The sequence below is a fragment of the Dermacentor silvarum genome, chromosome 11, assembly GCF_013339745.2.
Source record: "Dermacentor silvarum isolate Dsil-2018 chromosome 11, BIME_Dsil_1.4, whole genome shotgun sequence".
Taxonomy (NCBI): Eukaryota; Metazoa; Arthropoda; class Arachnida; order Ixodida; family Ixodidae; genus Dermacentor; species Dermacentor silvarum.
This window is the reverse complement of record NC_051164.1, coordinates 20505403-20577491: the sequence shown is the minus strand read 5'-3', so window position 1 is coordinate 20577491 and position 72089 is coordinate 20505403. Positions and strand designations below refer to the sequence as shown.

The window sequence follows — 72089 nt, the reverse complement described above, 5'->3', positions numbered from 1 at the left end:
GCTGGTGGCACCTGTCTCCCTCTCTCGCGCACCCCAGCCCAGCCAATCAGAACTACGGCAGCAGACGAAATGGACATGTCCACTATGTGGGCATTTATATAATACCCTCCTGGGTGCACGTTAAGTTAACCCCTGTTGGTGAAGATTAATCCGGAGTCACCCACTATGCCATGTCCTATAATGAGATCGCGTTCTTGGAATGAATTGATTTTTAAACCTCTGAATGATTTTTGTTAATTTTTATTTTTTCGAATCAGCCCGAAACCGCGCCGCAGGGTTTATCGATTCCTAACATTCTTATAACGTCAGTTATAAAAAAAATGCACCTTAAAATGCACAATGGGATTTATCTCCTCCGTCTTTCAGTCGCCATGATGCCACCCTCTCCCATTCCCATAAGTTGTTTCCTTCTACACTTAATTGCGAGCCTTTATCGCCCCAACCGTTTACGTATCTCCTCGCACCAGCTCTACATTATAGGTTGCTGGTTCACGTGCAGGCATAAAATATGATCTCCCTCTTTTTTCTTTTTTTTTTCTTTTTCTTCGGAAAGCAGTCAACAACTGCAGCGGATTTTCCCACAATATGGCTCTCATTCCCTACACTTCAACCTTCACAGCAAAGGTAAGAAATCGCGTAGAACCCTAAAATTATGCGTTGATTTTTCAAAAATATTTGTAACCTACCCCATATATGTAATGCCCCCTCGTAGGATCTTTAAAGAAATAAAATGAAATGGAAATCTCTTTGACGAAGATTTCGCCATCTTGTATCGTATTTACGCAGGAATAAATTCAGTCACGGGGTTTCCCGCGCAGAAACTGCCCATTAGATTATTTGGGATGATGTAGCGTAGCGTCGCAGAATAACTTCGACCTCCCGGATCGGCATAATGCACCGCTAAATCTAAGCAGAAACGGGCGTCCTTGCCTTTCGCCCCCATCGCAATGCGACCACCGCGGTTGGGAATCGAACCCCCGACCTGGCGCTCAGCGAGAGAATAATCATAGGCACTGACCCATAGACGACGGTTCCGAAGAACCAAACATGCTAAACCAGGGTGTGATATAGACGCCGCGGCGCCTGTAAGCTTACATCATTTCCTCGTTTACGAAAGTTCTGTTCTTGGTAAGAGTGACACTTCGGACACGTCGGAGCACTATTCTAACTTAGCTTGACGATATTTGGCTCTTGCGTGCAAGAGTACTACGCGTGGCTACGTTCGCGTGAACCCGACGAGAGTGGACCGAGCCCACGTATACGTGACCGCGTTCACGTGAACTCGCTCCTGGCGAGTCTGGACAACGACGACACGCGGCAGGGCTTCCGGTTTGCCGCAGCCATAATAGAGTTTCTCACTATAACACCTAGAGGGTAATCTGGCGCCACCGTCTATGCGAGTGTCTTAAAGGGCGCTGTGCCGTCATGGGAATGACGGGATATGTGTCTGCGAGGCTAGTGTTGGCTGGTGTTGTACGAGGCTTCGTATAAAACATGGATATGGCTACAGAAATAATGCGTTCTTAAAAATAAAATCTACATAAAGGCTTTCATTCATCCATGTTACATCTCTCAATAAAGATTACTCACCTACAATGCAGAATCAAGCGAAGAAAAGCAAGAACAGACGACAAGTTGTTCCAAAGCGAGCGAGAATATTGTCGTCTGTCCTCCAATATTAGTGGCCAGCTGATACTTTTTCACATTTCATATAATTGTCCACCCAATAATAAGTCCCCAAAATTAAAGAAAACATGTTTTTCTGTAATAATAAAGCTAAAACAGCTTTTTACGGGCTGTTTCAGCAGGAAATTCATCATTGTGACAGACGGAACGGTGCTAGCCAGGCGCGTCTTCAAGGCTTCCTGGCTCTCCGAGAACGATGCCAATCCGAAGTCACAATATACCGGCATTCCCGTGCATATACCACAGCGCGCAGCAGCGCCAGATTTCCCTCTAGGTAATATAGTGAGAAACTCTATGGCCGCAGCCGCCTGCAACAGCTCCATTTCGTGGCTGTTACCGTCGCAGTGAGGTAGTAGTAGTGATTTTTATCGAAGACGCAGTGAGGTCGAACTGCAGTGCGCTTGACTTCGCCTTGCCCAGACACCCTTCCCGCTGACGTCACATATAAGAACGCTGACTTCACAGTGGTCCCGCAAAAGTTTCAGCGCTGGCTTGTCCGACACGTCCGCGTTCACATGCGCGCTTGCAAATGGGTCGGGCTGGGTCAACCTTGCTCACCCAGTCGGTCTGGCTTAGCTTGACCCGATGGTGTTTACGTGACGAACGCTAACGAATTTAGCGCGCCGAAAACAAGCTCACGGAGAGGGAAGGACACGGAGACGCAACGAGCGCTCGTCCTGGCTTTAATGTCCTCCTTTCACTGTGACCGTGTTTTTGGCGCTGAATTCGTTAGCATATTTGTCACGAAGCCAACTAGCCCAAAGCCATTTACTGCTAGTGTTCACACGAACTCTGTACAGACCAGTTCCAACCCGACAAGCAAACTCGGCTCGCGTCTGTCGGGTTCTTGTAAACGCGCCGCATGTTTCGCTGGGTCCACGGTGCACCACTCACGAGCATGCAGCGTTCGTTTTCCAATCGGCGTGGCGAGTTCCTCGTTTGAACGCTGCGTCGCATAGCTCGCGCTGGCGCGTGAAGTAGGTCACGTCGCAACCGCCTCCATCTGTAACAGATAAAAACGACAAACCAAAAATGCCGCACGTATGTATGACGTACGACGCCTTTCCATGACACACAACCGTTCACGTTTGCGTCACTGTCACGTGCGTGTGACGAGCGCAAGAAGACCGCCCACTGACGTTATTTTTAAGCGTCGCAGGTGACGGATAGGGATTTCGCTACCTGATCACGACTATACTTCAAGAGGCTCACACTACGGGCGGAGCAAATCACGATGGATTCACTGACAATGTAAAAAAATTATGGTGTAGACACCTTGTTATTATGTGGTCCCTTCCTGTTTCTTTTTGGTATAAAACGCCACGCAAGATAACTATGAGAAGGACATTTGAAAAATGAGCAATACTTATAAAAAGCTGGGTAGAAAAAACTGAGTCGTATGAAGACGTGTTCGGCAAAGAGACGACGCCAGTTCGTCATGTTGTGATGTCATCTTATCATGTTGACTCTGGCGACATGCCTGGTTTGACCCCTGTCAATCACTAGGGCGTTGCACTGCTGAGGTCGCGGGTTCGCTCCCAGGAGTGGCGGGCGCATTCCGACGTGGACGAACTGCAAAAACGCTCTTGTACTTAGGTCTGAGCGCAGGTTAAGGAACTCCTGGCGATCAAAATTAATCCAGAGCACCCCAATACGGCGTGCCTCTTAATCAGATCGTGGTTCTGGCGGGCAAATAGCCAGAATCTAATTCTCGTTATTTTTGCTTTACTCCATCGAGTCTCCATCGTCCTTCGAACTTCTTTCTTCCTTTAATATTCTTTATCTATTTTCTCATCCTAGCGATTTGAAGGAGAACGGTTCATGTCCACTTAGTACAACTCATGAGAGGAGAACCATTGCCGAGATATTTGTCCTTCAATATGCTATGCGATATAGAACAATTTGTAGCCATGTGCTCGATGCAAAAAAGAAACGAACATTTTCAAGGAGCGAAGGCGAGCTTGTTGGTAAAGGATAATACGGAAAACAAGTCCAGCGCTGCGTTCCGTATCTTTTCTCCGCGTCCTGTCTTCGCCCAGTTTTAGGGGCGAAGCTCCTTAAAGCGGCACCCGTTCGTCCCTCGTCGTAGTCGTAGTGCGTAACCAGTCTGAGAAAAATGAGAAAAAAAATTCCGAAGTTGTGTCCGGAATCGAACCAGGGACCCCTCGCTTCCGAGCGCGCGGCGTTAGCCCACTACGCCACGAAGCGGACATGGACACACGCACCATGATGGCAATAAATACCCAACATTAACGAAAGGCCGCGTTTCTAGCGCGTTTCTAACGCGTTTGTGCTAGCGCGTTACGGCCCGTGTAAGAAGCTGGTGTAAGACGATGTGGCCTCTCCGCCTTACCTTCAACGCGTTTCGAACGCGCTGCCCAAAGCGGTGGCAAGTCAAGTTCAAGTCGAGGAGCGTTTATGAATACGGGGGGTATGCTCTCTCGGCAGTCATGTGATGGCGTCGGCAAACGCGGTGCACGTTCCGGCATGTGCAAATGGCTGCGTAAGACGCCGTGGCCGCTCCCCCTTACTAGAGAGTACTGCACGTTTCTAACGCGTTTGTGCTAGCGTCCCCTTAAGCGGGAGATCCGATGATTCCCTCCGGAGCTTCGCCCACTCATCATCATTCACCCCGTGGATATGCTGTGAATTTTTTCAGGGTAATCAAACTGATGCATCATTGCTACATCCACGCGTGGGCACCGTGGTCACGACTTGGTGACGCGAGATCCGCCTCTGCGGTCTGTAATAGAGCCGGCGGCTTCGCGCTTTTCAGCCACCGTGGCGGCTGCACCCGTGCAAAGTCAGTGAGCGCGCGCATCTGAGATGCGGGGCTTACGTTCCAGTTCTCCAGCAGGCTTGGAGTTCGGCGACGCAGTCGGGCTAGAGCCGTCACCTCCAGCGAGCGAGAACGCGGCGCCCAGGACTAAACCGATGATTCCTCGCATGTCCGCTGCTTCAGGTGCATAGAGGGTGAAGTCTTGACTGTTTGAGCAAGAAAAAAAAAACAAGACTGCTTCCACCAATGTAAGATGTGCGGTGAGCCTAATTTTCTCGCATTTATATCATAGTGAAAACCTTATTTCCAGTCCAGGATGTTTCCAGTCCAGGAAAGAGGACGTTGAAGTCTGCCACCGAATTCCGGCGCGAAACTCTGACTCTGATCCCAACATAGTTGTGGTTTTCCACAGCAGGGCTAAACCCTGCTTAATAAGGCCAGGAAGCACAGGCTCACTACAAGTGAGATCGTATTTTCTGCTAACCAGTCTGTCTACATAAATGAGCACCTCTGCCCGCAGCTGAAGAAGCTGCTAGGCATGGTCATTGCCAAGAAAAAAGAAGTAAACTGGCGTTTCGCATGGGCTAAGAACGGCAAGATTTTCGCACGTCAGACAGACACATCACCTGTCCTGCGTATTTCCTGTGAGTCAGACTTGGAAAAAATGCAACGTGCCACCATTGTAAGCTAAACGCGTTTTTTTTTTGTTCGCATTAATCATATCTTTATTTATAAATGGATACACCTGGTGACATTGTAGTGCCACACGACTGCAACTACTTGAAATTCTTGCACTTGAATGCGCAATCTGCAAAGAACAAGTGTGATGAGCTTTTCATGTTTTTAAGCAAATTTTCTTTTCAATTTAATGTGATTATGGTAACTGAGACTTGGTACAGGCAGGAGAGTGACGTACTTCACCTGCCTGGGTATCAATCCTTTTTCTTAAACAGGCCTTCCTGTCGCGGAGGCGGCGTGCTGCAGTTAGTATCGAATGAGTTTTCTTGCACCTTGATCCCCGAGTTCTCTACTATAACGCCAGATTATGAAGTTTTAAGCTTGCAGTACAAAAAGTACGTTTTTGTGGTTGTGTATCGACCACCTGATGGAAAGATCGATAACTTCATTTCTTTCTTTGAAAGCATTCTCAGTTTCGTGTGTCTAAACGACATGAATCTTTCCGTTGGTGGTGATTTCAATGTTAATCTTTTACAAAGCACTTCGCAATCCCAAGCCCTACAACTACTCCTCCACTCTTTTTACTGTAGGAATGTTATTACAGAACCTACGCGTGTGAGTCATGCATCTGAAACATTACTCGATCTATTCATCACAAACTGTTCTGAAGATGCCACCAAATCGTGAGTGATTGTGGCTGACATGAGCGATCATTTGCCGGTATACATGTTCTGTAGGTTTCATCAGGCTTCAAAACCAGTGCGTCAGTCTCACTCATTTGTTTTCCAGGAAATTAATTACAAAACACTAAACGCTTTCCGGCAAAAAATTTGTAATATTGATTGGAGTTCGGTGCTTCTATGTCAGGACGCCGATGAGGTATATGAAAAACTCAAGCGTTCCCTTAAAGAAGCATACGACAACTCCTTTAAATATAAAAGAGTAAATAAGTCAACTAGAATACGAAAACCATGGCTTAATGACGAATGCCTTAGGATGATCCGTGGGAAGTATTCACTGTATCATAAGTTTGTCAGAACGAGGAACCCTGATGATTTTGCAGCCTTTAGGAAATACAGGAACTATGTTACAAAATTTGTACGAAATGCTAAAAAGCTATATTACGAGAACCTGTTTCATGAGGTGAGTAATCGGAGCAGTTTATTATGGAGCGAAATTAAAAAGCTCTTGCATTCCGATGCCCGCAATATATAGTGTTGACCTTGCACTCGTAGTTGAGGATAGAACACTAAGAGGCAAAGAATTAGCAAATGTGTTTAACGATTATTTCACCAGTCTGGAACAAAGTACTCACGACAAATCAGTAACCAACTATTTGGGCACACGCAACGCACATACAGCTTTTCTTCAACCTACAGATCCACATGAAGTTTACACGACATTCATGTCATTAAAAAATAGTAAATCCCGTGATGTGAACGGGCTTCAAATAAGACCTGTTAAGTTCGTGCTTGATCTCTTGCTACCAGTACTTACTCGTATTTTTAACCTATCACTGTCAACTGGAATTTTTCCTGAAAAAATGCAACACGCGACAGTTAGTCTTATTGAAGTCCGGTGACAAAAATATGCTGTCTAATTACAGGCCAGTCTCAGTACTGCCTGTCCTGTCCAAGGGACTAGAAAAAGTTATCTGTAAAAGAATAAAGTCATTTTGTGATAAACATTCCATCATATCAAATAAACAATTTGGGTTCCGTGCGGGAATGTCAACTGGATTGGCTCTGCTAACCCAAAAAGAATTCATTTTAAATGGTTTTGAATATAAGGAACTAACGCTAGGAATTTTCGTGGACTACTCTAAAGCATTTGATAGGCTAAATCATCAGACTTTGCTTACTAAACTAGAGCATTATGGGTTTCGGGGCATTTCTTTGAAGCTCTTACAATCTTATCTTAACTACAGAAAACAACTCGTTTCAATTTCATCAGAAGACTCACGTCTCCGGGAAATTACACAGGGCGTTCCCCAGGGATGTATACTAGGGCCAGTATTATTTAATATATATGTTAACGACATTGTCAACATATCTAATGACGCGAACTTTATAATTTATGCGGACGACACCAGCCTCTTTTTTCAGTCTCGTAATATCGGCAATCTCTCATTGTTGGCAAATGTCACACTGAAAGAATTGGCCGAATGGAGCAAGGTCAACGCTCTCAAATTAAATACAACAAAACAAAAGCTGTTATTTTGCACCTCCACAAAAGCATCTGAGTGAAGACATACTGTTGCAGGTTGGCTCTGAAGTAATTGAACTTGTTCCTAACGTCAAAACCTTGGGTGTTATATTTAATCAAAAATTAATGTGAAATGAACATGTAGAACTTCTTGCATCCCGTTTAGCCAAAGCTTGCGGCGTGCTTTGTAGACTCCGTGAGAAGATACCATCTAAAGTTAAGCTGATCCTTTATAATGCCCTATTCTCATCTCATTTAATGTACTGCAACCTTGTGTGGGGTACCACGTCAAAGCAAAATATCACTAAATTATCACTGCTACAAAAAAAGGCTGTTCGTCATATCGCAAACGCGCCATTCGACGCACATACATCTGAACTATTTTCGAAGTTTAATATCATTTGTCTACCAAGTTTATGTGAAGTTAACCTTGCCCTTAAATACCAGAGGTATTTTAAATATAGCAATGAAGCGTTCTTGGGTTTGTGCAACCTAACAGAACCAACAGATATATCCTACAACATTAGGGAAAGAAAGAGATGGCTGCTACCACTCTCCCGTACGAATTATGGATCAAATCGTTTAACCTATCGCGTTCCATCCTTATTAAATAAACTACATGAAAAGGATGTCGATATATCTGAAATTACTAGGAAAACAATACGACACTTCCTAATTCAAATTGAGTAATTATTTTCATAGCGTTCCTTTGGCTATAAGAAGTCACTACTTACCTCTTTTAAATAGGTAGTTTTACGTTTTAATTACATGCAAGAATACTAGTGTTTCTAAGCAGTTATAACATCTGTACCTCAACCAGAATTACAAGAACCTTTTTTTTTCTTTTTCACCATGTGTAACATTTTCGCATATAGGATGTAACCTGCAAGACAATTATACACACCTTTATTTGCTGTCTGTGTTTTCGTATGCTAATAGAATGGAATATGATAAATTTTAACCCTTCAGCAATCAAAAATAATTATGTATATCTGATATATACTGTATATTCATATATGTCATTTGTACTGACTAAACACACTGCTTTGTAACGCTGATTGTACATTTCACCTTACACATTTTCACTTACACTCTGTCATTGATTGTACATTGCGCACACTAAAGTGTACAAACTTTATTTTATTATCCCCCGTTGTCATGAATATGGGCAAGAACCTTGTCAAGCTGCAAACAAGCAGCTTTTAGTTCTTGTCCCAGCGTTCATTTTTTTTTTGTAAATGAATGAATGCGAAATAAAGATTGATTGATTCTAAACGTTGTCACGAAAATCGCGGCGGTAACGGCGAGCTTCGGCCTTTAAGCTTCAGCCGTCTCAAGTATAAGCGCCATTAATAAATTAGAACGAATCCGAGTGAACGCTATAGGCTAAAGCTTTCAGTACACGAATATCCTACTGAACTAACGCAGTGCACTAGAAAAGAGCTTCAGCACGGAGAAAATAAATGAGCGTGCATTTCCTTCGTCGGCAATAAGGAACAAGCACTTGAACCCTCGCCATTTTCGACGACCCAACCACTAGACACACGCGACGACAACACGATAATCCACTAACACCTTAATCTGGACCAAAAGACATATTGAAGCTTCTTTTAGAGTACCTGCGGCGAGCGTCGGCGTCGGCGTTACCGAGCGAACGAGCACAGCAAAGGGATGAAAGAGCGAACGCAGAGCGCGGACGACGATAGCGAAGAGAGCGCGAGGTGGAAAGGAGGAGGGTGCAGCGGAACCATTTTTCTTCTTTTTCGCGGGTTTTTACCTGCCAAAACCAGTTCTGATTATGAGGCACGCCGTAGTGGAGGGCTCCGGAATCATTTTTACCGCCTGGTGTTCTTTAAAGTGCACTACAACGCAAGCACACGGGCGTTTTTGCTTTTCGCCTCCATCGAAATGCGGCCGCGCGTCGGCTTTTATACTTAAGTCATCGAGGGTTCCATAGTAATCGCTGGTGCCCGTGAGTCTTCCAGAAAGTACTACACAATTCGCGTCGCGCATACGATCAGATTACACAAGCTTCGGTGACTGCAATCAATGGATAGAACCATCGATAACATTCCAGTAAGTTCCAGTCATGCAGGCGCGTCTTGCGCTGAGCGACAACTAGTTGATGGTGGGTGAAATGCAGTCCCCGTGAAAATGATAAATAAGCACACGTGTCAATACAATGCGAATGTTCTTTGCCTACGTGTGCCTTTAAAATGTAACGTATTGCCCACTAGTGCCTAAGGTCTCTGCAGAGACTAGTATATTGTGCCACACCACGTGCCTTCATCGACGTGACGGGCGGTGAGGCACACCGTTAGACAAGGGTACACGTACAGCACACTGCACTTTCATCGTGTCAAAGTGCTGGGTTCGGCTGAGAAGTACCCAAAGCAATCTAATCAAGTTTATGTTGGCAGGCACTAGAAAATGAAATGTACGTAAAACGTTTGTTCCACTTTTTTGCGGTGAGCAATGGACATCAAAAATCCGTGCTCGAGGCCCCCCAACACCCAAAATACGGGAGAAATGATGCAGAGCCCTTACCTGCCGGACGGGCCTCTAGGTAAGCTTCTTCTTCTGCACGCGCGGACAATCTGGGCCTGTTGGTATGTTCTGCTTCTCGATGATGGTGGAGATGATGTCAATGATGACCACAACAAACAAAGTCAGTGCCGCCTGCCAACCAGTGAGTCGTGCGGCGTTTACAAATGTATCCCGGGCACGGATTTCAAATAAATACATAAATAAATGAATGAAGAGAGAAAGGAGACAGCATATGATTGAGCAGTGAGTCGGGCCGCACTTAAGTGCCTGTTTTAATGAGCCCTGCAGCGACATGTTCCAAATAAAGAAAAAAGGGGTTAAATTATACGGGGAAGTTTAACGTCTCGAAACTACACGTTCGATTATGAGGGACGTCGTAGTAGACGTATTCCCGATATAATTTCGGACACCTGGGGCTTCTTCAAACTCGACCCATATGTAAACACACGGCCGTTTTTTTTTTTTTTCTCTTCTTTTTTTTTTTTTTTTTTTGCATTAGATCCCACCGGAATGCGACCATCTCGGCAGGGAACCGAGTCCGTGACCTCATTGTGAGAAGCCGTAGCGGGTAGTGAGAGAGAGAGGCCAGTGAACGAAACCGCGAAATAATAACAGTTGTAAAGTTCCAAGCACAAGCTTCACATCTTAAACTGTTTAATCTCAATTAGTCGCCATTCCTTCTCGTTTCGTTTAGTTTCCCACTTAGGATGGCGCATACCCACTGCGGGGGGATGGGCCAAGATTCGGATGGTATTAGAAAATTGCAGTTACTGCTAACATTAGTAAAGAAAAAGACTGTCAGAAAGAAATTAATAAAAAAAATATCGTACGAGGAACTTAAGAAAATATCCCTGAAACAATTATTAATTTCTCCACGGCTGAGCAAACATCTCTATGGCAGTTTCCAAGAGGAGGCTCCTAGAGAACGAATATCCAGAATGGAAAGATTTAAACAAAGTTTTCTAAAGGTTATTAAATTATAAAAGTGTTTTTCCTTAAAGAAATAAAAACGGCGACAGAATATGAAAAAATAATCTATAGTGTCATCTTCTCCGCAGATTGGTCACAGAGGGGAGGGCGCCAGACCAGCCCTGTGACGATAAAAGTATGAGACCGGTATCTCCCAACAACGTCATCAGGTATGATGATGATATGTGATGTTTAGTGGCGCAAGGGCCAGGTCTGGCCAAAGAGCGTCATGCAAATGATTATGAATATTTAATTGATCAGTGAAGTGGAAAGGATTGAACACGGCTGTATATGGGCCTAAAAGCAGAGTCGCTGTACAGTGCGTAAAACATAAATGTATTAAAATTATGGCAGTGGCTTTAAAGTGTCCTGTGAGACGTAAAACATGTTTTGAGAGGATGATTTTCTAAAATTTGTAAGTGCCAGTGGCACTGCTGCCTCATCAAGAACCTTGTGTGCAAGGCTTTGGAGGCACGTGCCATACAAATGCTAGTATCGCAGCAGTAGCCTCTGTTGAGAGGTCATGCTACGAATTTATCGGGCGTAGAACTTGTAGTGAATCAACATCATGTAAATAGTTTAAAAGTGATTTGCTGTTGAAAAATGAGTCCACATGAAGGAACATTGCTGGATGAAGGGGAACGTTCTCTTTGTAAGCTAGAGGAAAGTGCTTTTTTCTTTCAGCGTCTGATTCGCTGCATTCTACGAGGACATGTAGGACGGTCAGCGTCTCTCCACATTTTGTACAGATGGGAGGTTCAGCACCAGACAGCAAGTAAGAGTGGGTCCCGTAGGGATGGCCTATCCTAAGTCGACAAAGAATTACTTCAGTTCGCCGTATTTTTGTTGTTGGTCGCCAATTACCCAACTGAGGTTTAATTAAATGCAGCTTACTCGACGTTTCAGTGTCCCACATTTGCTGCCAGTATGTCCTAATTTTTCTGCGGAGAAAAGGCTTCAAGTCTGTCACAGGGACAGATATGAAAGTGTTGCTAGCTTTCGCTGTAAGAGATGTGGCTATTTGGTCTGTCAGCATGTTCCCTTCGATGCCTCTGTGGCCAGACACCCAGCAGATCACAATAAGCTGGTTAGATAAGTACGCAGTGCACAGAAGGGAGTAAAGCTCGTTGAGTACAGAGTTATTCTGTTTGCGGAGTGACATTAAGGACTTTACTACACTCAAGGAGTCAGTGAATATGATGGCATTGGGTAGATTGGTTTTCCTGATGCATTTAACGGCCGACATTACTGCGTATGCCTCCGCGGAAAAGATGCTTGTTTCCGGGTGCAAGACGTCCGATTCTGAGAAAGACGAACCAACGGCTGCATAAGACACGCCAGCATGGGACTTCGATGCGTCCGTATAAAATTCTGGGCATGAGTACTTTAGCTGCAGTTCGAGGAAGTGCATTTGGATGTGTGCCTCTGGAGCATGCTTTGTAACATGAACAAACGATGTATCACATTTAATGAGCTGCCACTGCCACGGTGGTAAGAGCTTTGCTGGGGCTTTTAAACGAGGTTCTAAAAGTGGGACACCCATTTCATCACTGAGCTTCCTCACACGCAGTGAGAAGGGCTCCTTTGCTGTAGGTCGGTTACGAAACAGTATGGTGCAAGTCATATCATTTATGGTAGCGTAACACGGATGTTCAGGGTTTTCGTGTACCTTCAGAAAATATGCAAAGCTAGAGTATGACCTCTGCAAGGTAAGTGACCACTCGTTTGATTCTGTGTATAGGCTTTGTGCAGGACTTGTCCTGAAAGCACCTGTGGCCAGGCGGATACCCAAATGATGAATCGGATCCAGCATCTTCAATGCGCACGGTGCAGCAGAGTGGTACACAACGGCACCATAGTCTAAACGTGTACGCACAAGACTTTTGTACAGGTCCAATAGGCACTTCCTGTCGCTACCCCATGTGATGTGGGACAGAAGCTTAAGGAGGTTCATTGTTTTCATGCATTTCGTCCTGAGGTATTTGATGTGGGGTATAAACGTTAGTTTTGAAGCCAAGATGATTCCTAAGAATTTATGTTCACTGCTGACAGTGAGTTCATCTCCATTAATTAAAATACTAGGGATTGGCGTTGCGCCTCTCTTCTTGGAGGAAAGCATGCAAGTACTTTTCTGCGTGTTCACTTTAAACCCGTTTTCATCCGCCCATCGAGATAACTTGTTCTAGCCAAGCTGGACCTGGCGTTCGCAGATAGCAAGATTGCAGGATTTAAATCCTATCTGCACATCGTCGACGTATACAGAGTAAAACATGGTGCGTGGTATGACTGTATGAAGTGAATTCATTTTTACGACAAAGAGCGTGCAACTAAGCACGCCTCCCTGTGGCACACCGGTCTCTTGGGTGAATGTTCTAGACAAACTGTTGCCCACTCTTACACGAAACGTGCGGTCAGAGAGATAGCTTTCGATTGTGTTCAACATGTTGCCACGGACACCCATTGAAGAGAGCTCCCGAAAGATACCTAAACGCCATGTCGTATCGTATGCCTTCTCTAGGTCAAGAAATACTGAAAGAAGGAATTGTTTATGTATAAAGGCATCCCTGATGTTGGCCTCGATGCGAACGAGGTGGTCTGTTGTCGATCTACCTTCTCGGAAACCACACTGGAAGGGGTCTAGAATTTTGTTATTTTCCAGGAAACAGATTAGGCGTCGGTTTATCATTTTTTCTAAGAGCTTGCACAGACAGCTTGTTAGAGCTATTGGTCTGTAACTACTGGCTAGAGAGGGATCCTTGCCTTGTTTAAGTATGGGGATAACAATAGCTTCTTTCCAAGCAGATGGAATGTATCCAGCTGCCCATATAGCATTGAAAAAGGATAGAAGTGTATTTAGTGTTTCTGAGTGTAAGTGTTTGATCATTTCATAGATGATGCGATCACTACCTGGCGCCGAGTTGTTGCAACAATTTAAAGATGCATGAAGTTCAGCTAAACTGAATGGGCGATTGTAAGCTTCATTTCTTCCACATTTGCGTTCAATGTGTTGTCGCTCTGCGTGTTTTTTGAATCGCAGGAAAGTGTGCGTGTAGTTTGATGCACTCGAGATTTGTTCAAAGTGCTCACCTAGAAAGTCTGCCTGATTTTCCAGGCTGTCTCCTTGGGTATTTACTAGGGGTAGAGGGTGAGACTGTCGGCCTTTTAGTTTATTTACTCGGTTCGAGACCTTTCTTTCATCAGTCTACGAATTAATGCTGGATACATACTTCTCCCAACTATCTCTCTTAGCTCGTCGACGTGTTCTTCTGCCCTGCGACTTTGCTTGTTTAAAATTAATGAGATTTTCGGCTGTTGAGCAGTCACGTAGAAGACCCCAAGCTTTGTTTTGTTTTTTTCCTTGCCTTTTGACATTCGGCATTCCACCACGGAATGCGGCGTTTACTAGACAGTCCATTCGTTTGTTGGATGCATTTTGTGGCAGCATCTATTATAAAACTAGTTAAGTAAGCCACATCATTGTCGATATTGGTACCAGAAATGCCCCTGTCTAAAAGTGTCAGTTCTTTGAATAGTTCCCAGTTCGCAGAGTCAACCTTCCACCGAGAAACATATGGGGCGCATTCATCCTGTGTTGTATAATTTAGAACTATCGGAAAGTGGTCACTTCCATAAGGATTCTTAATAACGCGCCATTCGAGGTATGGCAGGAGAGTACTGGATACTATGCTTAAGTCAATTGAGTAGGTGTTGTGTGCAATGCTATAGTACGTCGGCTCCTTCTTATTGAGCAAGCATGCACCAGATTAATACAGGAAGTTTTCGATAAGGCGCCCTCTTCCATCGCAACGGGAGTCTCCCCATAGAGTGTTATGCGCATTTAGATCTCCGGCAACAATGTATGGCTCAGGAAGTTCATCTATGTAATTTTGAAATTCGGTTTTGTGAAGTTGATAGTTAGGAGGAATGTATACACAGCTGATTGTAATTAGCTTGTTGAACAACACCGCTTGCACAGCAACTGCCTCTAGGGGCGTACGAAGTTTTAGTTCTCGACAGGCACACCTCTATCAACTATAATAGCCGTCCCGCCGGATGACACGACTGCATCATCACGATCTTTACGTAAAATAGAATATTGTGGAAGAAAATTTGTTTGCGTATGTTTGAGGTGTGTTTCCTGAACACACAGCACCCTGGGACTGTATTTGCAAATTAGTTCTTTAACGTCATCAAGATTGTGAATAAGACCCCTGACGTTCCATTGAACTATTTCCGTCCCCATATTGAAAAGGAGATTGGTGCGGTGTGCTTAGGTGTGCGATATCTTAGGGCGATCGGGTAATGCGGGGAAAGAAAAAGCCATAAAAAAATAATTTTTCGGCAGGAACGCCAGCCACCCACCATGGAGCCCAACAAGGGGACGATGTAGGACCTGTAAACACAAGTCCCACAAACGTCAGCTGTACGTACCCGCTATAACCAAATACGTATAACCAAGGGTGGTTATAACACACAAGGTTAACCCTCGCCGCCAGGAATGCTGGAAGTAAATGGAAAAGAAAAAAAGACAGGATAGATTGAGAGTGAGAGAGAAAGACGAAGATTGAAGAGAAGGACAGGAAAAGGCGACTGCCGATTTCCCCCGGGTGGGTCAGCCCGGGGGTGCCGTCTACGTGAAGCAGAGGCCAAAGGAGTGTGTTGCCTCTGCCGAGGAGCCATAAAGGTCCAAACACCCGGCTTCGGCTCAACTCCCAGGATCCCCTTTTCCCCGGACACGGCTACACGCGGGAGGGTGCAACCCTCGTGTGCTCGAGTACGTGGTGGCGCAACTCACCAAACGCCTGCTTACGCAGACGCCCCTGCGGGGAACGTCATCAGGTAAAAAATTACTTTGGTTTTTCTGGCGGGAAAGGCATTTTTGTGCCAAGGGAATAGTAGGTGTCGATGTTCTGAAATATTAGCTATAGCTGAACTCAAAAAGTTATAGCTAGGCTCTCCTGAATCTAAAAAGCAGTTAGGCAAGCTGACGTAGGAAGTAATGATAGTATAGGGCCATTAAGCCACTCTCGCGAGACTGTGAGACCTTTCGTTCATGAATAATCCCTTATGTCCAGGCACCCAAAGCAAATCTAAATAAATTTATGTGGGTAGGCACTATAAAATGAAATGTACGTAAAATGTTAGTTCCACTATTTGCTGTGAGCGATGAACATAAGGATAAAGACTCCTGTTATTATAACTTACATCAATATTGATGAATTTAACTTGCCCGTAAGGCTAACACCACACCTAGAAATTCAGCCAGAAATGCGGATAAAGAGTCCGAAATCATGATTGAGAATGAATAGTCTATAGAGCAGGGGCGAAAATGCCAATTCCAGATTTTTTCTTCGCAGTGTGAGGCGTCCGTCGCAATGGCCGTATTTATTTCTGTACTCAATAAATGATATTGTAATAGTCCATTTAATGTATTATCAGAGATAAGTTTCGTGTCTTTTTTTTTTTTTTGCCCCCTATCACTGGCTCATGCCCACTTTGTGGGATTGGCCAACATGCGGATGTAATTACAATACGATTAGTAATTCCGTGAAAACAAATCAGATAATTAGGAAAGAATCAGAAGAATAGACAAAAGTTGACAGTGACTTTAACATACGCGTAAGAGGATGAAGGCGAATGCCTGCGTGCTCACATGACATTCGTTAAATTACTTGACATTCTCATTTGAATGCGTTGTTACTTCCTATTGCTTGTTTTCTGTCACCAAAGGTCGTGTATTTGATTCCCACCTAAGGTCGTGGGCACGGGTGCCTTAATGAACTCTATCTTAATTAAGTTAGAGTTAATTAAGGCACTAGAATCCACGACTTTTGTTGGTGGCACCATCAATTTTGGTGACACTGAATTTTCCGGACGGTCAAATTTTTGACCCGCCAGGAGCCAACTAAGGATTTCGCCTTAACAACTAATCATTGTATATTTAACAAAAGTATTTTCGAGAGAACTCTAAGTTCTTCAATGGCTGAGCAAGCATCCTTGTGACATTGCCCAAGAACGGTGGCTCCGTTATTTAATGATGATGGTGATGAGGATGGCCTCATACTATGACTCGTACCCACACTGGGAGATTGGCCGAGAATTGTGCGCTTGAACTTTTACTTAATATTTTTGAAGTATTACCTGTTTTGAAGAAGCCCCGAAAGAGAGGTTGTTTTGCGTAGTTAAAGAAATGCCTAATTTTCGGAATGAAAATTCGAATTTCTTCCTCTGATTTCAAAATCGATGGCATGCTAGTGGAAAGGGGTCAATGTTTCCAGGTTCCTGGCAGGTAGGACACATAGGGGATGGTGCCAGACCAGACCTCTATAGGTAAAAATTTAATGGTGGAATGCGCGGCAGCGTAATTTTGTTATGGAGGTTTCTAAATTACATGTGGGACACCATTTATAGCCCCATGAAAAGGACCAATAATTAAATTCCGACGTTTGGTTTTTCAGTTTCGTAGAATCTTGGAAAAAGAAATATTTTCTAAACCTAGCCGCAGTGACATAAGCTGAAGTAGGCATAACGGATATAACTGGTCCAACAAGAGATATCCGTGCATGTGGGTCAGCCATCTCATTTAAAAAGATACGACGATGGCCTGGAACCCATACCAATCTCACCAGATCTAAGTTTGGAGGGGTTAATGATTTAAATGTATTGGTTACAGTAGTGTCTGAAGATGATGTGAGTGAGCTGCATACTGACAGTGAATCAGTCACTATAACCACTGTTGAATAATTTAAAGGAAGTTTTCGAAGAGCTAAGGTGATTGCTAATAGTTCAGCCAGAAATATGGGTGTGAAATCCGGAAATGGCGGAAATGGCATTCGCGACGCCTACCACGGTCAACAGATCCACCGGTTTTACACCTGCATATGACCAGGATAGTGACTCAGGCTGTTTGCCGGCTGTCCCATGATGATGATGATGATGCCTCAATGAATGGCACAACCCACTGTGTCGGATAGGCCACGAACCGGGTGGTATTATGATCGAAATTTAAAATAAATTTGTTAAATTTTTTTTTAATTTTTCTCCCCTTCTTCCTCGGACCCTGGATGCACTTCCTTCTCTTCGGCGGCTTTACCAGAATCACCACAACAGTAATGTAGGCGCGCTCCGCAATGCAGGTTTTCCCAATGACGACGTAAATATTGTTGTGAGTGCGCCTCAGCACGAATGCTCCGAAAGCAGAGTGGTGAAAGGGAGACTAAGCTGTGGCCGTGGAATTTCCAATGCCTTTCTCCGCGAGGAGAAGAAACGATGAGGACCCTGTAAGAAATTATATCAAATCACTTAACTTAGTTTCGAGACATAATGGAAAGGGAGCCGGACCGGACCTGCACGCAATGTTGGGCCGGGACAGCGGCTGCGCAGTCTCGTCAACGTTAATTCAATCTGGCGCGTTTTACAGAATTTTACGCTCCAAGCGTTGTGTAATTTGGCGACATCTACGAACAGTTTACTGCATTCCCTGGCTCCTGACTTGAATATCTACCAGCCACTTGGGCTACCAAGATGTGTGTGTTAGAGAGAGAAAAAACTTAGTGCCCGTCTAATCTGTGAAGAATGAAGAAGGACGACCAGCGAAGCTGTTATGTGTTCTTCTAAAATGACGAAATTATATATATATATATATATATATATATATATATATATATATATATATATATGCAATTAAAGCATCAAGACAAAGACACCCTAATCTATCTTAACTATCCTTCATCCAGCTTAATCAGATTTAATCCACCCTAATCCACCTTAATCCTCTTTCATCCACCTTAATTGGTGGTTTGGTGGGTAGACTGTGACGTAATGGTCATCCATCACTGGATTTGACGCTTATGTTGCGGAAAATACATACATAGGCTACTGCGGAATCAATTTTCTCGACGCGACTTTTTTCTACACACCCTGTCGACGCACGCACTTTTGGTCAGAACTCAACCTAGCCTTATAATTTTTATCGGTCACAGAGAGGCGTAGGGTGTGGCTTGGCGCTGCGTTTACCAAGTCATTGCTCGTTTATTATTGGTTGGGCCGACACCCCCACCTGTGACAACTGCAGCCGTGAAGAAACAATCTCACATATTCTCTGCGTTTGCCCCCGGTATATAGTAGCTGGACGCAGCTGCTACGTACCACATTAAAGACACTGGACAGCCGGCCACTCTCAGACAGAGAGAAATAGAAGAGAGGAAAGGCAGGGAGGCCACTGTCAGAGCAACAAATACTTGGATAGGGATCAGAACTGGCGTGTGCTCTAAAGGCAACCAGAACGCTAGCTCGCTTACTGCGGTCTATACGGGCCTGCGAGCTGTATAGACTATGATGGTGACGTCTGCCGGTTCAAATGTGTGCGCTGATTCCAGTTTATATCTTTGAATCCCTTCTCCCTTTCCCCTGTGCAGGGTAGCAATGCGGACTTCTACTGGTCATCCACCTCACCTTTTCTTTGTTTCTTTCTATCTCTCTCTTTCTTTCTCTTCATGCTATTCAATAGAGTGTGTCGGACGACTTTTTGTTACCGAAAGATCGTACCTATATGAAACACGGCGGCAGTTATAAAACCTCCTCGAAGAAGCTGCTTGAAGAAGAGAAAACGCAGGACCAGAAAGGAAAGACACATCCTTCCGAAATGTGCCTTTGCGGCCAGGCACGTTTGCCTAAGGCCATAGAAACCAATGATGAGGAGCCAACGAGCGTGAAGTTCTTAAAAAGTCGCAGTTTCGCCCGAAAGACAAAGCATCAATTGCAATAGCAAATTTACTAGTAGAGTATACGGAGTAAGGATAGTAGTTTTATGGGCTGCGTAAACTTGGACACATTCGCTTACTAACTGAATTACTGAAATAGCAAGCATGGTTTCAGCGCGCTCAAGCAAACATGAATAGATCACACTCGACGACATCAGACAAGCACTGTCAAAACGCTGGGGTGAGCAAGAGCTGTGGGAGCTATCGCTTCAACGGAAACTGAGCGGCGAAAGCACAGCGCATACCAAGGTCAGAGCCGTGTGGAGATCGCTTTCAAGATACGGTGCGCGCGACAGCCCTCAGCCGCGCAAAGTACAAGTACGCAATTCGTGGCAGAGTAGAAGCTGCGCACTCTCCCTTCCGCGCTGCCATCCCGCTATCCTCCTTTCGCGTGGGAGATTGAGTCGCCAGTTGCCTTGCGCCCGTATATATAGATACGCATTTAGTGCCGCAGCTAAACGTCGCCTTCCCTCCCTCCCTCCCATCCCCCAATGGCCTTTCGCACAACCGGAGACGTCGTGTTTGCTCCCCGCCGTGCATTCACTCTCCGTGAAAGCGCGCGAACCTCGCGCGCTTTCACTCGCACATGCAGCATACGGCGCGCGGCGACGAGTTTATCGCCGTTGAACTTTGTATACAGAACCTCACGGCGGCGACGACGACGACGGCAGGAATGCTTTTGGAGTGTCCATATAATTGCTATCGCAATAAATGTTGGACAGCGATTCAACCTGCAGTTGATGTCAATGAAAGACAATGTCTTCCTGAACGAGTTCCGGGTGTGAATGGGGTGTATGAGCCGTGTAAATAATTATGGAGTCGAGCTTCCCGCTCTGGGGCGTCTCAGCAGTTCGTGCGCGTTGAGAGTCCCTAAAGGCTCATTCACACTAGGCTGACATGACACCGATTTTGGTCTGCCGACTTTTGGCGACAGCGGTTTACTGGACGAAAAACGCTGTGGCAAACGGTTTAAAGGAAAAACACGCTGTCGCCAACAGTCGGTAGACCAAAATCGGTGTCACGCCGGCCTAGTGCGAGCCTTAGCCTTTTAAAGTCGAGCTTCCGGTTCCTCGGGAGTTTCGGCATTTTTCATCGCCGCATAGTCCGGCAGACTCTGCGTCTTTCTCCTCCACTCTTCAAAGTCCATCTTCGGTCAGCACTTTCTTTGGGCATTGCAAGGGTGATTAGCGAGCGAGCGCCAGTTTCATGACGTGCCGGTCTCCCAATGTACGGAAATTTCCCCGGCGCGAGCGCCACGTATAACTCCCCCTCGTGCTGAAGACGGAGAGACGGCGCAACGCGCTCTATCGCGTCACCCCCTCGCGCGAGGGGAGTCAGAAGAGCGTCACATTTTGGTCTGCACTAAACCTTCAGGATGGGCCCACATTTTTACACTGCAATCTCCGGGTTCGGCCCACGAAAGAAGCCAGAATCCCACATACCCCATGCGGAAAAGGGGGGGCTAACTCGCTAAGAAAGATATTCTCGGTAATGTGCGAATCACCGCACGCATTAGAAGAAGGGCGATAATGAGTCAGCCCCGCCGCTGAAAGGGCGGGGGGCAGTTGGCGATGCAGGTACGGCTTAGGATGCTGCCAGAAATATCTGTCACAGAGTGTCCCGGTTGCACAGGCTGTCCCGTTGTCGTCCGAAATGTTCACTCTCGCATAACATTACATACGCGTCTTACAGGCGCTAATGCCTCAAGCCAGCCATGCAAGGAGACTTTCAGAAAGAGACAATCGAAGGGCTTAATGCATGCTGTTCCCGCTTTCATGATCACGTCAACGAAATCGAATCACTCGTAGCAAATGCCGAGCATGTCACTGTTTCTGTTAGTAAGCCTTCATTCAAGTTCAATCTTTTCCGTTTTGTTCGCTTCACTGTTAGTTCGCGACGCTCGCCATAACGCATGCAATAACCTGCTTCTGGCTTCGGCACACGGCAACACGTTATCGCGCTCATGCGCAGTTTACGAAATTGTGACCTGATGCTTGGAAACTGAGCACGATCTCAACGCGCGATAAGCGAGGAAAGGGCCATATCGACGATGTCGAACAGCCAGTCGAAGTGTACGCGACCGGAAGTTCCCTGAGGTCGGAAGCACGACCTTCACCCCCACGCAGATGAAGGGGCCGAGGGGCCGTAAGGTTTTAAATCCGCTTTTACAACTGAGCGCGTGTTGTTGAGCTGCACTTGTCACCGAACGACTCTCCGCCGTTTCCCGCAACCCTGCTTTTAGCAAATTAGTTCTGCGGAATTCCACAAGGTGGAGGAGGGTTCATGAAAGGAACTCTGCTTTTGAACGGCGCAACCACCGCCTTGATTCGATCGTCGGCTACTGGTGCGATAGGACGACCTGAGGAGCACCGGACGGGAAGGCGTCAACAGGTGAGCAGGGCCACGTGTTTCTACTTACCCTTAAACGGCACGGATTGCGCCTCGGTCTAACGATGTTCGAACAATGTGCTTTCGGTATCTTTGACGACGCTTCGTTTAAGGAGGGCGTCGAAAATTGGAAGGGTTGTAAGTTCGCGTAGGCTGGCAGACATGACCTCGCGACTTACTATAGCCCCCCGTCATCTCTGTCTTGAGCGATGGAACACTGTGCTGCTGAACGAAGAATCAGATATTCGAGCTCAGGCTTAGGGTGTGACGGAGGGTGCTAGCGCTCAAGAAAACCCGCACGGGCCTGAAAACGCACCGTCATCTTGGAAAGGTATAGCGCCCAACGGACGGCGGGACCCCAAGAAAGTAAGGCAAACGAGCTGCAAAGAGTTACTTGAAGATTAGAATTTCGCTTTTACCGCTCAGTTACCGTGGTCATATCAATTTGAAATGTGAAACATTCGTAGTGGCCTTGCGAACTCAGCGGCTATAATTCGTAGATTGAAATATGTACCATAAAATAATTAATTAAAAAGTTAATTAGTGTAATTATGGTAATACTTCAATTAGGTCATTTGATTTTCTGTGGAAGTAATGGCCGCCTCATCGAGTAGTTTAGATCAAGGATTAAAATTGTGCTGTCTGCCACAGGCAATTTTTTAAAATTTGGTGCAGCTAAAGTGAAACACTCTGTATAGACTAGCAGCGCGAGCTTTTTACGTTTTACGCTTGCGCTGTTAGTCTAAATATGTAACCTTAATTGCTATTTTTGCGTTTGCTTTTTATGAACAATGATTTCTCTACTACATACCTTACTCTTTTAAGAAGGCGAGCTACTTCAAGCGATATTTTCAGGTGCGCACAAGCACTTTCGGACGGCAGGTTAAGCTCATCTTTTTTGGGCGGTTCAACCGAAGAACTTGGTTGGAAAATTAACCGCGATCGATTTTCTTCTTTTTCTTTCTTTCTGGGGTTTAAGTGCCAAAACCAGTTCTGATTATGAGGCACGCCGTAGTGGAGGGCTCCGGATTAATTTGGCCACGTGGGGTTCTTTGACGTGCACTACAACGCAAGCACAAGGGCGTTTTTGCATTTCGCCTCCATCGAGTCACTAATAAATTAGCCGATGGTTAATTGACCAAACTTTCAAGACCTAAAAAGTAGGCGTTTCATCGTAGGTTGAGTGGAGTGAAAAAAAAAAACTCATCTGAGACAGTGGTTGCAAGTTCTTTATTGCGAATATTCCAAACTTCCAAATAACAAATCGAATTGTGTGCCATTCGATTCATTAGCGAGTTTTAGAACAGGTGCGCCAAAAATTTGTGGCCCCAAAGCATTTTGCGGGTTTTAGCGTTGGGGCGAGCAGGAGCGAAGATTTTTATAGGGCTTTGCGTTTGCAAATAGCGTCTTGCGCTTGCAGCGCCACTATGGTGTCAAAGAAAAACTACTCTAAATATTGAAACAAACTATACCATTTTACGATAAGAAGAGTAATTTTGACTTTCGTGCTCTTGCCTTTATTGCAATTTAGAGATTATTCTATCAGCAGCAAGCAATTTGTGGCGCTTAGTTTTGAGTAACCAACTTTACGTGCCTTGACCAGCCTAGTTAATCCCTCTTAGCTCTATACGAACCATGAAATCGACAATCTAATTCGGAATCAGCGGTGTCTAATGAATCAATCTTCATTACACACGTTCGTTGAGAGAAAGCGATAACCGCAGTCACTTCTCCTATAGCTTACGAACTTCACGCCTCACCATGAATCGATCCCAGTTTGGTGCTCGGTTAGAACCGTCGCTTTGATGGGTGCCGCCATGTTTGTTGACGCAAAGCCTCTGGGTCAGCTTTTGGGGCTCCCGCTAAACAGTGAAATAGCGTGTCCGACGCAAAATCCAAAGGCATTTGCGTCTCCCGCATGCGCAGTGACTCCGACGCTATTTCTTTGGGGCCCCAAAACGTTTGGGGCCCCTATTCTAAAGCTCTCTGTTCTTCGAATCGAATATTCACTATTCGTAAATGGCAATATCATTGTAATACTTCCCGAAAATTTCAAAATGTCAACTGCGCCAAATAGCCCACAAAATTGGAGAACTACGATAAATTTTCAACCGGGTAGGCATAGTATAGAAATCAAGCATGAGAACTTGCGTAGCGGGGCAGGCTAAGTCACTTGGGTAGCCATACTTCGCAGGCGGTACAGCGATCATTCGCACTCTCTGGAAAGCCCTGCGCAAGCGAACAAACTACTTCTTTGGCCATAATGCTGCATTTCTTCTTTTAATAAACAACGCTTCATAACGGACTATGTATATTATGTACGTAAACTAGGAGGCTTGCTAACTTTAAGAATACTGGGACGTTAACATCCTTTTATATAATTGTGATAACGGCTTTTCATTATTGGAAAACTATTCGAACAGTATGCGATATTCGATTCAATTCGCTTCTGGCATTGTTCGATTCTATTCGATTCGGTCTCAAAATATCTATTCGCACACCCATAGTCAACGGTGCAGACACGCGAGAGCTGCGCCACCTTTACCCGACGCTTGTGCGCATGTGCGAATTGCGAAAGAGAAATCTCGGGACGGCACCACCTATGCGAAATGCGAAAGCCCTCGCATACTTAAATTTAGGTGCTCCCTAAACAGCATCAGGTGGTCGAACTTAATCTGGAGCACTTCACTATACGTTTGCTCATAGGCCCAGCGCTGCATGCTTCGGGATGTTGAACGTCGCGAACAAATAAATAGAATCGTTAGATTCTCTCGGTCCTGAGCCCGTATCTTGTAATGTGATATTTTGTTTGTCATTCCTTTTGCCAAGCGCTCGGCCAATCGTGGACGTTCCCAGCGATAATGGTGATGCGGAGACGTCCGAGCCACTGACGATGGACGAGAGGAATGGCAAAAGAAATGGCATCGTTGGAAAATGCGGCCTCTGGCTCTCTTTATTCTCAGCGAAAGTTACCTGATAAAATTTGTTTACTATTCCGCTTTTGCGAAACCTCAGAACGGGATAGGATAGGAATAAACTTTATATGTCCAACGGTTATGGCTGTTGGTGCCCGGGGCTAGGCTGCCAGGGGTCCATCGCCGGAGAAAAATCTTCCGAGATCCTCGGCAATAGCCCTGGCCCGCTGGACGGCCCACTCCTCAGAACAGAGCTGTTGCGTTCTCTGAAATTAATTGGCACACAAAGCAAGCTTGGCGGAAGTTAGCGATGCCCAGCATAGCACCCCGGCTTCGTTTACCGACCTGTTCGGATTCGAATAGCACTAAATGGATGCGACGATCAAGGTTATGCACAATCTACTGCATTCAAAATACGTAGGGAAGTATTCTTAAGCGCTCGGCTGCGTTTTTTTTTGTTGCAGATATGGCCGTTAGTGACCAGCGAGCCACCCGCCAATCAGGAAGTCCTGCCGCTGACCCGTGGGGGCGCTGAAAGCGCTTGCGATGTAAAGCCGTTGTCCGACACTGCTGGGACGGCGGCTTCCACGCCGCAGCCCACGTCGACAGCGACGGCAGAACCTTTGAATGTGAGCACGATCTTCCATCGACTCGCGTCTGATGAGTATAGCAACGGCGTTTATCTATTTGTCTATGTATTTTTATTTACACTCTATACCTGCATCGCCACAAGGACCACGCATCGAGTGCCGATGCTGGTGGCAGTGCAGCATAACGTTTTGTACTCATAAGCGTAACATTCGTTCATCTCTACATGGCATAAGCAATAAAATGTGAAAACGGCACGAGTAATAGACTATCGCAGAGCTTATGTAAGGAACCATCCACAACACGCAGTAATTTTAAACAGATCTTTCGATGCTGTGCCATGCTCGAGGTCATGGTTAGGACTCTGTGCTACCGTGGCCGTATTCCGATGGGAAGGAAAACTTGGAGGACGCGCAAGCTTCGCCTTCAAGAGTAGAACGCGATATCATACAAAGATCCCTGACTGCTTCTCACGCTTCCCAGCAACTGCAGCTTATGTAACCGTATTGTTTACCGGGAAACGCTGGCGGCGAACGCTATGCACAAAGCCGAGCTTTCTGGTAGAAACGCGGCCTCTTGCGTGGGGCGTTCTTCTGTTATTGTTTCACACTTTTAGTATTTCAGTCTGAGAAAATTTAGCATAAAAGGCACGCGCTTTCGGTGTTTTGTTTCGTGACTCTGGTTGTGTGCTGTCATTCGCAAAGTTCCGAGGAATAACTATGTAAAGAATGTAAGGCAAGATATGAGCAACTTTAGTGATAGAATAACTTAAGTCCCGTATAGAATATACACGGTTATTTTCGTTCACGGGACGCCGACGCCAGAGTTTCTGCGATCTCGCGTTAATAACGCAAGCCCTTGTATTTCTGGCAGGGTGCCTTCCTCTAATAATTCGCAGGCGCATGTTCGCAGTATGACAGTTAAAACTTGACATTATGGCCAACGATAAAATTGAGTACACCATCGATCTTCACATAACATCAACAATTAACATGTCGATCCGCCATGGTTGCTTAGTGGCTATGGTGTTGGGCTGTTAACTTAAGGTCGCGAGGTCGCGGGATCGAATCCCGGCCACGGCGGCCGCATTTCGATGGGGGCGAAATGTGAAAACACCCGTGTACTTAGATTTAGGTGCACGTTAAAGAACCCCAAGCGGTCAAAATTGCTCCGGAGTCCACCCACTACGGCGTGCCTCGTAATCAGATCGTGGTTTTCGTACGTAAAACCCCATAATTTAATTTTAATTTAATTAACGCTCATGCGGGAGGCATATCACTATGCAGTGCAGGCTCAGTGGGTTTACTTTCGTCATGACAAGTACCGGCATTTGAGTCACCTGTGCATTCTGGCCAGCGTATAGCAAATTTTACTGCCGTGTGACGATTGATCACACAGTGGCAGTCACACAAAATGGCGTCTTTGTTTATGTCCCTGTGATCGAGAACCACGCGAATGAAGCGATGGACTGGGGAAGTGTTGCGCTCATCTACCGTCAGCCTAACTTCAACCGCGAACAATTCCGAAACTACCCCAATGTGTTGTTGCGTTTCCAAGTTCACTTGACTTTGTAACAGTGGCTTAATTCAGATTCCTAACCGTACGCGTGGAAATATTGTACATGCTCAGACACCAGATACAATGTAATTGCGCTTGATATTTCCACGTAATTATGCGTAGCAGGCGTTTTTATCAGTTATTAAAATTTCGAGTTTCAGTTTGTGCTGATGGTGCATTCACCAACGCTTGCTGAATGTTCGTAGAGATGAAATAATTGATGCAAGTAGAGTGAAGTGGTGTAGGTGATGCGTTTTTGAACTACGGAGAGGACCCGACGCATAAACGACCTTCTGAATGTGGTCACGTGCAACGCAGCTGTCTCGTCACGACATGAGGGCGTATGGACCTTTTCAATGCCTCCTTTACTAAAGGAGGCATTGACCTTTCTCTCGATGCACGGGAACACCATTTGCCTCACGCCAGTTCGATGGCTTACTGTTGTAAACATCCCAAACTGATTATGAGTTGCAAAACTTGGCTTATTCATCCAACCGAACGCAGTTACGATGTTCTCAAATTTTTTGTCAATTTCCTCAGTTTATTTGCTTTAGCGTGTGTGGTAATACCAAAAGGTATCGCCGATGGGGAGCGGTTGCAGTCAGTAAAAAATATATAATAATAAAATAAAATTGCAAGCAACGAAGTAACAGGTAATGTGCAGGTAATACACAGTATTAGAAATGGTCTTAATATAAAATGGTAAGACGACTTCTCAAAATGTACATGGTTGTACACGCGATAGCTGAATGGTAGCAGTGTGCTAATATTATATTCAACACAACTTTACTATACGATTAGTAATTGATGTTTGAAGCAAATATTTTGTTAATGTTCGTATTCTATTTGAAATCATTAATATTCCAAGAACCAGACAGTGTGGTTAACCAGTCCAAAAAAAAATATCTGAGAAGCAGTGGTACAGTAAAAATGGCTTGATTATATAGTGTTCAAGAAAGTAATTCTCCAGACATTCATGGCGAATAATGGTAACAGTGTGAGAGCAAAACGGCATTCCACTTTCCCAGTGTTATTAGAAATGATCATATAGAGACCATATTTGTCAGCATATTTCTCGGCTCATCTTCGCCAACACATGGCCACAGTTGACTTACGGAGACACTTCAGTCATCCATCTTCTCGCGAAAAACGGGTGGATTGTTAACTGACGGCATGATGTAATGCCAGAGGCAACGGCAAGCGTGAGCGGAGGATAATGTATTGCCCTCAGCTAGTGCTCGTCGAATGCACGCGGTAAGTATTGGAGCGTGCCAGGTGTAAATATTTTTAGCAACTTTGTTTAACACGTCCCGTTCTTAATCCCATCTGATAGCGCATATATGCTGCAAAAACAGTACTAGAAACGATTAGGCTTCGGGACGCATCGTTGTTCCACCGAGTCATCTTCTCTTTAGCTAACGTGCGGGTTAGGGAATTAGTTACTCCATAAGGCGGTCGTGCGATCCAATCAAGGATGTTTCTTCAGTAGCTCCCGGGCCGATTTGCGTCCGTATTTGATGAAATTCGCTTACTTGCAAGTCGCAACAATTCATGTGCCCTCCGCAAGAGCATTGCAAAGTGCGCATTTGAATGGATTCTGCCGCGACGCAAACATTCATCCTCAGTTGGTAGTTAGAGCTCGTCCCGTCGATGAGTCCTTGTGTTGTTGTTGTGGTATTCTTAATTTCACGCGGGCAATTATACTATAACCGAGCCCACCAAGTCTACCCCCATGTTCTTTTGAAGCTGATAACAATGTTCTGTCAAAGAAAAAAAGAGAACGTATGCTGCTTCTGGTATGGCTGCCAAAAATTATTTAAGTTAGCTTCGGCTGTGACAAGTGTCCGTGTCCAGATTGGCGCAGCGTTTCCAAGTGTCTGATTTTGTGACAGTCTGCGCTGAAGCCATTGGGTATCTTCCACGGAGACCTTTCCAGTGTGATTGGAATTGTACTGGAATTTTGTATTCCTGCCCCAATTTTTCGAAGCACTCTCGCACCCTCTTCGTAGTCAAGCTGGCGCCTGACTAAGCTTGAACTCTGCACTAATTTCTGTGCGCCGCTCGGGTCTTATGCGTACAAATTTAAAACGGTGCGAAATTTCGCAGAACACGATTGGCCTAGCCAAAATGGACTCGTAACTAAAGGGTTTTTCTATAAGGGTGGGTCGATGTTGAAATGGAATAAAAGTGTTAGGTATTAAAGAAATTCTTTTTTTTATTTGAAAGGCCCATGCATGCCATTATGTATGGAATATCATCATCATCGTCATCAGCCTATATTTGTGTCCACTGCAGGACGAAGGCCTCTCCCTGCGATCTCCAATTACCCCTGTCTTGCGCTAGCGTATTCCAACTTGCGCCTGCGAATTTCCTAACTTCATCATCCCACCTGGTTTTCTGCCGTCCTCGACTGCGTTTCCCTTCTCTTCGTATCCATTCTGTAACCATAATGGTCAACCGGTTATCCATCCTACGCATTACATGGCAAGCCCAGCTCAACTAGAATATCGGCTATCCCCGTTTGCTCTCTGATCCACACCGCTATCTTCCTGTCTCTTAATGTTAGGCCTAACATGTTTCGTTCCATCGCTCTTTGTGCGGTCCTTAACTTGTTCTCGAGCTTCTTTGTTAACCTCCACGTTTCTGCCCCATATGTTAGCACCGGTAGAATGTCAATGATTGTGCACTTTTCTCTTCAACGGCAGTGGTAAGCTCCCAGTCAGGATTTGGCAATGCCGGCTGTATGCACTCCAATCCCAATTTTATTCTTCTGTAAATTTCTTTCTCATGATCAGGGTCCCCTGTGAGTAATTGGCCTAGATAAACGTACTCCTTTACAGACTCTCGAGGCTGACTGGCGATCCTGAATTCTTGTTCCCTTGCCAGGCTATTGAGCATTATATTTCATATAACATCATTCAAATGTCGGCCCGCAGGCTTCTCACGGTGGCACGTATCCAAGTGGTGTAATTTTCAATGACTCGGCCGCATAGATCCGGCTGTATTTGAACGATGGCCTGGGTCATGTTGACTTTAAGGGCCTCGGTCGATTGCGGCTTATTGGCACAGACCTGCGACTTCAGGAACCCCTACAAGAAAAACTCTAGCGGGGTCAAATCGCACGATCTTGGGGGCCAATCCATGACATCTCTTCGAGATATAACCATACCCTCGAATCAGGGCCGTAACCAAGAAGTTTGCTAAGACCTTGACTATTTGACCTTGAACTGCTAAGACCTTGACTAGTTGCAGGAAAGCACCTATTTTTAAGTAATTATTTTCGGTAAAAATCTCGGTATGTACATTATGCAACTTTTTTAAATACTAGGAGAAAAAGAGGGGGGGGGGGGGGGGTCGCAGTGGCGGCGAAGTCAGGAGCGCAGCCGCCCCTCTCTGTTTATCGGGCGCTGACTGTCGGGTGCGGCGTCCTCTGCTCTTTTGTGATACTCCGGGTCGCTCACGCGGCGCCCCGTTCGGCCGAGGTACTCAGCGCCGTAGGACATGGGCACGGAAAGATCTGCGCAGTCTTGCACATGGTGAGCAGCTGTTGACAGTTTCTTTGCGCAGCGGGGTGGCGGCAGCCCTGCTAGGAACCCCCCCCCCCCCCCCCCCTGGCTACGGGCCTGCCTGAAATTGTACATGAAGAATGTCCATCGTGGCGTCCGCTGTGTGGCACGTAGCGCCGTCCTGCTGGAACCACATGTCGTCTACGTCCATGTCGTTCAATTTGGGCCAAACATCGGTTATCATCGTTCTGTAGCGCTCGACGTTGACGGTGATGGCCTCACCAACGTCGTTCCCAAAAAGAAGTACTGACCAATGACGCCGCCGGCCCAAAATCCGCACCAAGCAGTAACCTTTTCTGGATGCATTGCCACCTGGTGAACTCCGCGTGGGTTGCGTCGTCCCATATACGGCATTTGTGCTTGTTAACATAGCCATTCGTCCAAAAAATGCAACTAGTCGCTAAAGATGATCTTTCGGCCAAAATTGGGGTCATTTTCCGAACGCTCCGAAGCCCACAGTCAGCGAACAAACGGCGTTGTCTATGGTCATTAACTTTGAGCTCCTGGGTCAGTTGGATCTTGGATGGGTGTTCGCCAAGTTGAAGTCTGCGAAAGGCCAAGTTCTTGTGCACGGCGAGAAATTGACTGGCTCGGGTTCTCCTGCACACTTTCACAGACAGCGGCGATGTTCTGGCGTTCCTTTGACGTACGGGTACGGTGTGCGTAACGGGTGTTGGCTGAACCGATCGTCTCGAATTTGGCCACCGCGTCTGCCGTAAAATGGGCGCAACGCGCGCAACGTTTGCACTAACGAACAGTCATTTTGATAATAGTTTTATCATTTGGACGTGCTGCTCAATCGTGTAACTTGCCGTGGTTTGGCATCGGTGACTGAATAATAAACAGATTAGACAGACGCCACCAAAACAACATGGCCGCCACAGGTTGCCAACATCGACCCAACCCGATTGAAAACCCCATACTTATAAGCCTAAAAGGGAGTTTTAAAAGCACGGGAGCCCCTGTCTAAACATCTGGGAACGGAAAAATCGTTTTGCTCCGCAACCTCAGCACCGGATAAAATGAATCTTGAATTCAAACGAGAACGCTAAGATCTGCCTGCTGGAAGAAGTATATTTTAAATTTAGGCCATCAAATTTTTTTAGAAAAAGTATTCAATCGCCATATCTCAATAAGTTCAAGTATCAAGTTTACAGCTTTGTAACTCGGATATATAGATAAAAGAACGAAAGGATTGAGTGAAAGCAAAGGGAGGTTGGAATATTATTGGCAATCGAATAACAAAAAAAAAAGAAAACTAAGCAACTCAATGAACAATAACTAAGTGCTGTTGCCTGTGCTTTTCAATTTAGCATAGCGAATAGATTCTAAAGCTCCCTTTGAAACGTTCATGCCTATTGGTTGTAATGTCTTGAACTTATCAATGAGGTACGATTCTCTATATTTTCTGTCTCGCGCAGAACGAAAATTTGTCTGTAGTATGTAGAGTATAAGTTCATCAAAGTTATGATCTGATTGGTTGAAATGATCGGCGACGGCTTTGGGAAGCTTTTTAGCTGTGTCCGCGCGATGTCCGTTTAGCATGATGTTCACTGATTGTCCCGTTTCACCGATATATAGCTTCTTACAGAAGGAGCACTCGAGCATATAAATTACATTGGAGCTTGAGCAAGTAAAGCTAGTTTTCACTTCGTACGTGTAGCCATTTGCGGTACTTTTAATTTTAAGATCACTTTGAAGGTGCTTGCAAGTTTTCCACCTGGGGCGAGAATGACGAAGGACGAAGCATTGACAGAAACAGCGAAGTATTATAATATTACACCAAGATAAAGCTCGTATTTTACGGGCAGTATACATAGTCGTAGACATTCGCTTACGAGTGGTGGCACGGCCCAAAGGCACACTTGAACAATAGTGACTCGATAAGCGCGCGCAATCACGGTCCCAACGCTGGCCTAATGAAGAGCGCCTGCAACGCGGAGCGCGCGTGCTTGTCCCGAAATGAACGTTCCGTGCTGCCACTCGCCTCACCATTTCACTGTGCCACTCCTCCGAAACTCGACCGATGAAGTCGTCTCGAACACTGGGCGCGCGAGAAGGCAGTGGGCATCGCGGCACCAGCCCTGCTCGCCTTAGCTGCTGGCACTCGCAGCCGCAGCAGACCATGTTAACTCAAAACTTCCCCAAGAGGGCGTGCGACCGGGCTGCGCATGCGCCGTCGCACCCGGGACAGCACGGCGACGGCGCAAGCGCGCCTCTAGTGTGGTTCTATGGGCTAAAGTACATGGACCAGGGGTTCCGGTATAAAGTAAATTTTCTTCTCCGCCTATGAATGTGTAACTTGAAATTGAGGACTGCCATCCAAACTCCGCAATTGCAAACTTTCTATTACACTCAATTTCACTGTTGTGCGCGCGAATTACGGATAAATTAAGTTTTTTCGGTGAGCCTGCACTCCGTTTACTTTTGTTCACGAGTGTGCATATAACTTGCTACCGCGAATAAAACGCGTGTTCCGCTACGCTCCCTCACGCAGCGTGCGCCACCGTCCTCGACCAGAGCCAGCGGTCGACGAAAGCGGCAGCAGCGGCGAAAGCCTGAAACCAGCACCAGTGAGGGCGTGGATCGCAGTCTTTCGGGTCACGAGGCGTCACGCAAGGAAGAACAAGGTGCTGCCACATCGACAAGCCAGCGCGTCAGCGTAGTACAAAGAGCTCTATGCGGTACGAGCTTCCAGATTTCAAAAAAAAAAAAAAAAGGAACATGTAGTGGTGTGGTACAGGGTAAAAAAAAATAATAATCAATTTCATGCCGCAGCGATCCTGCGGTTGAAACACTGCTGTAGATATCTTCGACATTTCATTAGGGGTGCACGGATATTCGTGATTTCCTAACTTTTCTACGAACAATAATCGTCATTTTGCGTTCATTTACTCTAATTAACACGATCTGCGCTCGCTACTTTCCAGTCAGGAGCGCTATGTCACACTGATAAGCGCTTTCCGTTCATGATCAGTAATTAGAGAAAGTGCAGCGGTAATTAAGGAATGCAAATGCACGGAAGGTAGATTATGAATGTTAATTGGGGACAAGGTATATCACACAGGGTAGCATCTGTATAGCTGGATTAGAGACATGAGGGCCTGGAAAAAAAAACCCGTCAAGATTCGGGGCCAAAAAAAGCTTTTCGTTTTTTTTTTCTTTCTCAGCACAGAGATCGTGGGGGAATGAAAAAAATTTCCACATGCAGTTATATTTGCCATTCTTTGCTGTGCCGTCAGCATACAATTATAGAAGCGGTGAAGACAAATAGCTCCACGGTTTTCAAGCGTCTTCATTATGTGCTCGCAGTTTCGTTTTAAAAAAAACTTTGAGGACGCTTAAGCTTCGCCTTTAAGAGTAGAACGGGATAGCGTTATCGGGACCCGTTCGCATCGCATCGTTCGCATACGGCAAGTAGGCTTCATTCACTGCAACACATCACGTGGGAAAGCCAGCTTACAAAGACCAAGCTTACACCGTCCCCTTAAAGACGGCTTCACTTTTAAACTGAAATGCATTGCTGAAAAGACGTTTTTGCAGGGGCAATAAAAGTGGTCTTATATTAAAATGTGAACGCCCTAGCACCTTTTTTCATTATTTTATTAATTGTTTGCTATTGCTCTGACGCGCGCAGGTCTGGTAGAAATGTTTGAGTTTCCTCGTAGCAGAATTAGGTTTTCTCGTACAGTCAAATTACAATCCGACGCCAATTGGTAAACAATCCGACGGCGAATCCGACACCGAATAGTAAAGTCGTACTTTACCATTTTTCTGACGGATTTCACTGTGAGAAATTCAATTTTTGTTCAGCACCTTGCACCACGTGGAGGGCCTGTGCGGTCGATGTGGTTGGATGATTTTCTCCGCCACTCGCGATCACACGCCGGTTGCTGACGCCGGAGTCGACGTTTAGCTGCGGCACCAAGTGCCTATTTATAGACTTCCGACGCTGCTCGATGAGTGTCCCGTTCTGATGTCGTCGAAAACCTCCGAGCCGCCCCCAGAGACTCCGGCAACACTCACCAACGCCGCACGCGTTTTGTGCGAACGCGGGCAAAACACCGACGGCGTCGACAACCGTTCTGCGTGTTGCCGGTGCTGCTGCATGTCCAAGTTTATACAGCTGATAAAGCTACTATCATTACTCCGTATAGCTCTCTACAAATTTGCTATCGCAATTGATGCAATTGATGAGGGTGAAACTGCGACAACTTTTTTGCTGAGTCTTTGTCGTTTTTGCTGAGTCATGCTGAGTGACTTCTACCATCATCCGTTAGTGTTTCCTTCACTTAGTGCCCATGTCCGAACTCATTATCGTTACATACCAAGTTAACAAAACGAACATGAGAGCAACACATGTCATGACATTTATGTCACGACCTATCATTTATGTCACGGCCTATCATTTATGTTCGTCCTACACTCTTGTCATACTATGCCAATTTTGGTACCTACCAAGTTTACGAAACGACCATGAGAGCACCAAGACGTAGGCGGCTCTTTCATCACCTACATGACACACATGTCATGATAGTCATGCCATGAGCTATCATTATTGTTCGTCATACTCTTGTCATACTATGGCAATTTTGGTACCTACCAAGTTAACGAAAGGACCAAGACGTAGTCGGCTAGATAGATAGATACTGCCAAAGTGGCAAATGTTCGCCAAGAAATGCTTCGCATTTAAAACTATCATCATCAGCATTGCATCGAGAGTCGTCTTCCGCCGCTGGCTCGTTGGCGCCCCTCGGTTTGCGCTTGTGCCGTTGGGGCACGGCATCCATGATCCAACGGCACGTAGAACAACAATTTCGGCTCCATGTGCGTGGTGGTTTGGCTGCATGTGCGTGGCGGTTTCCCGCCAGTTGTGCCTTAGCGCAGGTTTCAAAACTGATGATGATGGATGGTCCATTGTTATATGCGCCTCGCCACCGCCGATGCCTTTTTCCCAAGTGTCGCGATACTCGGCGGCGGCACGTCCCACCAATCGTTCTGCCCCTTTGTCTCGTGACGTAGAGATCGCGCGAGCGCGGTTATCATCAGTTGCCTTTTGGACTCGCTATGGGACGGACGCTCGTTTAACCACATCTTCCAGGATCCGGACGATGTCGTGCAATGCGCCGCGGCTGTGAACGGTGTGGATCATACGCTAGTCTATGACGATGAAGCGGACTTGGCGCAGCAAACGCACTACTTGGCCATCGCGCCGGGCGAAAACAGAACGCCGGTGCCCTTGCTCTTTGACGAGCATGCCGAAGACGCTCAATATAGTCAATGATAATGTATAAATTCACTATAGCAATATTCACTATAGCAGACCCAACATAGTCGCAGCTCCGCTGGCTTCCATCTTCACAGTAGTGGAAGGGCTTCGAATTTTAACAGCGAAGCTGTTATAGGCTAGGTTCCCGGAGATTGCGTCCATAGAAAACCGGAAGTGTAGTGTACAACAATTTCAGACAAGTCGCGCCACCTCATGGAGTCGTATTGTAAACTTAGTATTGTAAAAAAAGTGTGCATGACACCGCTGTTTTCGGCGGATCATGCGTTTGCTTCTTCATCACGTGACGTAGATCACCCTGGCGACCACATGAGCGCGTTAGCGCCGCGATTGGCGTAGCCGTCTTTAATAAAACGCTATGACGGTACGGTGATCGCGACTGTGTGCATGTACAGGGTCGTCCACTCTTAGTACGAACACGGCGCAGCGTGGCCGCGCTCCGCGGAGCGCCAGCGCACACGGCGCGGCCGTGCATCGAAGCTAAGCGGCGCAGGCGCACAGGGGCTTGGAGGTGGGGCTTCGTGTCGTCTGGTTAGAGCACTGCACGGGCTCGGGCTTACCCGAAAGCCCGGGCCGGGCCGGGTAGAGCAGTTTTTTCATGGGCTGGGCTCGGGCACGGCGTGTGCTTTTTGACCCGGGCCGGGCTCGTGTTTTTTGACGCGGGCCCCGGCCGGGCTCGGGCTTTCTGATGGTGTGCAAGTAACGTGCAGCGAGTTATTCTCGGGCGTCTCAACTCTGAAAAACGTGTATTTTTCGGTCTCGGGCCGGGTTCGGGCCGGTTTCGAGCCGGGCTCGGGCCTAAGGTAAAGGGGTGGCGGGCCGGTCCGGGCGGGTAACGTAGATTATTTCCGGACCCGGGCCGGGCCCGGGTCTCGCCATAAAAGTTTTGATAGGGCTCGGGCGGGCAGCCCAACGTAAAAACGGGCCCGGGCTGGAAAAATCGGCCCGTGCAGTGCTCTACGTCTGGTAAAGCGCGCGAGCGAGCCGTGTTTGTGCCGTCTGTTCTCTGCTAAAGTACAGCGCGCTCGCGCACTTTAGCAGACGACACGAAGCCCCACCTCTAAGCCCATGTGCGCCTGCGCCGCTTAGCTTCGATGCGCGGCCGCGCCGTGTGCACTGGCGCTCCGCGGAGCGGGGCCACGCTGCGCCGTGTTCGTACTAAGAGTGGACGACCCTGTACATTCCCCCTGCAACGCCTACGAAAGGCATCGAAACGTTCATGATAGACATGTTCGGTTGGGTGATGCCCGACTACGATACGCCCAAGTTCATCGTGGAGGCAGTATTCACTACACCAGACCCATCATAGTCACTGCTTCGATGGCTTCTATCTTCACACTAGGGGAAGGGCTCTGAATTTTTTCTCAGATTAGATAAGATATCTAGCCTATCTAATCTATCTAATCACCACGCCGGCCCAGTCACCCAAGTTGTCTAACAGCTTAGGCCACTGGGTATGTGGTTGTGGTCCTGTCGTAGTCATTTTATCGTAGTCATTCCAACTTAGCCATCCGCTTCTCGTCATGCTTCGTCGTCAAGCCATCGTCGTCACGTTGTAGTCATTATACGTACAGTCGTAATGCATTCGTTGACATGTCGTCGTGTCATTCTTTCTTCGTCATTCCAGGTTCATCGTCGTCACGCCTTTCACGCCGACCCAGTGGACCAAGTTGTCAAATAGCGTGGGTCACTAGGTAGGTTCTCGTGCTTGTGAAGTCGCTGTGGTCGTTGCATCGCTGTCATTCTAGCTTAGTCATCAGGCTTTCGTGATGCTGGCATCGTCGTAACGGCGTCTTCATCACTCGTCATGCATTCGCTGTCATACCGTTGTCGTGATGCCTCCACTATTGTCATTCCGGCTTCGTCATCCGATTTTCATCACGCGGTCGTCCTCACGCCTCTCATGCCGACCCAGTGAACCAAGTTGCGTAACAGCTTGGGCAAGTAAATTCGTGGTTGTGGTGCCATCGTGGTTGTGGCATCGTCGCCATTGCAGCTTCTTCGTCCGACTCTCGCCATGATGTCGTCTTCATACAGTCGACAGGGATTCGTTGTCGTACCGTCGTTGTGATGACGTCATGCTTTTCCCATCGTCGTCATTGAGCTTCGTCATCCGACTTTGTCATGCCGCCGTCGCCACACTGTCGTCCTCATACATTCGCCATGCAATCGTTGTCATACCGTCACTGTGATGACGTCATAGATGTTCCATCGTCATCACAGTCGTCACATTAACACTGCAATGCATGTCGTCATCACGCCATCGGCGTCATACAGTCTTCGTGATACAATCGTCGTCACCCCATTCTCAAACCGCCCTCTTCGTTCTATCGACGTCATTCATCCCCATGAAGGAAGGAGAAAAACTAGGAGGGAGCGTCACGTGATTCCGATAACCTCGGCAAGCCAACCTCATCTGAAGCCACTCCTCCCGCTCTCCGGGGCCTTGTGCGCGGTGCATTATGGGTAGGATTCGGTCCACATGGTTGCCGGACCATTCGAGATTGTTTGGTACGTGTTAACTTTTAATGCCGCCTGCCGTCACAGGCATATAGAGGCACTTAGGAAGTATAGCGGGTCGTTTTCTGTTACCGCGTGCGCCGTTCTTCGCTTCAAATGCGTTGCTTTGAAACGTGGAGAAAGACTGGGGCACTTTCTGCCGTAACTCCGCGCTTCTGCCGTAGCTTGAGCGTAACGCGAACCCTACGCCGTTTCCTCGCAGACCCGGATTCGTTGACGCCCGAGCAAGTGGATCGACTGGTGCGCGTCGTCTGCGGGAAAGCCATCAACGACGATGACAGCGCCGAGACGGCGGCCAAGTTCTGCGCCAGCGTCATCGCGGTAAGACACCGCGCGGGGGCGTGCCTTGTGCACCCTCATCAAGCCCGCTGCTTAATTCTATCGTGCTCTACTATACATCTTTAGGGCATCTAATTTATTATACGACTGTGAAAGCGAAAATTGTTGCCCACCCGGCGGTAGCACAAGCTACAAAGCAAATCTAAACCGCTTTCTCAGAAATGAAAACAAGTTTCCTTTGTACCTTCGTGCTACAGTCGAGTGGATGACAACTCTCCCGTTTATGAACCTTCATCCATCTTGTGGGCTTCCACATAACTGTTTTTCTTTGTTCGCACCGTATCCGTGTGTTGCGCAAGTTCAATTTAACGCCGCTTGAAGTACGTCGTAAATACTGTGATTACGTTTTTTCAACCCGCCATGGTTGCTTAGTGGCTATATGGTGTTGGGCTGCTAAGCACGAAGACGCGGGATCGAATCCCGGCCACGGCGGCCGCATTTTGAGGGGGGCGAAATGGGAAAACACCCGTGTACTTAGATTTAGGTGCACGGAACCCCAGGTGGTCCAAATGTTTCCGAAATCCCCCACTACGGCGTGCCTCATAATCAGATCGTGGTTTTGGCACGTAAAACCCCATAATTTAAATTTTTTACGTTTTCCGAGTTTTTTTTTATTAGTATTATTTAAAGTTGTACACAATGCGATACTACGTTCGGAGCGCACTTCAGCACAAAATTTTGCTGAGCCTCTACCGGGCGTGCGCAGTCTAAGAATCTTTTCAGTCTGATGTGACTAACACAAGTCCTTTAGCACGTATAACGTTGCAACAAAAGGTATTGCATCGGTTGACATCGGCAGTTGAGGAGTCTGTCCTCAGATTGATTTTAGCAACTTTGATATTGAGCACATTTTCTTCCCCAGTTGGATGGGTTGGAATGGGATGGATGGATAACTTTATTAGAAAGGTAGAGTTTTGTCTTGCCCCGATGGGGCATCGCTAATGGTCGGGGCCCCTAGTCCAGGGCTCGGCTGGCTCTTGGCATCTTCTCTGCTCTCTGGATCAGCTTGAGCTGGTCGTCGAGGGCCGAGCTGGATAGCATTTCTTATCTATGTCTCTGAAGTGCACCACAACCAAGGTTTCTGGCTGTTCGTGGGTATGGTAATTTATAATAATAATAATAAATATCCTAGGTCATCTAAGCACTTCTTATGACTTGTGAATGCGAAAGCATTGTCCAATCGATTGCTGCTTAACGGTCCTTCGAGTTCTACGCTGCGAGCAATGTACCATAGCGGTACGTTCTGCTCGAGCCAGCAAGCAGCAGCAGTCTGCGGTGCCAACGCCGCATGCCACCGATGTTCTCCGCGACGAGACCGAGAAAGCAGTAGCGGAGACCAAGGCCGGCCGGCGCGCGCGACAGCTGAGCCTAGTGCGGGTGAGAGAGAGAGCTACGAACCGTGCGCCGGACTTCCGAGCAAGGGTGACCTGGCGTTGCGGCGATGCTCTCTCCCCTCACGCAACACCTGGCGCGCTACCGAGGCAGCAGGTGTGCCCTTTCGCCCGCTCTGTTCTGTCGAGGCGCTCTCGTGACGTGGCGTCGCAGCCAGTGGGAATTTAGGTGCCGTATCACTGCTACAGACTACAGCTAGACGCCGGCTTTTTCGCTCAATGGGCCATTTGACGCTTTCGCATGAGTAATAATAATTTTAATAAATGTCCTAATAAATATAAATCCTAATAAATGTGTAATAATAAATAAATAAACGATCGTACGAAACGGAGGGAGCGCGCGAAAGCCTCCCGCAACTCGTTTTCCCGAAAGCAACTGCTCTTTGCCTCGCCTTCCCCGCGACGAATGAGGGATCGAACTAACGAGTGACAGTGCCCCCATTCCCTTCTTTCCCGGTCCTCGCCGCAACTCGGTTGCGCATGAGCTCACAGCCAACTACAGCACGCGCAACATGGTGTATTGTAGGCCGACCGGAGATGAAAAGATGAATTCGACACTATCGCAAAAAAAAATTCACCGACGATTATGATACTGCCTAGCCTGCAATTTGAGCGCGGCTGTATACGTGTTTTCATTTCGGGATATATTGGCTGGTGTGGACAGTTGGTCTCGTGCGGCACGTTGCAAACGGAGCGAATTGCTCGTGCGACTGCCTCGCTAATCTGGCGATCGCGAGAGCCAGCGCGTGGGGCCAGCGGGTGGGTGACGCGTGGGCGCGATTCACAGAAGCCGCCGCCCACAGACCTCCCAGACGACGCGCGCTACTCTGGCGCCATCTCGTAGCCATCGTCGCCGCACTACGCTTTTCTTCTCACGCTTTCGCCATACCCTCCTCCTCTGCTTTCCGCCTCATGGTTCCGCTCACGGTGGAAGAATATTTAGGTGTTGACACTGCGGGCGAGCGAGCGTCCAGATTATGTTCGGCCGCGCGTGGGCGCACCGAGTAGCTCTGCTGCGCGCAGATAGAGGGCGCCGCTGCCAGCGGTCCCAGTTTAGCGGCGCCGGCGGCTTGGCATTCCTCTGCTTCCGCTAAATTTTCGTTCGTAGTGGAGTGAGTAAATTTCAAAGCGCGAAAAAAAATCGTTATTTCACATTAAAGTGATAAGTGTACCAGGCTTCGCTAACATGAAGGTTCCTTGTGCAGGCCGTGGATGACGTGAACACGGATCAATCGGGCAGCACTCAAAGCTCACTGAAGTTACCCTCGCGCGCGCAATTTGTTTCGTCCGTTCTAGCCGTTCATCCAAGCATAAAAAAATGAAAGTGTTTGCCCACGTGCTACCCCTCGATCAGAAGAAAATAGTGACTGCACCAGAAAATGTATTTCATGCTTATCGCTGCTTCCATTCACACTCAGAAAACCGTTCAATCATCTTTGCGCGAATTCAATGTGGCCGCGATATAAATTAAGAAATGAAACGGCGCAAGCTTCCGATATGCAATGCACTAGAGCAAAGTGGCTGTTCATGGCTAGAACTTAAGATGAGAATGCACATCAGCTATGTAAAAACTCTTTCAAATGGGAATTTATTAGGCGGGACGAAGGCAGGCGTCTATCTTGATTTAGAGCATCACTACCACAGTTTACTGATGAAAACCTGAGCAAATGCCTTTTTCATTCCAATTCCACTTAACATAGGCCGTGTATATTATTCATTGGGCTTTCGTCCATTGAGGACTAAGTGACTCTTGCAGGATCTAAAAAAGAAGAGGTAACTTTCTTTTTTCTGAAATTGCATATGGGAATGTGCCAATGTAAGCGTGTTTGACAATGCATGCTACAGCCTGTCCACAAATACACTTACACCCACCACACAATAATTCCATAGACCTTTTTTTTTTTTCATAGACACAATACGAAAAAACTTGTACATGAAGCACCTCGATAATTTTAATAGGTGATAACCATCCCAGAAGCTTGCGGTCTCATACACTCCCACAATGGAAAAATGTATAAAAACATGCAAGCGTGTAATATACACCGCAAGCGCATTGTAAAAAAAAAAAATCAGTAGCCAGGATGGAACAAATTGGAAAATCAGGCACACATCTGCACAGAAAACAGCAGTATTTTACAGGGTGCACAAATATTTCAAAATATGCAAATGTCACGTAGCTGGACAGAACCATAGTAATGTTGTTGCCGTCTCTTGGAGATACTCGGTTATTTTTTACATTTCGCCTAATTAGATAATTAGTCGTATTTATTGATCAACTTCTCAATTATTATAATTAGATTAAAAGTGTCAATGAGAAAATTGTAGAGCAACATCAAAGACTCCCGATACAGCTTTGTATTGCTCAATACGCGTTACGTAGAAGTGTTTTTCCGAGCATGAAAGAAGCTCACGAATACACGCAAAGTGCCTCGAGTGGTCAGTCGCGCGGCAATATTGCTGTATTCGCGGGTTTAGTTCACGCTCGGAAAACACTTTTATGTATCTTTTATTGAGCAACAGAAAGTTATATTGGGAGTTTTCCACGCTGCTGTACAATTCTCTTGTTCATACTTTTTATCCAATTATAGCATTAAAAGAGTTGATTAATCAATTATGAAAAAATTATGTAATTAAGCGGAATAAAAAAAATCTGAGTATCTCCAAGCGACGGCAGACAACATTACCTTGGTTCTGTCCAGCTACGTGACATTTACATATTTTCCAATCTTGGTGCATGATAGTAAACCACCCAGTATATATCTTTTACATGCAGCAAAATTTGCACAAACTACTGCGGCACACAGGTGGTTCTTTCTTCCGCAGCGGCTTTCGAGGTTTATTTGACCGTGTGAGGTTCTTTGGACAGTTTGGAAATAAGGTGGGAATCCTTCTATCGAGCGCTCCGCATAATATTGCCACGTGTCTAGCGCGGCGATGACGACGGCATAAGACACATCGGCACTTATGAAAAACATAGCAAGAAGAAGAAGCAGTGACTAGCGCGCGCTATTTTAAAACCGTCCGTTCTAGTTACTGCCTCTGCCCCTACACAATTCTCTCCGCAATGCCGCTTCTGCGCAGAGCCCGGGTCCCTCAGGCACATAGTAGGGGGCTGCAGAGAGGCACCACTCAATCCTCCGAACCCTTACCACACCAACGAGCTTTGGGAGAGAGCCTTGGCCAGCTCCGACCTCGAAGATCAGCAACGGCTGATTGCGAGGGCCCAGGACGCGGCCCGAGCTCAAGGCATTCTGGAATGAGGACGCCTCTCCAAAGCTGCATTTACACATTAAAGATGTTTATTCTCTCTCTCTCTGCCGACAAGTGCGTTTCGTTTGTCCCTCGAGCTTTCGACGTCGTGACAATATGCCATCGATATCGTATCCTCTGAAAAATGGCTGGTGCAGACATGGTCGGTAGGCGTTAGAGTTCGGTCTGCCCTCAGATTTGCACGGCGCCACTGCTCTAGACGACCGCTGTCGGACGGCGCTTTGAATAAAGGCACACGTTCCGCACAAGTCAGATATCCAGAATTGCAGTTCGGAACGAAGCACTTTCTAGCCATTTCAAACGCCCCTCAGAAGGCCGCTGCCACCTTCGTCGAGGGCCCGTGGCGACAATACCCAAGCACACGCTCATGAAACGAACGCGAACAAAAATCGTGCCTTCAAAACAGCGCAATGGCACATGCAAGCAGGAAGACGAAGCAGCGACAGCACGCGCCTTGCCGCCGAGGCTGGGACCGCATACCGCAGCGCCCTCTACGACGGCGCCGAACCAGCTGCAACCAAGCCGAACCACGGCCGGGCTCGACTGCGCGCGCGCCAGTCGAGCCCGGCCGTGGCCGGACATAATCTGGACGCGAGCGAGCGGCGCTTTCGCGCGCGTTGGGGGGAGAGTGTCAGCACCTCTCCTTATTCTTACACCGTGGTTCCGCTGCACCCTCCTCTCCTCTTTCCCACTCGCGCCTCTTCGCTCTCTCCACTTTTTTTCGCCCCCACGGCGCGCCGCGTTCGCTCTCATCTTTCGCTGTGCTCGTTCGCTCGGTTACGCCCGCCGCCGACATTCGCCGCAAGAACGGGCACCTAAGTACTGCTTGCCTACCGCGCCGCCGGAATGTCGGCCAGACGCCTTGTGGCGTCGCAGACCCTAGCTCGCAGCAGCATGGAGCTTTGACAGGCGTTTCACTCTGCTGCATCTAGTTTTCATACTCGGTGATAGAAACAGTGATTTTGTCAACAAAATGCCGTCAACTAAATGGAGAAAGCGTGACAGAAACGATGCGAACGACGCAACAAAGACGGTGCGTCGAGCAGACGACAGCTACTAAGCCTGTGAGCTCGCTTCAGCCTATGGGCGCTAGCCAAGGCGTTCGCTGGACTCACTCCGCCTTTCTATACAGTCTATTGAAACTACGCACTTATCGCCTCTCGTGTAGAGTTTGCATGTTTTTATTTTGCGGCTCTTCGTCACTGCTTGCAACGACGATGATGCTAAGCCTGCTGGCGTACACCTTGCTGGCGATGCACGACGCGTAGAAGCATTCGCCAAAGCAACGACGCCAGCGGTGGCGGGGGGTTCGTCCTGCAAGACCGCGAGAAGCTGGGTCACGCCACTTTGTCAGGTCACGTTCTGCTTCACGTGGTGCTTGTCGAAAATGATGGGGTGGGCACGCACCTATTCGATGAGCATTTCCGATGTCGCGACGAGCCTTGAAGACTGCGACATGACGAGCGCGTCGGACTTGGCCGCCATCTTTCGAATTTCTCACTCGCGCTCCGATTGGCCCGCGGTGAGCGAATCCGGCGGCAGCTGCCGCAAAAATCGGTCCAGGAGCGATCGGCGCGGAAAGGGCTATTCCGGCGGATCTCGCCGCCGCCGAACTGGGTTCCGCGCCGCTCCAGACGCCGAATGTCTCAGTGTGAACGCGCCCTAAGAGCTGCGCTCTAAAATTGAAATTCTGACGTTCGCTTCTGAGGCCTGTCAACGCACCACGGTTAGGATGGGTAGGTCTGGCGGGCGCAGTCAAGCTTTAGCACTTTAGCACCTTTAGTACACAAAAAATGTACCTACCTCGTCGTATAGGGGAAATACGGCTACATACGTTGTTGCAGCGCGAATAGACGCAGACATAGACGATAGACGCAAGACCAGCAGTGATTCACAACTGGGGATTTTATATACCTTTACCCCCCCCCCCCCCACACACACACATATATATGAGAAGGGAACCGAGGGGCCCGATTTTATTAATCATATCTCAAGAAGCCAACAACATAGACACCAATTGGACAACATAGGGGAAATTACCTGTACTTAATAAGGAAATTAAAGAAATGACAAATTAATGGAAATTAAAGTGGATGAAAAAACAACTTGCCGCAGATGGGGAACGATTCCACGTCTTCGCGTTACGCGTGCGATACTCTTACCAATTGAGCTACAGCGGCGCCGTTTTCCCATCCACGGTAGCTCAGTTGGCACGGTATATACGTATATTGGCACGGTATTTATATATAAAGGTGGTTGCCACGTAAACACCCGAAATAGTACAAAATTCGGGGCATTCGTGATCAGCAACGCAAAAGGACAAAAAATAAAGCAAAAGGAACACAAGCTCAGAAACCTTCATATCATCTAGGGTGAGCGCACACGCTAATGAAAAATTGCTTTGCTTATTTACAGAATACATCAGACCTCGATATGCCCAAAGTGGAGGTGCAATTCAATGAAAAAAATATACAGACACACCTGAGTTACTAACATCGACAAGGGGAATGCATGGGAAGAAAGAAATGGTTCAATATAGTACATCCATTAGAAAGAAAGCAAGCAAATAACCATCAAATATAAACTTATACAATAGTCAATAAAACACTAATACCACTATTAACACTCGCCAACATTGTAATTGACCAACTAGCAAGGAAACACGCAGGTGCACTGCAAATTAACAAGATCAATAGCTTTAATGCTCTCTGTTAAGGCAGTTTGTTCCACTCACACATTGATCGGGAGAAAAGCGACTATATTTAAATGTCAGTTTTGAGATTGTGTGGAGTTGTCGTGATGATGCTGCTCTTGTCTTCTAGTGACATAGCTAAGGTATACTGTAAGAGACTGAACAAACTTTTAAGGGGAACTTTAATCTGTTCATATTGCTACACGCGTGTGGTATTTGGTTGTTTGAACGAGGCGCGCGGGCGCCTAGACGAAGAAGACGAACTGCTCTGCGCTCTCGAGCTATCGGCTGATCTAGCCAGCGCTGCAGCTATCATTTGTAAATATACTTGTAAATAGTCTCCTGTACTTCATCCTTCGTTCGCGTAACATTTTGGTGGAGCGTGCCGTTCCCCGTCCTCACCACGGAGCTCCGCAGCGGCCGCACCGTCCAGCTTTCCGCCATGGCTCCCGGTGACACCTCGTCTGCTGCTGCTACTGCAACTCCAACCACAACGTACGTCACGGTGGCCACTCCCCGCGATCCTGGCATATCCTCCGGCCAAGATAATGTCGACGTTGATGACTGGCTACGCATCTATGAGCTTGTTAGCCGCAACAACCACTGGGACCCTACCATAATGCTAGCTAATGTCCTCTTCTACTTGGGCGGAACACCTCGTGTCTGGTTCCGGACACACGAGGAGGAGATCTCTAGCTGGGACGCTTTCAAGGAGAAGCTCCGCGACCTCTTTGGAAATCCGACCGGTCGGCAGCAGGCTGCAAGAAAAGAGCTTGCTACCCGAGTGCAGTCTTCCACTGAGTCGTATGTCTCGTACATACAAGACGTGCTAGCTCTTTGCCGGAAAGTCGACGAGAACATGGTCGAAGTTGACAAGGTTGGCCACGTTCTCAAAAAGATCGCGGACGATGCGTTCAACTTGTTGATCTTCAACAATGTGTCTACCATCGACGTCATTGTCAAGGAATGCCGCCGCTTTGAGCTCGCCAAAAGCCGCCGCGTCATTCCACAATTCTCCCGGCTCCCTAACACAGCTGCGACGTCGTCCTGCGTCGCCCTTACCGCTTCGCCCCCCTCCAATGAGACCGTCACGCGTATTGTTCGCCGCGAGATCGAGGCTGCCAGTCCTGCCACGTTCCATCCCCGCCCACTTGACCCCACCATTGACCAACCAGCCCCAGCGATCTCCCTCATTCAGGAGATTGTGCGGCAAGAGTTTGCCAACCTCGGTTTTCCTGCTGCCTGCTCCATCTCCCGACCTGACGCCCGACTGATGCCGACAGCTGCGCCTCGCAGCGATCTGTATTCCAGATACCGCAACCCTATAGAATGGAGAACTCCGGACGACAAGCCCATTTGCTTTCGTTGCCCCCGCATTGGCCACGTCGCTCGCCACTGCCGCACCTCCTGGTCATCGCCATATTCGAGCTACTTTTCCCTGTCTCCTCGCCCATATGCCGACCCTCGCCGCTACTCGCCTCGCCGTATGCCTTCGAGCTCTCACGTATCCGTCGATGACAGTCGTCCCACTCGCTCGCCGTCACCTCAGCACCGTCTTCGGAGCGTATGGATATTGTGTTTTTATCGGGGCTTGGGAGGAGTCTGTACGTCGATATGTTTAAAAAATAAAGCTGATAGGCTTGCACTGTATGATTGATCTCGAGGGCGTATACGTTAGTTTTTGTGTAAAGGTCATGGAGGAAAGAAAAAAAAAAAAAACAGGAGAGGCCCTGACGCTGCGTTTTTGGAGCCGGAAGTGCAGTCATGTTGGTGTGCCACTTCCCTTTGCGCCTCCAATCAGGGGTTCTGCAGCTCGCCGGAGCAGATGGGCGCGAACTTTGAACTTGCATTGTTACGAGCCGCCGCAAGTGTGTGCTGTCGACGCACGTTAAAACAAAGCCTACGAAGCTTCTGTAGCAGCTTTAGTGAAGCAGACGCGCTCCTGTGTTTTTCCGTGGCACGTTGAAGACGACGACGAAGACCCGCGCCGTGATTGCTTGGGTGTATCTGTTGCTGGCCGACACTCACACTCACAGACCTAAAACACAACTTTCAAGCCTATAGACACCACACTCCAATGTCAGCTTTTCTCGCGAACAAAAGGTGCTGCGAGAAAGACACCGGTGGAAAAAGCTTATCTCACTTTTCAGAGACCGAGAGCAGCAGCGAAAGCTTCAGGAGTGCGGTTGCCATGGCAACGTTGACATTTGGGGTGCCCGTCCCAGTGCTCCTTTGCGAAAAACAGCACGTGACTTCCAGCACGTGACTTCCACCACACCTTCTCCAATACGTCCGTGCTGGCGGGGGCCTCTCCTGGGTTTCCTTCCTCCATGTGTAAAGGTCCAAAATAACGCAAGCATATTCCAATTTATTTCTGATGATTTACGAGTACGCACTAAAATGTTTAGTTTCCGCCAGAGCATTCCTTATAATATGCCTTAGCAGACAAAGTTTACGAAATGCTGAATCACAGATGTTAAAGATGTGCGAGTTGCAACTTTGGTTTCTCGTTGTGGCGCCTAGGTATTTATATTCGCCAACGTAAATGAGTTTTTGAGAGAAGGCGTAACAACTCGCCGAACCAGATCGATTCTTCTGAGCTACGGCAATCTGTTGCATTCGGCCTGCTGCACGTACTGGGTTAAGATTTACCTTGTGGCTACGTGCGTTATCGTACGGCAAGGCAGCGTTGCAGTGACTTCTCTCCGTCGCGTAGCCTTCCGGTTAATACACTATCCGCTTGCTTAGACGACAAAGTGGCCTAAATCATTGGACACATTTACGCTGCATTCGCGAAATTTTCTTTTGATCCGCATTGAAACAAGACTTTACTGTGGCGAAAGCCTTACCAAGACAAATTGGTGGCTGTGAGCGTCGAGGTACGGAATGCTTCCAGGTAGTACGGTTCCTCTACACAATAGTCCTTGTCGTTGAGAAGCGAGATTCAAGGGCCTCTTTTTTTCTGAGCACGTACGTATATGGTGCACGAATATTGGATCGCAAGTACCATGCTCAGCCTGTCATCTTAAGATCTACAGTTTATCGTGCTGCTTACGCTAATTAGATGATATTAATGCAAACATGTCATCCATTTCTTGTAATACCCACGCCTTTGTTTTACAATCCAAGCTTATGACAGTTTAGTTACCTTACATCCCCTTATACATTTTGTCCCAAAGCGACGCTGGGTCTACGGCCAAAAAACGCTCGTCAGAAGTTTGAAAAAAAAAAAGCGCTTATAGCTCAGTCAAATTTCTCGGAAGCTAGTGTCATTGTAGCGTGCTACTAACCCTGTCTTGACGTTATCTTTGGAGCGTTTGTGACAGCCGGTGGGTTAGTTACAGAACCGGTGCCAAGAGAATGGAAGCGCAATCGACGACGGAAGGAAACATGTGTAGACATATGGGCAGCGGCATCGCTGCGTACCAATTCTCTGCACGCGGCCAATGAGCCCGTAAATACAACTCTTTAAGGGAGGCTCAGTTATCACAAGACAAATTCGGATCTGTTTCTGAAAGTAGCTCCGTTTGTACAGTTTCGAAGTCGTTATTCACGATTGCTACGACGCAACTTCAGAGTAGCCCAAAATTTAGTATAAGGTTTAGCTGTGTTAGAATGGAGGCATCCGAAAGTAGACGTACGCCGAGTGCTTGGAAACGTGTGTCAAATGGGTGCTAAAAAGGTACACTACATCAGTTTAGACTGATAAAGTATTTAAAGCTCTAACACGTTAATTTCGTGGTAAGAGGCTCTTTAACAGAAGGCAAAACGAAGGCCATACTTCCGTTTTCTTTTCTTTTTTTTAACTACGGGAAAAGGCCCCAGCACCAGAACGTCAGTATGGCGTCAAGAATTTCAAAGTATTTACCCACATTTAGCCCATTTTGGCTCAGTAAACTTATCGAAACTTGCCAAGTCAAGTTCAGTCTCGGGCTTCTTTAGAATACAATGTATTCCGTCATTACCGATGAAAAAGCTAACTAAGCCGAAGCTTACGCCGTCAATATCTATGGCGTCACGGCTAGATAATAAATACCCGCCATGGTTGCTCAGTGGCTATGGTGTTGGGCTGCTGAGCACGAGGTCGCGGGATCGAATCCCGGCTACGGCGGCTGCATTTCGATGGGGGCGAAATGCGAAAACACCCGTGTACTTAGATTTAGGTGCACGTTAAAGAACCCCAGGTGGTCTAAATTTCCGGAGTCCCCCCCTACGGCGTGCCTCATAATCCGAACTGGTTTTGGCACGTAAAACCCCATAATTTAATTTTTTTTTTTAACGGATAGATAGTACGGAATGTTCGAGATGGTGTCGCCATCTGCCTTTAGTTTATGCATTCTTTTCTAGCTGACGAATTGCCTAATTTCAGGGTCAGAGTGGAGTAATTGGGTATTGTAAAAGACTAACAGCACAGCGCAATTTGTATTTCTCTTTAGTGTCCCTGTATCCGGACGATTAACACAGACCTGAACGAAGACTTGCACGAAGATCTCTATTAAAGCACTCGGGCTCCCGTTGTCGGGGCCCACAGCACGAGGCTGTCGTCATCCCATCGGTCAGTCTAAATATCTGCAGCTTCGTCAGCACGAAGTCCACGTAAAGCAGCTCGAGTCAGAAACCGGGCTGACCCAACCGCGCTTACAAGAATCTATTGCCAAGCGGGTTGGGAGTGACATCCCACCCCTTGGCGGTTCATCGAACTTGCCTCGACGAACACTCGGCCCCGACCCGCAAGCGTTCGCATAAACCCGAGGACCAAATTTCGGCCCGATAAGCCGACTCGATTATGTGGGGTTCGTGTGTAAACGTATACAGCGTGTCTGTCCCTGACTACATTTCGATTCCTCGGGCATTCATTCGGAAACTTGTCCATTTCTCTGTAAAACGTGGTGTATATAGAGCGAGTACTCCGCTTGTACTCGAATACCTTGCACTCTACACCTGAGAGGAACGGAAGTGAGGCCTCACAGTGTGGCATCCACGTCGGGAGGGTCAGGCGGGAGTTGAGAGCCATTTCGCTGCTTCGGAACGGTGACTGTCCCGGGCGTATCCAGGAAAGGACAAGCACCGGTCAAGTACGAGCCCCCCCAGAAAGGAAAAAAAATCCTGCCTGTACGCCACTGGTGATGGTGAAGCCTTCTCTGTCAGGAAATCTATGATGAGTAACTACATTTGCATGGTTCCGACAGATGCGGGTAGGGTCGGCCTTTCGGGAATCCGGTCGTCAAGCTCATGTAAACAATGCTTGGACAGCTTCAGAATGTAGCAGAAAGAGCCCTTTAAAGAAACAACTGTCAGCCATTTCCACTCAGGTGGAGATGGAAGACCAGCGAAGCTGTACTATGATGGGAATTGTGTATTTCCAATTATGGCTATTAAGATGTGATGGTGTAATTGGTTATTTGAACTACTAAAGAATGAAAAATATGTATGATCCGGTGGTTTTCATTTATTTAGTGACCACAGGGACCATGACCTTATGGTCGCTGCGGTACACCGCCATAGGGTGTACGGCAAAGGTTGGCACGTTCTTCATAAACACGTCACCAACGCCGCGCGCATTCGGTGCGAACGCAGGCAAAACGCCGCCGCCGCCGCCAAAGCGCAGAACAACAGTTCTGGGCGTTGCTGGTGCTGCTACATGTCCTAGTTTAAACAGCTCCTCAGAATTTTGAGAATGACAGCTCATAAACGAATGTCATGAAACAAAACACCGGCAGCGCATGCCTTTTATGTTAAATCTTCTCAGACTGTGATTGAGTCGCCAGTTCCCCTTGCGCCCGGTCGCAAGATACGCATTTGGTGCCGCAGCTGAACGTCGCCTCCCCTCCCTCCGTCCCGTCCCCCCACGGCCTCTCGCGCGACGGAAGAAGTCGCGTTTGCTCTCCGCCGTGCGTTCGCTCCCCTTGAAAGCGCGCGTCCCTCGCCCTCGCGCACTTTCACTCGCACATACAGCATACGGCCAATGAGTTTTTTTTTTTTTCTATTGCCGGACGCGACCATCGAAGAGTGAGCCCTTAACAGCTTCTCTGTAAAAAAAAATGGGGGGACGCTTAAGCTTCGCTTTTAAGAGTGGTACGCGATAGCATTCAAAGATCCCTGACTGCTACTCACGACTGCAGCTTACGCAACCGTAATTTTTACTGGCAAACACTGGCGGCGAACGCCGTGCACGTAGGCGAGCTTTCTGGTGAAAACGCGGCCTCTTGCGTGGGCCGATCCCGGAGATAGTGCACAACCGTGCCAAAGAAAATACATCATTTTCAGGTTTCCCTTTTGTTTCGCACTTTTAATATTTCAGTCTGAGAAGATTTAACCTAAAAGGCATGCGCTGTGGGTGTTTTCTTTCATGACATTCGTTTGTGGATTGCCATTCTCAAAATTCCGAGGAATAGCTTTACCAAGAATGCGAGACAAGGTATGAGCAACATTAATGATAGAATGGTGTGGCATACCTAAACGTGGTTGGGGATGATTTTCTCGGCTGCGGGCGCCAATGCCGACGCCGGGTTTTCTGTGACAGGGGGCCCTAAACACTATCGCGTTAAAAGCATGTATACATGCGTCGAAGAATTGCCTCGTCCGGATGTCCGGATGTTAACCTTTCTCTGGGCACCCTCTCGTCGAGGAACACCTCGCCCTGCTGGGAAAGCTTCTGTCCGTAAGTGTGCGAGTGATACTCATATCCATAATAACGCCAAAACAGCGATCAAATGATACATTTACAGTAGACGGCAGGAGTGAGCGGGATGATGCTTTGATGTGCACGGCTTTTTAATTATTATTTCAAATCGGTATTTACGCAGAACGACGGCTCCCTTCCTAACTATACCACGAATTTACCTTCAATTCCTGATATGATTTCCGAGGCAGGTGTTCTTAATCTATTGCTGAAAATTGATATTAAAAAAATCTCCCGGGGCCATATGATATTCCCAATGCTTTCCTGAAACGTTAGACAGAGTGGTGTTCCAAATACTTATGAATCCTGTTCAGCAGGTCATTAGGTGATGGCTCACTACCGGATGACTGGAGAACAGCCAGAATCAAGCCAATTCATAAAACTGGAGACAGAACATCTGTTCAAAATTACCGTCCTCAACATTACCCTCAACAGCATGAAAAAAATTTTAGAACATATTATTCATAAACATATATAGCCGACGTTCTTGAGCACAACAACTTTCAAACCAATGTACATCATGGTTTTAGACGACGGTATTCTACTGATACTCAGCTAGTCCAAATTTGCCATACATGATTTTGTAGCGGCCATAAACGAAGGAAAACAGGACAACGGCGACATGGCGCTATAGTTATGCATTTTAAAAAAATCATTCGACGAAGTTTCGCATAATAAACTTTTTCATAAACTAAGTAATGTAATAAAAAAATGACAAACTACTCGCATGGTTTTCAGCTTACCTCAAAAACCGTCGCCATTGTGTGGTGACAGTGACAAGAACTTTTATTGGTCCTGAGAAACTGGCCAGGGGGAGCCGAATGCTCCCTCAGATCGTGGGCGGAGCCAGTGTGGTATTAAATACTTTTTCTTCCGCTGCAGTTTCTGTGGATTCTGGCGTTCCCCAGAGATCCGTTCTTGGGCCGCTTCTTTTTTTTTTTTTTTTTTTCTTGCGATGTTCCGGCAAAGAAGAAAACTGAAGAGTCAAGAGGGACACGAGGGGGAAGAAAAGGAAGCGATCGAGGTGGATTCTTGTAAATAAATGAGTGTATTTTAAATCGTACTTTATATTTGGCGCAGCCGACCATGTGGCTTGAAGTAACGTTAGTAAGAAGAGCAGACGGGCAAGCGACCGTGAATACGAATTCGATGGCGAAGACCCAGTGCTTCTTCAGGAATAGACTTCATCGGCACTGCCTTCGCATCATCACTGAGAAGAGTCAACTGAGCGAAGAGGCCCTCGTCGAGAAAGGTGCGGTACGCATCGATGTCTCTTTGTCCGAATTCGAGACTATGTTTCCGGGACATTCAGATATAGATTCCAAGAAGGAGACTGAGCGCACGAATAACGCCTTGCTGCAAGCGCTATTGCAACAGCAGACCACGCAGTACAAGCAGCAGCAACGGATTATCGAAGCAGTTTGCGACTATCTAAAAGCCCAGAAAACACATAGAGAAGACATTAGGCCTGATAGTTTCGATGGGGCGTCCAATGCAGCAAACCTGTGGCTCAGGTTTTATGAATACGCATGCACGCAAAACCAGTGGACGTCATCGGACGACAAAGTGTGTAACATGCGCCGTTTTTTATCAGGCAATGCCAGAAAATGGTATGACATGCGAATCGCAAGCAAATGCTGTGATCCATGGCACACATAGAAAGAACGTTCTTTCCGCTTTCGAGCGAAAACCGATTGACAGATGGGACGAGGCAATAGCGTTCAGACACAAAGAAGGGACACTTCTGTATTATTTTTTCGAACAGCGACGATTACTTTACATTGCCGACCCTAGTCTTCCGGACTCTGCAATCCTGCCGTTGATAATTCAAGGCACGACTTACGAATCGCAAAGAGATGTCCGTGTGCACTGTCCAATCTCCACGGATGACTTACTTGCTTGCCTTAAGTATGTGTCTTGTGATTGTCTGATGGGTGGTCCCCGCAAAAGGCGTCATACTTCATCACTGACTACTGACGCACATGACGAAACGGTCGAATATTTGAATACCAAGTCTGATCAATGTGAAAACATGGAAAATGTATACCTTTTGAAATCAAACCTTTTGTATGTTAAAATGATGTTAAATGGAAAAAGTGTGCGCTCTCTGGTAGATACTGGAGCATCCGTAAGCCTGGTAAATCGGGAACTTGTCCAAGCTGAGCAAGATGTATGATAGAAGAATAGGTAATGTTCGAAACTATGATGGAAAAACTAGACTCTTGCAATACCGGACGGAAGTGGAAGTTGGATTTGGTAGGTATCTCCTCATGTGATGTTTGTGAGTGGTGGCGCTGGCTAACACTCCCAGGGTTAGTTCTAGTTGTAAAACATAAATACCCCAGAAAGTGGATGGGAAAACGGTTCCGCGGTAGATCAATGGTGAGAGCATCGCACGCGTGATGCGAAGACGTGGGTTCGTTCCCCACCTGCGGACAGTTGTTTTTAGGAGCGAAGCTCCTTATAGCGGCACCCGTTCCGTCCCCGTCGTAGTAGTAGTAGTGTGTAACCAGTCTGAGAAAAATGAGAAAAAAAATTCCGAAGTTGTGTCAGTAGCGCGGAATCGAACCAGGGACCCCTCGCTTCCGAGCGCGTGGCGTTAGCCCACTACGCCACGAAGCGCACATAGACACACGCACCACGATGGCAATAAATACCCAACATTAACGAAAGGCCGCGTTTCTAGCGCGTTTCTAACGCGTTTGTGCTAGCGCGTTACGGCCCGTGTAAGAAGCTGGTGTAAGACGTTGTGGCCTTTCCGCCGTACCTTCAACGCGTTTCGAACGCGCTGCCCGAGGCGGTGGCAAGTCAAGTTCAAGTCGAGGATAGATAGATAAGTGGTTCTTGAGGGAAAGGGAAAGGTTGGCGCTATCTTCTGCAGCCCTTGAGGATGATGGTTCCCTAGAGTTGTCTTCGAAGACCGTGTCCGTTCCACGAATTCACAATATTAATACCCAAATAGGCTGACTGCGAAGTCGGAGCACGGCTCAGCGCCATACCTTCAACGCGTTTCGAACGCGCTGCCCAAGGCGGTGGCAAGTCAAGTTCAAGTCGAGGAGCGTTTATGAATACGGGGGGTATACTCTCTCAGCAGCCATGTGATGGCGTCGGCAAACGCGCTGCGCGTTCCGGCATGTGTAAATGGCTGCGTAAGACGCTGTGGCCGCTCCCCCTTACTAGAGAGTACTGCACGTTTCTACGCGTTTGTGCTAGCGTCCCCTTAAGCGGGAGATCCGATGATTCCCTCCGGAGCTTCGCCCACTCATCATCATTCACCCCGTGGATATGCTGTGATTTTTTTAAAGACGATAGTCTTTCTTGGGGAACTTAAACGCTGAAAATTTGGTCTGTCTGTCTGTCTGTCTGTCTGTCTGTCTGTCTGTCACCCGATTCAGCCACCCGGCCAAAATTGGACCACTTGCTTACCGCCCACACTACTTAAACTGGTACGGCTGTTCATACTTGTGAACGTAATCGATCACAAAGTAAATGTTACGCATCTCTGAGGCGCAACATCACTAGGAAAGTATTAGGAGGTGTGTTCCTTTAATAGAAAATACATAGATACGTAACTCTAAAGACCCTAGTTTCTTAAGCTGCGCTGAAAATGCCATGCTATGCGCGTTTTATTTGCAGCCCGTCGCTGCAGCCTCACGTGCAAGCTCGCGCGAGCAAACGCCGCTGGCGCGCAGCGAAGCATAGACCGCTGCATAGACGGAACGCGCGGAGTAATACATTTTAATGGCCGTACTTCTTGCGCAGCTTTTACAGCGTTGCACCTGGCTGATGTATGAAACGGAGTATAGGATGGCTAATTTAGCAGTACAGAGTTTTGAGGCACATAACCGTAATCCGTAGCGTTCATTTAATCAGGAATACATATTGTACTGGTTTTTGCGTTAGTAAATGAAAAATCAATGCGTTAGAAATGGCGTCGAATGCGTTAGAAATGGTGTAGGAAACGCTACGCGTTAAAAGAAGCCGACTGAAGCCGCGGCTCTGCAGCCGGCTTTAAGTCAACGGTAATAAAAGGTCCCAACAGATGGCGCGAGAGCAGGGCGAACGCGGTAAATTTGAATTGAATTCAGCAAAATCTCCATTGCATCCATCATGGGAGGAGTGAGAGGGGAGGGGAAGAGCGTGAGGGGAGGGAGGGTGGACAAGAGAGGGTGTTACTTATCAGGGGTGGCAGAAGACTATCGTCTTTCGATGTCATTTGCAGCGAAGCAAGCAGATATGCGGCCAACTTTTTTTTCATCCATTTTCATTTTCATTAATTTATCATTTCTTTAATTCAATTATTAAGTACAAGTAATTTCCCCTATGTTGTCCTTGGTGTTATTGTTTGTTGGCTCATTATGATATGCAGTTAGGGACTGGTACTTAAGCTTTAGGCGCATCCATTCGCAGTGTTCCTTCTCACGCCCGCCGTAGCCTCGCACAACTATTGTTTTCCCTGTTCTCTGCTTTGGCTCTGCTTCTTTTTATAATTGACACCGAAGCTCCACTGTCTACAAGAGCTCGCATTGTCTCACCGTCCACTTCGAGTTCTGTATGCAATAAGCTTGATGACACAAGTGGGACTGTCTCATTTGCTGTAGACACATCTTTAGAATTCCCTCTGCTTCTTCTTGCTCTTCGTCTTTTAACTCTGTGGGTTTGTGTACGGCAGTTATAGGTCTTGCGATGCTCGCGCCAAAGTTAGACCTGACACCGTCCAACACTTGGCGTCCATGAAAAGTCTTCTCTAGTCTTGTAGTTTCGCTCAGTCCAGCAATACGGAAATACTTTTAGCAGTTCCTAGAGCGCTTCGAGCGTTTCGGGTTTTCAGGACTGTCGTTGCAAATCTCTAGGTAAGCAGTGGATGATAAGCGCAAGAAGCGATGACAGTGACAGTCCAGGTTCAGCGAGGCGAAGAAGTCGCTGTTTCTCCAGAAAATACTCGAGTGACGTGCTGGACTTGAAACTGTCGAATAGTGCCTTATGCCACCGGTCAACCGGATTCTTGCAGAAAGTCAGAAGCTTCTATTTAAACCAAGATTCAGGCTCTCGTTGCGAAAGTCGCCACTCGTGCCACTTCATTGCTATCCCGCTAAGGAATGGTCGCGTGTTGATCACTAGGTCTTCATCAGAGAGCCATCCATTGTTCTTCGCAGCTTGCTCATAGAAAGTTATCCACCCTTCTGGACTGTTGGATGAGCCGTCGAACGTTTCAAGATGTACTCTTTGTGATGAATGGTTTACCAGCTTGGTTAAAGCAGAAGCCAGAGTCTCAATAATAGAGCTTACCTGCGAAATTTGCTGTTGTTGAGTTGATATGGCTTGAAGAACTGTCGGTATAGCTCGTCAGATGAAGCTTGCCGCAGCATGACAGTTCTTTCTATCGGTGTCAACACCAGCTTGTTGAACAGATACAGCGGAATATTTACTTTCACTTAATGTTGCTCCAAAAGTTCCTCTGAAGACACTGAGGCTTCATCCAGAACGAGATTCAGAAGCGCACCTGTAGTGACTTGTTCGGGAAGGTCAGTGGCGGCTTCGTCCTGGACTTTATATTTCTTGAATACCACAGAGTTGCTGCAGTTCTCCACAAAGAAAGTCACCCACATATTGGTTCTTGTCGTCGACTGCCCCAAATTATGTAATAAGCCCGCACATAATAAAAAGACAAAGTGCTCTTCACGTTGCCATTACTAACTTCTTTTTATTCGCCTCCACCACCTCGCCTTTTTACTACAAATTCTGTCCTTCTTCTTCAACTGCTTGAGCACGCTTCACCTTGGACTCGCCGGTCATTTCCGTGCGTTCATTAAGGATTACGCTGCAAAGACACGGTGCCTCACTAAGCTGACGCAAAAGGATGTGCCGCTTGGGTGGAGTGAAGAGTGCGAGAAGGAGTACCAGTACCTGGTCGAAGCTATATCGTCAGTTCCTGTACTTGTGCTACCTGACTTTAACAAGCCTTTCGAACTGTGCACCGACGCTTCGCAACACGGTACAGGGGTCGTCCTATATGAACGAGACACTAAGGAGCAGCAAGGATGGCAACTCAAAGCGATTGCATATTATTCTTCCACGTTCTCAAAATCTCAAGAACATTACACGACCACAGAAAAAGAGGCTCTGGCTGTTGTGATGGCACTCCGATATTTCAGAAGCTACATAGAGGGTCGCCACTTTCGGCTTTTCACTGACAACCGAGCGTTAACCTACCTATTGGGATTAATCCAGCCTAACAGCAGTGTGACGCGTTGGATCATTGAAATACAACACTAAGCCATCGACCCGGTGATGAGCTCCCTGACGCAGATGCTCTTTCCCAGCTCCACATCACAAAAGTGAACGCGTCTGCCCATTGAAACGTTTACAGCTTGTGGGAAGGCACCTAACACTTCATTTGCGATAATGGCAAGTTCTGTGTAATCTGCCAGCAGCAAATAACCGCATCAGCCACGGCGGGATCCCCCACCTCGGCCGAAATATTAGCAGTGGCGATCGCACTCGCTCACGCGGAGCGTTCGCAAAGGGACTCGGTCGTTGTCACGGACTCCCAGGAGACATGTCGCTTGTTTCTTAGGGGGCACGTGACTGCGGCTAGCCTCGCGATAAATGCCAAATCATTCAACCACCGCCATCGCCTACTCTGGTGCCCGGGCCACGCGGGGGTACAGGGGAACGAAAAGGCTAACGCCTTAGCTCGAGCGTCTACTAACCAAGAGATGGCGTCCTCTTCTAACCCCAACAACACGCACTATTCCTCAAAAAATTCCATCAATTTAAATACCAAAGACATCCTTGCTCATCAGCGCGGAGTCCGCAGAACATACCCGCCGCCTCACCCACAACTTAGCGGGGAAGAGGCCACCGATTGGGGTAAAATACAGACCGGGGTATACCCCCATTTAAAATTGCTAAACGCCATGTATCCCACTCGTTATAGGACCAACTGTCCTAGGTGCGGTGGCATACCTACCCTAATACATATAATCTGGGCGTGCGCTAAGCACCCTCATAGGCCAAATACCAGTAACACAATGGAGCAGTGGGAGGCACAGCTCGCCCGCTCCGACCTGGCAAGACAAAAGTCCTTAAGTAGCCAGGTCAGGCATGCGGCAGAGGCCAGTAGGGCCCTGGACTGAGAGGCTCCGACCACCCCTCCTTAATATCTTTTCCATTCCAATAAAGTTTCTCTTTTTATTATTATTCTGTGTGCCAGGAAGCTTGGTGCCAAACGTTTTGAATCTGTATCATGACAGTCCAGAGTCAGGAGGGCACGATGGATTCTGGAAAACTTATTGGAAGATAAAATGTCGATTAACATGGAAAAAATATGAAAGATATCAAGAACTACATGCAAACCTGTCACCAGTGTCAGATTATCAAGGCCAAGTATCGTCCAAGAGGGAATCAAATGGTCATCGCTAATCATTTCCAAGTACCATTTGAAGTAATTCATATAGATTTCGCCGAAATCAATAAGCGGGGCGAGGGAGTCAGTAAGACTAGAGCATTCCTTGTTGCCATAGATGCAAAGAGCAAAGCCAGGAAAAGAAGATGCCAATTCTCTTTTGACGTTACTGGAGCGAAATATGTTCAAGAACACCAAGGTGGTGGTGTCCGACAACGGGCCAGCTTTCCGCAGTAAGAAACTCCAGGAATGGGCCCATGAAAGAGGAATTACCCTTAGATTTGCCGCACCCTACCATTCTGAAGGAAGCGGCTTAGCTGAGAGGCTCATTCGAGACTTGAAAACATTCATCGTATTATACCCTGATTTCCGTGGTGGATGGAAGGAAGTGTGCCTTGGAGGCTGCAGTCAGACACCATAACCATTCTCATACCATGGGATTAGGATGCACGCCTAACTTTCCTGCATCAGGCGAAACCACTTGACTACCGGCGGACTACGACCTTGGAATCGCTGGAAAAGTAGAGCTACAGGAAAAAGCGCAAGATGGAAGAGGAGCTCATACGCTACAGATCAACCATGAATAGGCACTACGATACGCGACATCGCTCCAAGATGCCTCTAATAGAGCTTGAAGGTGAAATTTTAGTTCGAAAAAGTTTAGATGGACCAAAATCAAGATTTTCTGGTCCCTACACAGTAATAAAGACCATCAAACGTCAAGGAATTCTAAAATCGCTACTACTATTTGAGACCGGAGGGAAAAGCTGAAATAGCAACTGTGGGAAACGTCGTACCCTATCATCTCAGGAGGGATGAAAAGCGAAGCCCGGGAACCAAGAACGCGCTTAGCTTCATTATAATAACCCGCGTTATGTAAAGGGATCATGTTTCGGCGGACTTCTTGATTCTGCTTGATTTCGTCATGTCCTGTAAGGACTTCGCTCCTTGATGTTGCGTTTTCATAAGACATGATATACCAGCTTCATAAACGTCACCGGCAGTATCGCTTAGCACATATTGCTAGATACGAATGGTATCCGCGAATGTATTTTCTTTATTTCGTCGAGCTCGCCATCGTAAATCATATCGATCACATTACTGTGTCTTACTTCCCGCATCTGCCATCACCTCTTCAGCAAAGCATATAAGGTAGCTGAAACTCTACACTCACACCCTTCGGGGTAGCTCAGTGGCTTGGGGGTTGCGCGACTGTGCTGTAGTGGGACGGGTTAACAGCCCGGCCCCGAAGGCTGCGTACAAATGGAGGATGTACGCGAAAACCCTCTTGGACACACCCTACAGACCTCCACTGCAGGGCTGTACATATTGTATATAGTGTTGATCCGTTGATATAGTGTGTTGTTATTGTGTGTTGTTAAGTTTCTGTTTGAGGGAAGAGGTTGGGTCGGGCTTTTTTTTTTTTTTTTTTTCATCGGAGCTTTCAGCCTCCTCAACAGACTTTGCCAATGCAGCTGCCAGCGGTCGCTCTCTCCGCCTCATCGCAACAACATGGACTACAGTGCAAGTTCCACTATGTGCACGAATAGACAACTTGGGTCACTAATCACATACAATTGAGCGTGTCCACTAGGTGTATGTGTCAGAATAGACAACCTGGACATTTGTTTATGTGCAATTGGGCAAACGCTACGTGATATGTGCCAGAGTAGACAACTTGGTCAACTCATGATAACTGGGCTTATCAATGCATTTAACCAATGCCACAAAAATCTCATGAACCATTAGCAATGCAATCACAGCAGAACAAGAAAGAAGTCAAGAAGTAGTCAGCCGAAGCATGGTCCCTTTACATAACGCGGGTTATTATTGAAGCTAACCGCGTTCTTGGTTCCCTACGTCGTAACCTTTAGGTAGCACTTACCTTGCGTCCGAGTTCCCTTGCGTCGGCTGCGCCAAATATAAAGTACGAGTTAAAATAAACTCATTTATTTACAAGGATCCATCTTAATCGCTTCCTTCTCTTCTTCCCCCTCGTGTCCCTCTTGACTCTTCAGTTTTCTTCCTCTTTGCCAGAACATCACATCTATCAATGACATTGTCTCCAATATCTCGGATTTTGTCAGATTGTACGTAGGCGATAGTGGGTTGCATGAGAAGAATAATACTACTGAAGGTCAAGCGCGGTTAAATAACGATTTTGCAAAAGTAATATCTTGATGTGACAAATGGCAAATGCGTGTTAATTGCGATGAAAATGTGTGCATGCGCGTATAACAGAGCAATGGAAGCCTCTCCTATTTAACTATACTGCTAATATTAAATATCTTGCTTAAGTTAACAGCTACGAGTACCTAGGGCTTCGGATCAGTAAAAACCTCTCCTGGACAGAACACGTGAACAACGTCACAGTTAACGCCCTCCGCAATGTTTTTCCTTCGACGTGCTATGAAGCTGACGCCCCCCAGTGTGTTTTCTCACATATAACACCATTATTCGCCCCATGTTACAATATGCCGTCATAATCTCGGATCATTTCACTAAAACGAACACTGCTAAATTAGAGTTCAAAAGAAAGCTGTACGGTTTAATTAACTCATATTGCCGTTCATCTATGACTCATCTACTTAATCAAATTGGTTTGCTTCCAGTCTCTCGTAGAAACCGCATCTGTTGTTTAAAATTCTTTTTTCAATTACTCAAGGGTCAAAACAATTTTAACACATCCAACATTATATCGCGCTCCTCTGGACATAGCACAAGACAACGACATGATTTTACAGTGATACCATTAAACGCAAGAATTAACTCCTATAAGTATTCCTATTTCCCCAGAACGATTACAGATTGAATAATCTTAGTAATGATGCGGTATCACAAATGTCACTACAAATGTTTGAAACCTATCTTTAGTTTCGTAACATCGTTTGTACTACATTATATCCCTGTGTTGCATTTGTGTCATATTTTTGCGTTTCTGTACCTCGATCTTAACTTATGATTTATTTATGTTTTGATTTATGATTTCTTCTGGAATTATGTTTGCTGCTTCCAACGGATCTTTACTTGTTTATTGTATGCCCACCCTACTATGGCCGTGAAAAAGATCCCAGTATCAGTGAACGAATGAATGAATGAAACCTTTCGTAGTACAATTAAACTTCGTTGCGATAAACTCGATGAGATCCGAAAATTATTTCGGTAATTGGGAAACTTTGTTCAATTGGAAACACCTAACAGACTCGTTTAAAAGTACAGAAAAAAAGGTGCAAGTTTTGTCGGTGTACGCACTTGTCTCACTTGTAGACGATAAACTGCTTTAACAGGTAACTGGCGTTCGTCACCTGAACTGAAACTCGGCGTATACCGTAATTTTTTCCATAATTTACCGATATCACTAACACCCCCCCCCCCCCCCCACACACACACACACAAAAAAAAATTGTTAAATACAGCGAGGTGTAGAGGTCGTTGTTTCGAGGTCTTAATCGCGTTAAGTTCTATGAATGTGTGGGAAAGGTAGAAAGCTTTGTTCAACCGGGTCTAGCTTAGAGCACTGCACGGGCCGATTTTTTCAGCCCGAGCCCGGCCCGGGCCCGTTTTTACGTTGGGCGGCCCGCCCGAGCCCGATCAAAACATTTATGGCGAGACCCGGGCCCGGCCCGGGCCCGGAAATCTACGTTACCCGCCCGGCCCGGCCCGCCACCCCTTTACCTTAGACCGAGCCCGGCCCGAGCTGGGCTCGAAACTGGCCCGAACCCGGCCCGAGACCGAAAAATACATGTTTTTCAGAGTTGAGACGCCCGAGAATAACTCGCTGCACGTTACATGCACACCACCAGAAAAGCCCGAGCCCGGCCCGGGCCCGGGTCAAAAAGCACACGCCGTGCCCGAGCCCGGCCCGAGCCCGTGAAAAAACTGCTCTACCCGGCCCGGCCCGGGCTTTCGGGTAAGCCCGAGCCCGTGCAGTGCTCTAGTCTAGCTCGTCGCCCCGCCACATGCACACTCGGTGCGGGTGGCGGCGTTGGAGGAGGAGGATAGGGGGGGGAACAGAATAGGTAAGGGCACATTAAAATTTATTTCATTCCTCCGTTTGTTCGGTGCGCTACCTTCTTCGTGCCCACGCGTTGCGATTTGGCGGTTCTGTGCGTTGTGCATGACCTCGGCGTGTTCACTGCTGCTGTACCGGGGTACCCCTTCGTAGTGCTGGGGGCACCTTTAATGGAACGATAGTCCTTCAATCGCGAGGCTTCGCGTTTCGATAGGGGCGAAATGCAAAAATGCACGTGCACTGTGCATTGGGTGCTCGTTAAAGAACCCTAGGTGGTCAAAATTAATCCGGAGTCCCCCGCTTTGGCGCGCCTCATAATCGTACCATAGTTTTGGCACGTAAAACCTTAGAATTTAATTTGATGCGCCTGACCCCGCGATTAAACTTTCTCACACACCGAACGCGTTAACACCCTTATGGGTGAATAAGGGGTGCTCGGCTTGCCTCGTGGCTAACACCTTTACTCTTTAGGGGCAAGATCGCCTCTTGATAAATTCCTCTCTATTTTTGTCGTCTATTTGTGGCAAGTAAACATGATATATGTGCAGCGACAGACAAGGCGAAAACTGCGCAGAATAAACGTCAGTAGTAGAGGTGGGCGAATATCAAATTATTCGAATATGAATCGGATACGAATTAAGTATCGAATCAATAGTCAAACGCAACCGCATACATTTGCAACAGAAATGGTTACGTCGGTATAGAGAGAATGACGTGCGAAAGGCAGGGAGGTTAACCGGAAGATTCCAGTTTCCTACCCTGCACTTCGCTGGATCCTTCCCCTGCACCCTTCCCCTGCACCCTACACTGGGGAAGGGCTAAGGGGATAAGGGGATCGAAACAGAAAGATAAAGAAAAATGCACACACGTAGAAAGAGAGGTAGATTCAAACACACACACACACGCGCGCGCACACGCACACACGCATGCATATATATATATATATATATATATATATATATATATACAGAGCGAAGTGGAGAAAGAGGAGGTGGGCAGATAATAGAACAGCTGGCCCAGGTCAAGTACCAATTGGTCAAGTATCGGGTGGTTTATTTTTCTTTAGCTTTGTTCAGTACTTTCCTCCTATTGTGTATTTAATCTGATTGCGAGTTCCTAATGTGTCTTTCTTCTCCCGGCCAGAGGTCTTTCCTCTGGACGGCTTCACTTCCCAATAATGACATTCCCATAGAGGTTTTCTTGCGCAGTGGTATTCACAGCGTTCCAGTGGCCCTAGTGCCGACCAATGGGGGATTCATCCGCGTGAAAAATCCAAAGGCGACTCAAGAAGAGCTGCGGAAAGCAACCCCGCACTTCCAAAGCATAACCGATGTTCGACAGTTTGGTAGAGGGGGCATTCTATGCTGTTCGCCGGACCAGACCTGTGTCTCCGACCTTCTTCAGTGTCAAATGTTCGCGAATCACCCGGTGAGGCCTTTTATTCCTCCTCATCTAGCTTGCGTTAAGGGGCTAGTTCGTGGAGTCGACGCGAGTCTGTGTGCTTCCGAGGTCCTGGAGATGTTCTCCCGGGCAGGGTGCCGTATCAGTATACCGATGTTCACGTGTTCCTTATAATCAGTCCCCACAGAGTCGGTCATTGTCACCTTTGCAGGCACAACTAGGCGATGTTTGCAATACGCAATGGTGCATTGTACCGTCGTTGGTGGCAAAAGGACCGCTCGGAAGAACGTTACCTCCTGGCGGTTCCGAAATGTTTCCGCACAGAGATACTGCGAGCCATTCATGACACCCCCGAAGGAGGGCACATTGGTCAACGAGTCATGCTCCGCAAGCTACAAGAACGCTTCTGGTGGCCGACGATGCAAAGCAATGTGCGCTCCTACGTTGCTAGCTGCGAAGCATGTCAACAGTTTAAGCGACTGCCGTGGTGCCAGCCTGGACTGCTAACACCTGTTGAGATACCCGAAGACATCTTTCATACGGCTGGCATCGACTACATAGGGCCGCTACCCACCTCCACTGCTGGAAACCACTACATCATTGTAGCTGTGGACTATCTGTCCAAATACGTGGAAGTGACTGCCGTACCATCCCTGGCATCCACTCATTTAGTCAATTTTCTGCAACACAGGTTTGAATGGAGACATATGGCTTGCCAAAGAAATGGATATCAAATCGAGCGACAACATTGCGCAGCCGGGAACAAACAACCCCCGAACAAAATTTCTGGCTACGCCACTGATCCGCGTTTCATCCCCAGGCAAACGGCCTCACTAAGCGAAGAAACCAGAGCATTCAGGCAAGGCTCGCTCCATATACGAAAGTAGGACAGAAGGAGAGGCCGATTGGGACGTCCACCTTCCGGCAGCTGTCTATGCGGTCAATACAGCGCTGCAGACCTCCACTGGTGTGACGCCGTATGAAATCGTATATGGGAAGCTGCCCCAGCTAAACGCGGTCCTCAGGCTAGATGCTCCCGTTAGCGTCACACGCTCTGACAGTCGCACAGTCGCCTGCCAGAAGATCAGAGCTGCGGCGAAGGAAAAAGCCACACAAGCGCAAGAAAAACAGAAGCGCTATTATGACCGCCGCCGTCGACCTGCCCATGCGTACAACATCGGAGACGAGGTGTGGGTGCAAAGAGGTGGCAACTGTCCGGGCAAGAAGCTACTCGCAAAATTTGAGGGGCCCTTCACCATCACCGAGCGCGTAGGAGATAATACATGGCGCGTTAGCACCTCGGATCCAAGCTTTGGACTTGACCGGCGGAAAAGAAATAACTTCGCCGTGCATGTGTCACGCCTCAAGAAAAGATTACGCCGATTGGACTGAACTGTCGTTTCTTTTTTGTTTGCCAGGTCCGCAGCGTGGCCGAGTGTGATGTGGAAGAAAGGCACCGTGTCTCGGCAGCTTCTTGGGCGAAGAGCGAAGTAGAGGAAGAGGAGGTGGGCAGATGATAGAACAGCTGGCCCAGGAACGGGTGCTGTCTCGGTGTCTCTCATTCCGTTACAATGCATACATACAGGAACTCAGCAGTGTCACAGCCGTTCAAACCGGTCGCTTGACCGAAGGAACTTCAGTAGCGCCTTCGTCGCATTCTGGTGTGAAGACCGCGTCAGCCGGCACTCTAAGATCGTCTGCCCAGAAAGCGGCCAGTCGTCGAGGCGTGCCAACTCCGTCACGAGCGACTGTCTCTGGGGGCTGTAATGGGGACAATGACTTGTTTCCTCACTTCCGCAACTATCACAGGCAGCACTGTCAGCCATTTCGATGCGGCAAGCAAAAGCATTCCTAAAGGATACTCCAAGCTACAGTCGGCAGCTAACAGTTGTCTCGATTCGGGAAAGTCCAGATGGATCGAATGGGTCCAGGCGGTGAGTCCAGGCGGTGCAGTCAAGTATGCCGGAAACCTGGCGTGTTCCACATGGATCGTGTGGCATCACGCGCTAGTATGCGAAGCTTTGTTGCTGCGTCGGTTCTTGATAGCGGGATGGGTTCCTTCACCTTCGTGAGCCCTCCTAGCAGCTTCATTGGCATGTTCGTTTCCCATGATGCCGCAGTGACCTTGGCGCCACTGAAAAGTGATATCATGTCCTTTTTCTGCTAGGTGGTTATATAGCTGCCTTATTTCCTGCACAAGTTGGCCTTGTGGTCGACGACATAGAGCGGATAGCAGACAATGCAGGTCTGCCTTCGGGTCGTTAAATATGCTCCATCTTCGTGATAGATCTTCATGAATTATTTGAAGTGTGGCTGCGAAGTGCAGCAAGCTCCGCAGCAGTCGACGTTGCCCGGTGAGTGGTTTTAAACTGAATGGTCATGGCTTTTTCGGGGCGGATCACAGCTCCTGCAGATCCGTCTACCGTTGTCGAGCCATCAGTGCAAATGTGAAGATGATCCTTGTATGCCTCGTGCAGCTTGAGTATAGATAGCTGCTTGAGAGCTGGCGCCGAGAATTCTGCTTTCGCTGGAATTCCAGGTACCGAGAGCCAAACTTTTGGGCGGGCCAAACACTAAGGAGGTATAATTTTGTACCACGCCTGTACTGGCTAGTGTAAAAAGACTGCTAACTATCCGGGACAAAGGATAAGTTTTCAACAAAGGATCAATAATTGTCATTTAAAAAAAAAAACTTCAAGAATAGCATGTGAGCAACTTTAGAGCCAGGTTGCAATCAATCTCTTCAAGAAAGAATCGCTGATGTATGACTATCTTTCCAGAAAACGCTAAGTAAATGGTTACCAAAAAAGATGAAACTGAGGGGCAAGAAAGAGGTGAGGAAATTGCGTGCCGTCGGCACATGTAAACTGATCCGTTGCAAGAAAAACGTCAAATGATGTGGCGTAAAAGGTGAAACTTCTACATGACTGTAGACTGCCAAGTCATGGCAGCCTATAACCAAACAGGTTGACATGTATGGGCTCCCGCCGCGAAACTGTAAACACAGCCTGCACTAACCATTCTAATAATTTGCAACTTTGTTTACCAATCGGTGAACAGTGACCTGACTTTTACGTTTCGTTTTTTTTTTCGAAATATTTGGTGAGCTTCTGATAATCGAAAATGCCGAATAGTTTCTTTCTGAACAATAATACGAATAGTTAGTGTGTAGTATTCGATTCGTATTCGAATATCCCCCCCCCCCCCCTAGTTAATACCAATAAATGTGACAATCTGGTTTAAGACATTTCGGTGTCCACCATGTGCTCAGAATTATTAGTGTTCGACAACGGCTTCTCTAATCGCAAGTGCTGTAGTTAGAAAACAAATTATAGCCCTAATGGTAAGAGTGTTCGCCATGGGAGAAATCAGCACCCTCACGTATGCAAACATTTTTAGATTGTAGGAAGAGCCTCTCCTGCACTCCTAACTTACCGCTACTGTAGAATGTTACCCACCTGGGACCCCAGATTTTGATTACCCCCAGAAAAGTTTGCGCCTTTAACGTGGCGCATTTGGTACTTCCAGGTAACGAACGGCGCATGAACGTTATTGGCGTGATACAGCATAATCGACAGGAAAGTAGCGAGCACCGAGTGTTGAAGAAAAAAAAACGCACACAAGATCATGATAATTTGGGGACAAGATAAGCCTTTAATAGTGTAAACTTTTTTTAGAGTGTTACAATAAAGGACGTGCTATTGTTTGGTATGTCACGTGGCTTCTCCTGTCCCCAATCAACTTTTCCCGCGTTGTTTCCGCCCGAATATTATATACACGAATCTTTCCCTCTTCTAAGTTGGCCATGTGGTCCGATTTTGTTTCTTCCATTGAAATCACAGAAGGAGCGAGCAGGTTTGTTCATCGACCGCCTTCTGTGCACTTGCCGCAACTGGCTCAAGCAACGCGACCTCCTATTGCCAAATTTCACCACCACGGCGCTGGGGGAGCCACCGCAGGAGCAAAAGGATAGTCACCGGTGGGCGGCCTTTGTGAGCTTCCTGGCCGGGCTTCTGACCGCTATCCCCGGAAAAGGAAAGCGTTCGGCGGTCGGGACGTGCCACTCCGGACACATCTTCTGCCTGGCGGCGCTTCTATGCGAGTCCTGCAAGTTCATTATACACTCGCCAGACCTGGAATGGCACACCCAGGTCGATATCCTTCTAACACCTGTTCCCCATTATCCATATAGTTTCCTGCGAAAATTACAAATGAGAGCTCTGGGCACTATAGGGTATATGGAAGCTTGCAAGCATCGCTGTTCATCCAACAAGGGAATTATAGTTACACATGGATTTTCCTAAACTTCGTCCATCTGGCTTCAAACGGCTTTGCGACTTTGCAAGTTGATCGTTTGCAACAAAATGTTGTGTTACAAATGCAACAATTCGCAGTTATTATGCACGCCCACGGAGTCTTTATTGCCTTCTGCCTTTATAAAAAGTATAATTCAAAGTTTGGGCCAATCACGGTAGATTAAGCGTAGTAATTAAATAAAGCCAGAAGAGCGTCTGAAGCCACGAACACGAAGATCCGAGACAGGGTCGTGCCAGTTGAACATTCGCAGCGTTGAAGTTCCCTCTAGTAACGTTAGCATAAAACTACATGCCCAAATCGGCCGGGGCTGTTGTTTTGCAGCGAATATTCGTTTATGGCACTTTCCTTGGTATTGCATAATGGCAACGTGTGCCCACACGCACGATAATGCCGCGCGTCAATATTTTGCTTTTTTTTTTCTGCCGGCGTTCGTTATCGTCGCATTACCAGTGTTATAAACGTAACGCTCTACGCGCAACACCAAAGCTAAAGATCTATTCACGTTGCACGCGTGTCGCGAACGTTCAGTGCAGTGAATACTCGAGTATCGATATAGTTATTACGTGACGTCAAGGACGCAGCTTCTCGTAGCGCTGGCACTCAAACATGGCGACCACACTGACGTCACTGCAGCTTATCATCCAGAGTACATCATTCGTCCCTTTTTTACAGCGAACGTTTTCACCGGATTATCACTGCTGTACGATTTGTCGCTCGGCGCAAAACGCGCCTTTCATGCTATCGTGCTCTCACGTTTCTCGTTTACTCAGCTTACGTACAAGTGTACCCTAAGATGGCGGCCACGATGACGTCAATGAAAACTGTCTCGTCCGCAGATCGAGTGCCTCCGCAGTGCGTTGAAGACCGCGGGCAAGACTGCCGAGCGAGCCGCGCCCGCCCGCATGGCGGCGCTGGTGGCGTGCCTGCGGGACGAGTTCTTGACGCCCGATGCCTCCGCCGAGACTCGCCTGACGCTGCTCGAACTTATTGAGCTGCGCGCTTCGGGGTGGAAATTCTCAGCCCAGCAGCAACTCTACTATGCTGCACACAGCGGAGTTTTCGGAGCCGAGTGTGACGACGACCTATCGCCCTTACCCCTGCCCTGCCGGACCGCCCAATGAGATTGTATACGGCGAAGCGGAGACGAAGGCCTAAAGGCCTAACGTTTCCCATCGCAATCAACGGATACGTTTTTCATTCGTTATGAATAAAATAAATATTTATTGGCACTGCCAACTGCTGTTTTTGTACCATCTTCAGTTTGACGATACCCGAGTGGCTATGGCGTTGGGTTGCTGAGCACGAGATTGCTGGTTCGATTCCCGAACGCGGCGGCATTTCTACGGGGACGGAATACAATAACATTCGCGCACCGTGCATTAGGTGCCAATTCTCCAAAGTCCAATTCCAAGATGAAAGGAAGACTCTACTGGAGAATCTGCAAAAAAACCTTTGGCGTCAATCCACGCTGTGAAGGTGGTTCTACAGCGAAGCTGTAAACGACACCCACAACGATTAACCATTGTGACGTCACTTGCATTAACACACGTGGCTCTACAAAGAGTGAAACAAGAGAGAAGAGAAATGTACTTAACCACACCCTTTATTACTTCACAACATTATATTCACGCTGTTCTTCTGGCGTCTTTACTTTAGGTGGTCTACCCATGGTAGCCTGGAATGAACTGAATGAGTTGCTAGACCGTGGTGACGTCACTACGTGATTTCTATGCTGTTGGGTACTTTTCCACTCGGAGTAGCTTACGCAACCGTAATCTTTACCTGGAAACACACGCGGGAGAAGGAACATGCTTTGCATTATTTGTAGACGTCATTAGCATATATTATACGGTTTGCACTTCACACGAGGGTTTTGAATGACGTTCACCCCTTTCGAAGCAGCTGCAAACCTCATCTTTACCGGAACGCGTCGGAGGGTGTTCCCATTGTTCACACGCGCCTTATCATCCATCATGTGCGTTTGATGCTTATTTTGTGGTTTTTCTTTTGAAAACGAGTGCTGAGCTGCATGCTGTGAAACCATCATTTTTTTGTTTACCTCCCTCAGCAATATGGCCATTATGGACGCCTTTCTTACTGTTTAAGTTTTTATTAGTTATTACAGTTGGC

The 72089-nt window shown here is 47.3% G+C and overlaps 1 protein-coding gene across 2 annotated transcripts; it reads left to right on the top strand.

Moving 5' to 3' along the window:
• Nucleotides 1–21727: 21727 nt before the first annotated feature.
• LOC119433594 (MIF4G domain-containing protein B) lies at nucleotides 21728–71182 on the top strand. Of its 2 annotated transcripts, none has more exons than XM_049659265.1 (6): nucleotides 21728–22017; nucleotides 25394–25558; nucleotides 33138–33270; nucleotides 38650–38768; nucleotides 69485–69793; nucleotides 70796–71182. In XM_049659265.1, the coding sequence occupies exons 1-6, from the start codon at nucleotides 21910–21912 to the stop codon at nucleotides 71078–71080; spliced, it is 1119 nt and encodes a 372-aa protein (XP_049515222.1). In that variant the 5' UTR covers nucleotides 21728–21909; the 3' UTR covers nucleotides 71081–71182. The 2 variants fall into 2 exon arrangements, with proteins under 2 accessions (XP_049515222.1, XP_049515221.1); XM_049659264.1 differs by having other exon boundaries at nucleotides 21734–22017; nucleotides 33138–33324.
• Nucleotides 71183–72089: the final 907 nt, after the last annotated feature.

Bases quoted from the DNA above. Each gene is read 5' to 3' on its own strand.
- LOC119433594 (XM_049659264.1), top strand. From the start codon at position 21,910: ATGAAAGGAACTCTGCTTTTGAACGGCGCAACCACCGCCTTGATTCGA. The intron at 33,325-38,649 runs GTACGAGCTTCC...GTTTCCTCGCAG, and splicing joins AGTACAAAGAGCTCTATGCG to ACCCGGATTCGTTGACGCCC. The intron at 38,769-69,484 runs GTAAGACACCGC...TTGAAATCACAG, and splicing joins TCTGCGCCAGCGTCATCGCG to AAGGAGCGAGCAGGTTTGTT.